This window comes from Pleurodeles waltl, chromosome 5 (assembly GCF_031143425.1).
Source record: "Pleurodeles waltl isolate 20211129_DDA chromosome 5, aPleWal1.hap1.20221129, whole genome shotgun sequence".
Classification (NCBI taxonomy): domain Eukaryota; kingdom Metazoa; phylum Chordata; class Amphibia; order Caudata; family Salamandridae; genus Pleurodeles; species Pleurodeles waltl.
In genome coordinates, this window is record NC_090444.1 from 1,139,653,162 (window position 1) to 1,139,725,250 (window position 72,089).

Consider the following 72,089-nt stretch of genomic DNA (forward strand, 5'->3'; position numbering starts at 1 on the left):
CTCAGTCCGAGACGAGTCCGAGTGCAACTCTTAAAGTAACTAGTGTATTCCACATGACTCACCCCATTTCCCATAGCGGGCCCTACAGGAATGGCCTACAGACCCAAGATCAGACAAATGGATAAGCATAGGTCAACTCAAAATGAAGTGATAACTGAAATCCCACTAATGGAACAAGACTAATGATTGGGCAGCGCATCAAACCTTGCAATCTGTTCAACATACAGCAGTCCATCACACATCACCAGCAAACACAAAACATACCACACATGTCAACACTCACTGTAGGTGTCGGGTCCTCAAAACGAGCCACCTCTCCCACTGTGTATGGTGCAGGTCCACCTGTAAAGCATGGAAGGAAGAATATGTTCAGAATCCGTGCACTGACAAACAATTTCAAATACAAACACAATGTGATAATCTGACATGAGTAATGAAACACTTTCACACATGCTCATACTGCATGGAATAATTCCTGTGCAACATTTACATAGGATGGGTCTCCTGCTACAGTTACACACACTTCTACACACATGCATTGGCCCGGACTGTCATGTGGTGGCAAACATGCACCTCCATTAGTGTGTAGCAACAATATAGGTGTGTATTCATCTCATCATGTGCATCCAAGAGAGACATCCAAAAGTTGGTTACTTGAGGACTGCATGACCTGTCAAACAGCCTATGTGGTCATGACACATTTGTGACAGTTAGGTACATGGTACAGAGGGCCAGGTACTTTGGCAATACCTCATGTTGTTACAGTTTCATAAATTGATGTGTCCAAACAATGGTGATTGGCACCAAACATAGATGTTTGTACCCTAGTCCATACCTTTGGACTTCCATCCCTATTCGGATTTTGGCACAAGTGACAATAAATACCTGTCAAATATGTTAGCTGAGGGCACCTGAGTCCTTTACAAATATGGTTCATGTTCAGATCTGGCATGTATCAATAAAATGTGAAGGAGCACATTTATCATGAACAGGCATGGCACTTCCGTGAACACTTTCCCTACACACTAACCAGACACACATGTGACATATGTGTGGGCCACATTGCTAACTTCAATTGACGTGAAGGCAGCACTCATTTTCAGCATCATGTAGGGTTTCAAATGTCAGTCTAGCTATAGCGTCAACATATGTAGGTATGATGTTACTACATCCATACTTCACTGGCTATTGTGACCTGTAGAGTCCTGATTGCCTCATTAATGTGTCGCTTGTCTGACACAAAGGCGGCACTACATTACATTCTGCTACAAGCAACCTGTATGTGTGGAAAACATGAGCTGCCTGACTGCTAGCATTTGTCATCCTTCACATAGTGCATCAATTACCCTGTATGTTTCCCTAGCATTACACACAGTCAGCTACTTATCTGGCAGATTGGGTACCAATCATCATATGTCACTACACAGCTTTAAATTGTGCACATTTACATGATCTGTACTCACCAACATGGCCACCAATCCTGATTCCCAGGTGGTCCAGCAGATCTTGCTCCCTGGAGATCAGGTCAGCCCAGCAGTGCTTCAATTGATGGTCATTCCGTTGGCTTCCATACAGACGCACCAAGTGATGGCGCACCTTCCCCCACCTGACTTTTTGGGCCTCCGTGTGATACCCCTGTATCACCCTACCCCCAGCCTCCAGCATAAGTGGGAGGAAATGGCAAACCAGCCATATAAACCCCCCAATTCCTCCTCACCCATCCTGGAAAGCCGTGGCCTACCAGACATTTAAGCACTGAAAAAGCGGAAAAAGTAGTAGAAAAAAAGAAAAGGGGGAAATGGGGAAAGTTAGAGTGAGGAAATACAAAGAAAACTTAACAAATAGAAGAGCCCAACTATTCCCTATATCACAGTACCCACAACAGACTCCCACAGACAATAAATACAACACTGGACTGGACAAATTTATACAACACAGACTCAGACAGTATTCTACAACAATATATTGATGACAAAACAACAAGTAAGATGGCACTCTGGACACAAAAGCACTAATACACAGGACAACACTTTGCACACAGCCACACAGTCTAGAATAATCAGAGACTGCAAAGTGAAAGTGAAAGTACACCCACTGTACAAAATCTGTAAACAGGATATCCTATTACATCACATCCTACATAACATGGCTGCCGTTTTTTCCATTATGCGTCATATTTTCACGCATACAGGTTGTGCGTCATATTTTTTGATGCACAGGAGTGCAGATAATGCAGAGTCAAAATATTTTTCATATTTGGGAATTAATATTTGTTTGCGGCATATTTTACAGTTCTAGAGGTGAAAATTAAGCCGCAGCCAATTATGATATCTATTTATGAAAAATATTTTTGACTCTGCATTATTTGCACTCCTGTGCTTCTAAAATTATGACGCACAAGCTGTATGCTTATGACGCATTATGACAAATATGTATTTCATTTGTCCAAATGAGAAATTGAATTTTGCATGACCAAACGGTGCTAAGTGATAAACTTTGGGGTTAGCTAAAGCAAATGTCCCGTTTAGGATGTATAGAAGGTATTCACAATGCAATAGTAATGATTGGCCAGAATGGATATTACTCATAATTGTGCACATATGTAGGTAATTGCTGATTGCAAATTTCAAAATATGAAAGAGATACCAGGATGTATTCCTTAGCAAAATTGCGAGCACATGTATCAAGCTATTCCAAATTGCATAAAGGCCAATTAGGTAATGCAATTGTCGCCTAAACCTTTTTTGAGGGTAACCATGTCCCAATTACGAGTTAATGTAGCTAAAATGTTTTTCACTATTGACATGTAGGGCACACATGCGCCTTATGCATGTGTGTGCTTCACATGTGCATAAAAAATGTATATTTGGGGTACAGCAGAGGGGGACTTAGGCCCCCAGCACCCTGGGGTTTGCTGTTCCTGACTTGCAACTTTATCCAAGGTTTTCCCAAATTCAGTAATGCTAAACCATTGGCAGCAGGCCCATGGAAGCAAATTGAGTATGATTCTCTGTTTGCTAATCTGTAATCCCATTTGCCCATTTGACGTTTGCCCTATTGATTCTTTGGAGAATTCTGACATACCATTTAGCATTGATTTAATAGCAAAATCTCAACGTTCCTTATGTCATGATAGCAAATAGGTTGTTGATGTATGTGGCCCTTTATGCATTACCTGGTTTAGTGGCATGTTTCATTCTTCCTGCTAGGTTACAACTGGGACACTACTGTGATAGGCTGCTTGCAACCATTTTGTTGATTGGATGGTACATGTACATGTGTGTGGTCCAATGTTGATCCAGTATCAACTGTTAAGGTGTATGTTGTCACTGTAACGTCCACTTCTCATCATGAATTATTGGCAGCTAATCGTGTATCTAATGAGTATCGTTTGTAACTAAATGTGACAAAAGTCATTGAGGACATGGTAACCTACACGTGGATGGTCCCACCCTGTCACTGAAGACGTGTAATGAGACTTTCAACTGGGCAACCGTGGTGTGCTGAGGGAGAGAATGTCTCAGGTGTCTGGATCCGGCATGTGTCATTGCAACATTTGTACTCAAGTTGGCCTCTGTGAATGGAAATGCATCAGGAAACATCATAGCCTCTGTGCAGAAGTAAATGGCTGGTATTCAGCACACACAACTCATCTCTATTATTTGAGCAATGTTACTCAGCGTGTGAACTGTCAGGGTCCTCATATGTGTTGACTTTTCATGGACATTATCTGAGGTAGCTGGTTCTGCTGGAGGCCACGTACACCATCAAACGCTATGGGCCAGGTACACTGTCACACTTTGTAGTTTAGGCATTAATGAGGCCCAGACAACGGAAGGGCCATGATTTAGCTATTCAAGGGCACTGTCACAAATATGATACAAATAACAGTCAGATGATGCAATACAATGTATTTGAGTATACATTTATGAGGCAAATGACAAATTAGCCTCTGAGGTACGAGAGGTTTTGGACAGCAAGTGTGGTCCATAGGTGGACACCGGGTATCTTTAGGGTGACCCACGCACAGGTGCCAGTCAGGCTGACAGGATGCTGGGTCAATCAGGAGCCAGCTCTTTCACAAATTACATGATCAGTGGTCTGACTAGGACTGGTCAGAGGGAGGAGTAGACAGTTGACATGTCACACTGTGTATGCCCTGTGTTGTCTTGAAGGTGACACATGAACCCTTATAAAGTGTTACACGGCCACATTAGTAGCAATGCTTAATGGTGTAATTGCCCAAATGTCTACATCTATGCTGTAGGAGGTATCAGCAGGGACGGGGCATGTAAATTTGGGTGGTGTGCATGGAGGGGATCACTGGTGTGGGCTCCATCAGTGTCTTACTAGTCCTGTCGGATGAGATTTGCTTTAAAATGGCCTACAGTACCTTTCACACGAGAATCAATCTACAGGTGATACCAGGCCTTAAAAACTCCAAGACAGTGTATTATATGAGCTGAGTTCCATGCTGTCAGATGGTACTATGACAATGGTAGGTATAGGAAAGGGTGTGGCACACTGGATGACTCTTGTGAGTGTGTGTTTGTAGATGAGGGAATCTCAGGGTACACATATCAGCATTCCAGGGACCTCTTCAGACAGGTGGGGTGTGACCAGCCGCATGGGTGTGTAAAGTTTTTAGAAAAGGGCTGACATGTAGATGGGATGTGATGTGCTGGATGCTTTTTATATGTGTGGCACTTGTGCTGTGTATGTTCTGCTTATGTGTAACTCTAGTGACAGATAGTCATTGCAAAGATTGTAAGTAGTTGGAATTACTGCTGCCAAGAGTCTGGTAATACATTCCTGTTCCTGAAGCAGAAGCATGTCAACTGCCTGATGTATGAGGCCTGTTTTCCCCTAGTTGAGTGATGGTGTTTTCGTTGTGTGCCATCTGCTGCTATGAACCATGTTTCCTACATGTATGTGTGTAATAGGTGTGGTCCTCAGCTATTGACCATCAAAGGTGAACTGTACATGATGTCAGTCATTTTCATTGTGTGTGTATGTGACCGTTGTATGGTAGGCATTACATTTGTAGTGTATTTTTCTGTGTCCTGATTGTTATATCATTAATGCTCCATGAGACGACATTCTTCTTCTGATATTTAGAGCTAAAGGTGTGCAGAAATGAATAGCCAGACCATGATGTGGTGTTTGTTATCAGTGTTTATTTACAATAGTTCATTAAGTGGTGATGGTGATAATTATGAAAAGAAATAGTTCACAATGTGTTGGCGCCTACGCACTCCAGCAGCCGTGTTTGGTTGTTCCCCCTCCTGTTGCAGGCCAGCATCCTCCTCTTCCTCCTCTTCAGGCATGTATGGGTCTGGTTCGAGGAGGGGAATGTTCCTTTTTACACAAATGTTGTGCAATATTGCACATGTGAGGATGATCCTACAGACCATCTCAGGGGAATATAGTAGGCTACCACCAGTGATGTCGAGGCAGCAGAACCTTGACTTGAGGATGCCGAAGGTCCGCTCGACAATGCTGCGTGTCCTCTTATGGGCGTCGTTGTATGCCCGCTCTGCAGCAGTACTCGGGTTGCCAAATGGTGTCATAATCCATGGTTGGATGCCATACCCCTGATCAGCTGAAAGATAAAAAGAATGGGATCATGTTGATGTAGCTTGCACTATTAAAAAGACCTTCAATGGCAGTAGTTGTCTTGTGTTGTCTGTGACTATTTAGTGTACTAATGTGACATACTATACTTGTAGGCTATACCATCTGCATTGTGTTGTTTCCTTAGCTGTGCAAGTGTTTGTCTGCTAACAGTTTGGCATCAGTATGTTTTGGGATTTTCAGTGCAGTGTGCCCTCCCTAGCATTGTGACTTGTGATACAGGTGTCCTTGTGTCTTCACTTGGGGTGAGTAGATAGTTCAATGTAGAGTTTCATTTATAAGTGTTAGCACGTTCATATGAAAGTACCCTGGACATCCCATACCTTTAGACTTAGGCAGTGTATTAATGTAAAGGTCATTGGGACACTTACAATTTGCAAGGTGACATTTCGGCTACCACACTCATTAATGTCTTCACATTAGGCTGTACAGTAAATTCCGATGTGTGACAGGTTCAATGGTGACTTAAGAAACATGGCTAGTGATGTCAGGACCTCAGTGTGTTCCTGTCTAGATGTTGCTGTTGTGGTGTATGTGTTGTGTGTCCTAGAGGGTTGCTGTGCAGTGTGTATATTAGTAGGTTTTAGTACTTACCAACAAGTAGTCCATTGCCATACCGTCCATCCTGGAAGTGTTGGTTGATGGTGCAGTGACGGAAGATGAATGAGTCATGGACACTCCCAGGATATTTAGCCACGATGTTGGTGAACATTCCTTGGTGATCGACAATGGCCTGCACGTTGATTGAATGTGTGTGCTTCCTGTTGCGGTAGAGGTGTTCTGTTGCAGCAGGTGGCACAAGGCGTACATGTGTGCAGTCGATTGCACCAAGGATGTGTGGGAAGCCACTGATTGCGTAGAACCCTTGTTTAGTTTCCTGCTGCTTCTGCAGTGTGTTAGGGAAGCAGATGTGCCGGGGTGTCAGGCGAATGATGGCATCCAGTACTTTGGGCAGAAATGCGGAGAATGATGGTTGTGATATTCCGCCAACCAGGGCACCAGTTGTTTGAAAAGAGCCACTTGCCAGCATGTGAAGTACGGCAAGCAGCTTTGTTTCTGTTGGTATGGTGTGGGGTGTCACCAAAGTGGGGGCCAAGTGCTGTTCAATGTTTCTCAGCAGCTGCTGTATGGCCTGCCAGTTCAACCGGTACCTCTGTATGATGTCGTGTTCCCTGAGGCCCTGAAGGGTGGTTCTTGGGCAGAATATCCTCTCCTGCCTTCTGCGCTGCCTTTGGGGTCCCTGCTGGTGTTGTTGTAGCTGCTGTTGTTGCTGCTGGGCTCTGCGTCTGCGTGCACGCTGGATAAGAATCACCTCCATGTCTCCCTTTTGCTGCTCTGCTGCTCTGCTGCTCTGCTGCTCTGCTGTTTGTTCTGTGTGTTCTGATTAAATACAGGTGTGTTTGCCCCATTTTAACGCCTGCCCTGACCCAGGCGTTAAATTTTGACGCAAATGGGCTGCGCGTCATTTTCTCGCTCTGCCTTCTGGCCGTGCGTCATTTTTGCCCGAAAGCATAAATATGACGCACGTCTGTTTAAGTCATTTTTGGACAGGAACGCCTACCCTGCATATCATTAATGCAGGGTGGGTTGCCGCATCCAGAAAATGACGCACACGGCGGAATTTTGTCATCCGCGGGCTCGGGCGTCAAAGTTTAAATACAAGGCAACGTTTGCGCTGATTGTGCGTCAAAATTTTTGACGCACAATCGGCGCAAACAGAGTATAAATATGCCCCCAAGTGTTCACACCAAGTATTCCTAAGGCCAAAGCTGCATCAGCAGATTGTAGCAGCAGCAAACACATTGACATGGTATTGCACACATGATGACTGCAACAGATTCAACAAAGGTGTGTGTTTGCCTGTATCACACTCAACTAGGCCTCAGATTGGTGCAATACACATGTTGCATCTCCACTGTGTTGGCTCCACTGTTGGTAAGATGTAATTTTCATTCCCTCATCCAAAGTGCAGCTCATCTAATAAGCTGCTTGAGTCTAATAGTTTAGGTAAGCTTCACAAGTGTCATGTTAAGTACTCCAATACCCTTGTAACATGGCACAATAGGCTAACCTACCACTTAAGAATGTCCTATGCCTCAGGGATGAAAACCCTCAGGGATCATGACACTCTTGGACTTTTGGACATTAAGGATGGTCCTAGCACATCTGGGCAACCTGGTCAGATGACAACAGTGAGTCTTACTTTGCCCACAACAACACCTCCCAGCCTAGTTGTGTCAACATCACAGGAAACAACGTGCCCCACAACCTATGTACTTAGCATAGTTTCAACCATCTTGTGAATGTTCTGGATCCTGAGGTGCAACCCAACACTTTTGATTCTGAGTGTCCAGGACAGAGTTGGAGAGGGCACCCTGGAGTGAGGCCACAGGGGCTTCTATCAACAGGATACCATCAGCCACGTCTTGGGGGTCTATCAGGAGTCCCAAGGTGTGATGGGCCAGGTGTCAACTGAACTCTGGGAAATGAAGGAGCTGCAGAGGGACATGATCCAAAAATTGGATGGCTACAATTCCAACATGGGCACCCTAACAGGGATGCTGAGGGACATCTACACCACCCTGAGCAGCTTTCCAATCAAATCCACCCCTTCCTGTGGGCCAAATACCTCATACACAAGTACATCTGCAGCAGCCAGAGGAATGGAAGCCATGCTACAGGCACAACCAACCTCAGAAACCACTGCCTTTGTGGGGACGTCCATCCAGGAGAGGAAGATGGCAAGACACTCACCACTACCAGCAAGAATCCTCTTCCTTAATGCCCTCCTTTGCGTATCACACATTCACCCTGTTGACTGATCCTGAACCACATTCTAGTTCCAATGGGAGGAGTACTCTGGACTTCCAATGGTGTGGCATCTACACCAATTATTTAATTCACCATGACTGACCCCTTCACTTCAAATGTTTGTTTCTTTCTGTCCAAAATTGATTTTCTGTATTAGCATTGTAATAAATTCACCCCTCACAAACTCTGTCTGTGGTCTTAACATTCACATTTAGCTGAGCAGATATATAAGGCCATATGAAAAATACAATGAAGATGCAAGCTACTGGTGCAAGCAGGGACATGTTGCATGTACACAATGTCCAGCTTAGTATTACAACCATTACATACCAACACATTGATAAAAGTGTCCTGTTTCAGAAGAGATTTTATTACATTGTTCAGCATATAGGCTGTCAAGATTTCAGAAACATAGAAGTTCAAACATGACCATATCAGACTGTATAGGCCACCAGCTATGCTACTACAGACTCCCAGAACACTGTAGGAATGAACATATCAGACATTGTCCTGTTAAGTAGGCAAAAATGGATATGGTTGATGCCATCAGCTGGAGCCATATCCTCAAGCTCTCAAAAGGAAGCCCACCTCATATAATGCAACACCCAGACAGATAGCAATACAACTGTCCCTGTTCACAGGATCATTACAATCCAGTGTTACTTCATCTGGTGGTATGACACAAACAAATGTCAGTGATGTGCCACTTTGGCCTACAATGATGAAACACATTAACAGATACACACAGTTCAGATAAAAAGGGGGACTGACATGAATTTGGCCCACAACAACATTTTTATTGAGCACATGATGACACACATGATTCATCATGGCCACCACCCAACAACAAACAAGTCCAACAGAGTCTTCTGCACTTCCATCCTGTCACTGAACAAGCTGTCTTGACACAGATCGTCTACACCCAAAGTCTGTGAAATACATTCCTAAGAACAATCCATGTCCACTTTGTATGTCCCAACAGCACAATCAACCTACCAATGTTACAACTCTGAAAAGCTGAAATAAAGATCTCATGGTGAAGGTACCTGAACAAAGAAAAAAACAAAGTGTATAGTTATGAAACCATACATATGGCACAAGTCACATAGCAAACGTCTGGAGAACAAAGTCCATTCGAAAAATCTGACACAAACAAAGCTCCATTATCAAAATGTGAATGTGTCAAAAGCTTCTTCATTAAACACCCGTTGGCAGATATTGCCTGAACATCACCTCCCTATTTCCAAAAATAATCTCCATACATTACCACAACTACAGTTAATTGTACAGTCAGAGTCATGGCATCTCATTACATACTTACAGTCATGAGAAGAAGCTGTCGGTGAGATCTGGTCGCAAGTCAGCCGCTTCCCCTTCACCAATATCATCTTCAGTTGGCATTTCAGGATTCTCACCTGGTGGCACTGCAGGTTCCCCCTCCTCTGGGACATAAGGAATATTCCTCTGTAAGGTGATGTTATGGAGCATGCAGCATGCCATGGTGACCTGACACACCTTCATGGTGAGTAGAGAAGGGCTCCCCCAGTCTTGTTCAGACAGTAAAATCTGGCCTTCAGGATCCTAAAAGCCCACTCCACTGACTACCATATTCTTCCATGGCCCTCATTGAAGCAGACTTCTCCTGGCGTTGTTGGATTCCTCAGTGGTGTCAACAACTAAAGACAGTTTGGACATGCTGAGTCTCTTGTTTTTGAATCAGACATAAGTATTACACATGGCACTCTTTTAAAGATTGTAGCACCTGACATTGGACACATAAAATCAGAACAAATGTGACTTACCAACCTGCCAAGCCCTTTCTAGTTGCAGTTGTGACATCACCTAGGGAACTGCGCTATTATGCATTACAAAGGAAGGATGGGCTGAACCTGGAAACTGAGCACATATGTTTGAGATGTAGAGATCTGGCAGGCAGACAACTTGTACATTAATAGAATGGAAGCGCTTCCTGTTGTGATAAACATGTTCACCGGCATGTGGTGGCACTAAGGCAACATGTGTGCCATCAATGGCTCCCAACACATGTAGGAATCGACCAAAACGATAGCAGCCAGCCTTCACATTGGCTAAATCCCCACATCTGGGGAACATGATATAGCTGTCAATGTGTTTCATAATTACTGATAACATGTCTCTTAACATACCACTGAACATGGTTTGCGACATTCCACCAGATATGGCCACTGTATATTGGAAGGACCCTGTGGCCAGGAAGTGCAATATTGCCAAGAGTTTAACAATGGGTGGAATGCATTTTGGATTTGTTTTTTCAGGCATCAGATCTGGTCCAAGTGATGACATAAATCCACAATCATTTGCCTATTCAGATAGAACTGCTTGATGATGTGACTTTCTTCCATTGTTTGAAGGTCTGGCAATGGATGGTACACTGGATCTTGTCTTCTCCTCCTTCTCCCAGCATACCTATTTGTGAAATTAAATGTACTGGCGCATTAGTCACTATACCCACACCAACATACATGATGAATAGGACCAAAATCATGTGATAAAGCATTACTGACTGGAAAAACATTAAACCAATTACACATCAAATCTGTCTACTACTCAAGGGCCAAATGTGAGCCCCATGCTTGTCTACATGTGTCTACAACGTGGATTTGGGCATTACCCAACTATCTGCTCCTCATTTGCCACTTGAAATTTAACAGTCTGTCCCGACTTCCAAAAATACCGTCATCGCTGGTGGACAGTACACTGCAGAAATATCCCATCAGTGACCAGCAACACACTACACTGGTGATTGTGTAAGAAAACCTACACAACAAGGCTGCTTTACATTGTTTGAGATGATCAGGCACATATATTGATGTTGTGAAGCATTTAACAGAACTCAATACTGTAGTTACAACTGCCAAAATGGAGGAATCCTGACCTAGTTCACTGGACCGCCTGCGGCCGGCGGCAGAACTTGATGGTGTGGTGGGCAGTTTTAACCATGGTGGACACAGGCATAGTCTAACATTGATGACTGTGATGGTCCAAGGCCAATGGCTGTGGCCATCGGCTGCGATGACCGCGTACATGGCGCACATGTACGCCGCATTTTGCTAAATCACCCTCCTGACTCCTGACACTGCTGCAATCAACACCTCCACCACTTTAGCTGCTGTGTTCCGCCTCTGGGAGCAATTGTGCCAGACCAAGCAGGTGAAAGGGCCCCTGCCTTTTCACTTGAGGAGCTGGAGGGGCTTGTGGCCGAGATCCTTCTCCTGTATGGTCATCTCTATGTTTCACCAGAGGAGTAAGTAAGAACCTCATAGGCATAATTGTCTCTGTTCGACACCATCTTTTCCTTCCTCATGGGCTACAATGTGCATCTGAGTGCTAATGAGACTTTTCGGCTACCTGTTGTCGCATTTTGTGTTCCATACATGGAATGTACAGGGTGCTGGTAGTGGAGACAAGTACTCTATGTATTTCACATTACCATTGTGTTGTGTGATGTGTGATGAGTCCTAGATCCTCCTTCTGTTGGATTCGTATATCTAGGTAAGGAGACTTTACACCCATACAATGACATATCTTTGGATATGATGTCTGTAAATGTAAAATAACATGTATGTGCATTACAGCATGAGAAGTGTACTGTATGGATACTGTTTGAGTCATTTTAGGATCTCTGTAGCAATATGTATATTCCCATAGATCACTCAGCCCACATCTGGCCTTGCCAAACTATTGTGTGAGACGTATGTAAAACTCACTGTGCCCTTCAGAGTGCCACACAACCCTGAACCCACATAGTGGATGGCCTCAGGGTGTATTGTCATGCATGGAAGTGATGGAAATGTGGGTGTCACGTAGGTTCTGTGTGCTCTGCCTGCAGAGACCAAGGCCTGTCAAATGTGTCTCCCACTATGGGACATAGACCAGGCTGGGGTAGAGTTACTGTGGCTATGCAACTGTGGCACCACTCCTACTCCCTCTAGAGCTGCAGATCCTTGAATGTGGCCAAAATGAGTCTTCAGTGGCAAGATTTGACCTGAAGGCCTCTGTACATTGACTACATTAGGAATGGGTACTGATGTAAATCTCTGACCTAGTACATATTTGCGTTGACCCTTACTGACATTGACTTATGACAGGTCCCTTACTCCCACAGCTCTGTGGTCACCTTTACATGTGTCATATTTGTACAATACAGGCATATTGCACAAGTAACAAACCTACAGTGCAGATGGCTGACTCAGGAGAGGGCATGCCACGTGAATGATTAGCTTGGTTACATGCCACCAATCAGACCAAACATACCTTAGTATGTTTGATGCCATCTCTGTGGGATTGCCACATATGGTAAAAGGTGCGTTCTGTGATACAAGTACATACAACACAAACCCACTCTGAAGTGATATGAGATTACATTAGGTAGGCGACATGTCAACACAAGCAGAGGGAGGAGACTTTCTGTGCCACCCATAGCAGCCCTTTCATTGTCACGTAAGTCTTAGGGTGCAGTCTGTACTGTGATAGTTGCCTGTAGGGACTGTATGCCTTGTGTCAATGTGAGTGGATGTAAATGTGCCTGTCCAGTCAGGCCCAAGGAGTTTACCGTTCAGGTCACAGTGGTGCGTTGTGTTTCATTGTGACTCACATCACAGTGCATATTGCTTGAGGCTGTGCTGCCTGATGTCAGTGGGCTTGCTTAACCAGTGCAGGCCATGAGCAGGATAGTGGTTTAGTTTACAGATTACTTTAACATTGTGTATATCTGTCCCTGTACTTATCAGCATGTGATAACACTTGTGTGTTGAGAATTACAAAACTTTGTGCCTGGAATTTCTGAAATGTGTGTGTTACAACAAGTTGGACAAAGAAATGGAATTGTAACCTTTCCATTTGTCCTGTGCATCCATTCAGGTCAATGCCCATCAGAAGAAAGGGATTTGAAAAGCCATTGTCAGGAAGGTTCAGACTCTGGGGGTCCATGGCTCGCTGAGTGCCCACTGTCGAAAGAGGTAGGAGGACCTGAGATGCTGAACCCGGAGGTTTGCAGAGGTCCTGTTGGGGATGTCCTCCCAATGTGGATGGGGCACATGACGGAGCATGACCCCTCTGTTGGCCCACATTCTGGTGGTGGCCTACCCTAAGCTTGATGGGTATTTGAGTTACAAGGAGGTGAGTCCTGGATATCTTCCTGCCTGTTACATTGCCAAGTTGAAGTGTTGGAGTCTGCCATATCCCCCTGAAGATTGGACATGGGCCATGTATGATACACAAAATGAGTAACTGTGTCCATATGGAAGTTGGTGCATGCTGATGTTTCTTGCCTATTGGCCAGTGACCTAGGGCATAACTGAGTACAGTCTATTACCAATATACTCTCCGGGGCCAACACATGGTTGAGTTCAGTGATCATTCAGGTCATGTTGTTTGTTGTTGTGTGTGTCATTTGTACCCAGCGGTCTACTTGTCTTCAGTGCATCAGCCTCAACAACAAACAACATGATGTAATAGATCACTGTACTCAGCCATGAGTCTGCTCAAGTCAGTGTACTGGCATCTGTCCACCACAAGCCACTTGCTTTCAGTGTGTGAAGCATGCTGGTGCCTCCCTACTGTCTTTCATGTAAAGGTGGCCATCATACATGTAACAGAGCATGCATTGCTCTTTGTGTGCAGTCACAGAGCAATACTTTCCCTTGGTAAGTAGTAAATGTCCAGTGACATGATTTTGGTAACATCACTGTTGCCATTATTCCTTATGCCATGTTAGCATGTGTAACTTTCACTTTTGACATTTCATTTTCACTACCATTTGATGCATGGTCTACCTGTCTTCATGGGAGGATGTCTGATTCCCGCGCATATGTGTGCATGCCAAATTGTGTTTGGAATTGGAAATATGTGGCATCACTGCTTGGTGGCTCACACATGCCCTCACCCATCACTCCATTTAATTTGACACATACAATTCCAGAAGCAATAAAGGACATGCAGGTAGGAATACAGTTTTTACTCACAATGTGCATTTCCATGCCATTGATATAGAATCATTTGGCAAAGTGTTTGGCACATTTTAAATGGTGAAGAATCATTACCTAGCTGTTGACATGCATCAAGGAATGGCTTGCAGGAATGTGGAAATCATGTGTGGTTGTGTACACTCATTCATCCAAATGAATCAGTGTTTGCATGAAACAAAGAGACAGTGATGTGCCTTGCCATTTGACAACATGTTAAGGGCCTTCTACAGGTACTGGAGATTCCCCAAGCCTCTACAACATTCAATGGACTATTAGCTTTTACTTATACAATGTGAGTAGGGTAATTTCAGCAGTACCAATCAAGATAGCTGATTTCCCTGGGGTTAGCTGATTCATTGTGATGTGGATATTTGTAGACACATCTCCCAGGCATTTTGACCAAATTGTCTCCAGTGTAGTTTTCTGTGCAAGATGTGTTATCTATCAGAGCAGCATTAGTACCCCTTCCATGAGTCTATTTAGTCAATGGTCATATTGTGAAGTTACCATTAGGGATTTTTTACTGTTTGCCATGGTTGTTTGCATGTCACCTTCTTCCGGCTACTATACTACTTGCTGCAATATGGCTGGATTATTTTGCCTCATTTCATCATGATGTGGTATTGGGTAGGTTAGGAATGGGGTCTTTGGTTGGAAGTCAAGTTACCCCCTGTCTAAGCAAGGACCCTCACTCTAGTCAGTGTAAAGGAGTTTCATCCTTGATTAACCGTCTCTCACCCCCTTGGTAGCTTGGTATGAGCAGGACGGTTTAACTTCAGAAGCAAAGTGTAAAGTATTTGTACCAACACACACAGTAACTCAGTGAAAGCACTACAAAATGTCACAACTGAGGTTTAGAAACATAGGGAATATTTATCTAAACAAAATAAGACCAAAACGACAACATACACGAGATAAGTTATGATTTGTAAATGGAATAAGAGTCTTAATCCTTAGAAAACAGTGAGAATGCTGTTATTTCACAAAGGTAACAGGGTAATGTCAAAATAAAGCCACACGGGCGAGTGTGCATCGGAAAAGGGCATCGATACGTCAATTTCTCACCCGCAAGCGAAAATGTGCGTTGTTCCTCTTCCGTTGAGTCGCGTGCGTCATTTCTTCTTTCCCACAAGAGAGAGAGATGTGTCAATCTGGAGGGGCACCTTGGGGCCACTTTGCGTTGATTTTCCGTGCCCAGCGGTGTTGCATTGAAATCTGGCCGCTCGGTGTCAAGAAACCGCGCTGCATGGGGGCTTGCGTCGTTAACAGCAGCCGCTGCAGGTGTTGCGCCACATCGCATCAATCTTCCAGCCGCAAGTCAGGTGGAGCGGCAATTTTAGCTACGAGGTTGGCAGTCCGTCGTTTATCAGCCATGAAGTGGGTTGTGCGTCTAAAGTTTCATCGCATAGCGGTCTTTGAGTGGATTTTCAGTCCTTGTCTGCCAGCTTCACCTTTCAAGGGCCCAGGAACTGGATAGGGCACCACTTGACAGGGCAGGGGTCTCAGCAGAGGGTCCAGGTGCTGGCAGGGGAAGTCTTTGATGACCCTGAGACTTCAACAACAGGAGGCAAGATTCTTCTCAAGCAAGAATGCACAACAAAGTCCAGTCTTTGTCCCCTTTCACAGGCAGAAGCAGCAACTGCAGGATAGCCCAACAAAGTACAGTCACAGACAGGGGCAGCACTTCTCCTCAGCTCTTCTCCTTGGCAGAGGTTCCTCTTGATTTAATAAGTGGTCAAATTTTCAGAGGTTTTGGGTGCTCTTCTTATACCCCTTTCAGCCTTTGAAGTAGGCAAACCTCAAAGGAAAGTCTCTTGTTTGTAAGATCCTGCCTTGCCCAGGCCAGGCACCAGGCGTACACCAGGGGGTTGGAGACTGCATTGTGTGACGGCAGGCACAGGCCTTTCAGATGCGGGTGACCACTCCTTCCCTCCCTCCCAGCACAGATGGCTCATCAGGATATGCAAGCTACACCCTAGCTCCCTTTGTGTCACTGTCTAGAGAGAGGCTTAAACAGCCCAGCTGTCAAACTGATCTAGACAGGGAATCCACAAACAGGCAGAGTCACAGAATGGTTTAAGCAAGAAAATGCATTCTTTCTAAAAGTGGCATTTTCAAACACACAATCTAAAAACAAACTTTACCAAAAGATGTATTTTTAAATTGTGAGCTCAGAGACCATAAACTACATATTTCTATCCGCTCCCCAAAGGAATCTGCGCTTTAATAATATTTAAAGGCAGCCCACATGTTAACCTATGAGAGAGATAGGCCTTGTAAAAGTAAAAACTGAATTTTGCAGTATTTCACTGTTGGACATGTAAAACACATAAGTACATGTTCTACCTTTTATATACACTGCACCTTGCCCATGCGGCTACCTAGGGCCTACCTTAGTAGTTGCATGTATAAAAGGGGAAGGCAAGTGGGTCCACTTACCAAGTCGAATTGGCAGTTTACAACTGCACACACAGACACTGCAGTAGCATGTCTGAGCCATGTTTACAGGGCTACTTATGTGGGTATTACTACCACTGCTGCAGACACACTACCTGCATTTGATTTACAGGCTCTGGGCACCTTTAGTGCACTGTACTAGGGACTTACTAGTAAATCAAATATGCCAATCGTGGAAAGGCAATTTGCATACATTTTACATAGAAGCACTTGCACTTTAGCACTGGGTAGCAGTGGTGAAGTGTCCAGAGTAACAAAAACAGCACAAACAGAGTCCAGCATACATCAACAACCTGGGAAACAGAGGCAAAAGGTTAGGGGAGACCACACCAAGGATGCCAAGTCTAACAGGGTATATGAAGATTAGCTGGATGCATGGCCTTGTGTGGGATCTGTGAGATTGAATTTGGAATTGCCATACTATTTTGTGACAACAGGTTACAGAGGGATGCTACATAAGCCAAACAGTTGAAGCCAATGAGGTCTTCTACTTGCTCCATGGGTATTGTGATTGACCACAACTCCACCCATGCAATTGGAGTTGTCTGTGTTTCTGATTTTCATGTATGCAATTCTTCATAGTTCATGTAGCATGCCTGCATATGGTGTAGCAAATGTTGGAGCCACTTTGCTGGAGCTTGTGGCTTGGGGTACTGTACATTATGGTAATGTTTGGTGATCAAAGCTGTTGTTCAAGTGTGATCAGACACATGTAGTGACCGTATTTATCTTGGTAATTTCAACATCAGCACAGGCAAGTGGAGGAGACAGGGCTGAAACCAGCGGAGAAGTAGCTGGCCATTGCACATCCAGTCAAGAGACATCAGACATGCAGCGACCCAGTGGCCCAGAGGGTGAGTGGAGTGCCACAGAAGACGCAGGAGCAACATCTTCATCTTCAGATTGTTCCTCAAGTGGCCACTCCCTGGTGGAGGCAGACCCATCATGACCTGGACCTGTTCCATCCTTGTTCTCCACCCCAGTTCTATCTCCATCTACATCATTGCTCCCCACCCAGTTGGCTGTGCCTGCTCACCCAAGAGGGTTAGTGTCAACTTCGCACCAGGCACCTCACCCTATGCCCCCGTTACCCCTGCTGCCCGGAGTGAGGAGGCTATTGACCTTCTGAGGAGTATCTCTTTAGGTCAGATTGCCATTCTGAATGCCATCCAGGTGCAGGGAAGCAGCTTCAGCAGGTGGTTGTGTACCTGGAAGGGATTCATAGTGCCATTTCTGGCCTATAGAGATCTCTTCAGAGTCTGGCCTCCTCACTGATGTCAGCCTTTCACCCTTCACAATCCTACCACTCACCACCTACCTCTTCCCCATCCACTTTCCCTCTTCCCATATGTGTCTATAGCACACACACACACATCCGCATGCACCCACCTCAACATCCACAAGCAGCACACATAAGCACAAGCACCACAAGACACACTGGCATGCAAGCACTCAACAGTCACTCACACACACCACCACATCCACCATTCCTACAGACACCACCCCAACATACACAGACCCACATGCCACACACACAGTACCCCAGACACCACCCCAACTCCTACAGAAACAGCCACCATATACACTATACCTCTAGGCACCACCCCCACTCCCACAGACCCACAGATCCACACACCACATACACCCTACCCCTGGACAACCCCCACAATACCCAAACCCACACACCATACACACCACACCCACAGACACAACCCCAACACCCACAGACCTACACATCACACACACCATACCCAAAGACACAATCACCACACACACCATACACCCAGACAGCACCCCAACACCAACAGACACAGACACCACACCCACCTTAGCCATAACCTCCACTTCACAGCCCCCAAGATATGTAAATGACCACACTCACACATGCAACAGGCACCACTCAAACCCAAGCATACCTCAGACACCTACATACACACCAGCACCAACAAAACCCACAGCCGACACAAGCACTTTCTCAACCTCCCAACCCCTAATCTCTTCTGCAGACCCTACCCATCTGCTCAAAGAAAGTTTCTTGTTTGACCTTCCCCTTGCCCCTGTGAATCCCCCTTCCAAAATTCCTCCCATTTCCAGGTCCCCCTTCACACCTGCCCGCACCCCCTGGAACCAGCCATACCCTTCCCACCACCAAGAAGAAGCTTATCCCCCAATTTAAGCCCATCCCCCCAAAACCAAAATCACCCATCCTAAATCAGACCCCACCCCACCTACCGGTGATCACTGAGGTACCTGGCATGCCCACTTGATACCCCTTCCTGTGGAGATTCCTCTGGCAGTGATCAGGAAATTAGGTTGTGATGCACAGCAGTGTGCATGGACCAATGTATGTGGACTGGCCATTGGCGTTTAATAAAAAAAATGTATTAAGTTAATAAAACCTAAGCTGTATTTTTGGGTACACATTTATCCTGGCATCACTTTTCTGCTTTTTTGTTGTTCCTGAGTAATTTGTGATGTACGTCTACAGTTGTGTTTGATTCACCCTGGTTGCTGATCCATTTGCTGCAGTTGGCAAGATCTCACTTCGGGAACAGTGCTGGTGTCACCCTGGACAAGGGGGGATGTTCAATGGATGGATATGTGGGTGATAATCCAACTGGGGTGCCACTGCATTATGTGTTGTTTACTATGGTAAGTTTTTCATCTTGTCTTGGACTATGTCAATGTCTATTAGGTTACATTTGTCCCCCTCGTGTGTACAAGTTAGAGTTTTGTTTGTCCACACAGGGAGGGTGTTCAATTGTGCTACCTTCCTATACATTTGATCATTTTCATGTGTATACCTTTCAGCCACTTCATCTAAATGTGTGACCCAAGCTGTTGCTGTTGTGTTTGCTTCTTGACTTGCACTTACACAATTGGCACATAGGCATGGCACTTGGTTATATTATTGGTTGTCCCTGAGATACATGAGCCCCAGTTACTGTGCAAATAGTGTTTCAGGGACATGTGTAAAGAGATGTGTGTCAGGGCAGCATCCATCCTGGAGTCCCCCAATGCAGCCACCCGTAGTCTGCAGGTATTGTTTACATTGGATATTTGCCTCACAAAATATTGTGCAACCCATTTAGTTTCCATTCTCTTTCTCATGGATGATATGTGTGGGTCCATTACAGGGATGTTGCATGAAAGGGGTGTCTGGGCTAAATGACACATCCATACATATGTGTCTTCAATATCGTGACAGGCCATGGCAAAGTGAGAGTATCAGTTCAATTAGAAGGTGTCTTATTGAAGTGGTGCTGCTGTTGTGTTATACTATGTTATATACACTTCGCTGTCACTGAAACCAGATGTGCAGACATGTGGTTTTGTTGAGTGTGGTGGTGCAGTGTCAGTGACCTGCGCACAGGGGACGTCATGATTGGGTCATACATTGTGTACCACTCTGTCCTGAAACACATTAATATATACTTGGTCCATGGCGCACAGTCCCTATGCCAGGTTGATGGTGACGCATCAATTCACTGTTGACTTTGGAGACAATGGTAGGTGATTTGTCTTACCGTCTGTTAGATCCACATCGGTGTTGATTTTGGACTCCTTCTCTCAGCAGTAGCAGTGGCAGGACTTGAAGGATCGGCTTCATGGCAGCACAGGATGTGTGAAGCTGCCTACAGGTGAGATCTTGTCTTATATGACTCAGTTTCTGCCAGTTGAGTTGTGGTGGTTGATCCACCATAGTGAAGTAGGTGGAAAACAGCATCAAAATATGTCTGGCAGAAACACTAGCAGAACGTCCTCCAACAGCCTCATTGGCCTATCTCGTGGGCGCAGCAGTCTGCGCTGCCTGGAGGTGCCGGCAGGACCACCATGGTCTTCTGTATATGGAACCGCATATACCCGACAGCATTCAGACAACCGCCGCCATAGGGGCCCATGGCCTGCAAACTCGTAATCAGTCCCTTAGTCCGTGCATTAATACGGAATATTATTTTTACCTGCCGTTAGATTTTTTTTTAAAACATTGAAACTGTGACAGTACAGCACAAATTAGAATAACCTTTAGTTTGTTTTAATGGAATCCCACCAAAAACAAAAAAATTGGCAAGCATTTCTAAAATACATAATGCTATTTCGTACCTCTTACTAATAAATAACATGCAGTACAATGTGCACAAAAATCTGGAAGATTATGACTTAATGACTTCATAGATACCCCTTAATTCCTATTTACAGATGAAAGTGACATTGGCAAATTTGAGAAAATAACCAAAGAAAACTCTAAAAAAATACATAAGCACTACAGTATACATCCACTGCAATCTAAAGATTTAGGGCCTCATTATGACATTGGCGGTAAGTCCCGCTTACCGCCATGCCTACTGCCACCAACATACCGTGGCGTTTTCCCGCTACCCATATTATGACCCACACATAGCAATCTGTCACTATACAGACACACACACACACAAGTCCGCCAGCCCAAAGGTCAGTGATAAACTGGTGATAGCAAAACCCACACCGTTACGCCAACAGAACTACGCCCATCACATTATGACCCACGAGTCAACCCTGCGGACATTTAACTGCAGTAAACCATTGGCGGTACATATCGCCGCGCTCAAAATACACACACACATAAAACAAAACACCACATAGGACAATTCAAACAACACACACCTGACACACATACACACACCACACACCCACACCACTTTAAAACACACACATACATTACCCACAACCCTTTATGACTCAAAAAAATTGACAACTGAGAGAGAGACACACCAAGAGCACCCACAGAACCAGAGCCACAGAACACCATCACCCATACACAATCCACGTACCTTACAGCACACACCCCAACACATCACCCCACAGACCCTCACATACACCACTGACACTACACCCATGGCACTACAAAAACACCCCAGTTTCTCAGAGGATGAGCTAAGGCTCATGGGGGAGGAAATCATCTGGGTAGAGCCACATCTATTCGGATCATAGGTGCAGCAGGTATCCATTGCTAGGAAAATGGAGCTATGGTGGAGAATCGTGGACAGGGTCAACGCTGTGGGACAGCACCACAGAACAAGGGATGACATCAGGAATAGGTGGAAAGACCTATGGGGGAAGGTGCATTCTGTGGTTGCAAGACACCAGATAGCTGTAGAGGTGACTGGCGGTGGACCCCGCCTCCTCCCCCACAACTAACAACATGGGAGGAACAAGTCTTGGCAATACTGCATCCTGAGGGCCTGGCGGAGTAGCAGGAGGACTGGACTCTGATAATTCAAATCTCTATTACTATCACCCCCCTACCTGCATGCCATCACATACCCCCACTCCTACCCTCATCCCATCATTCCACCACCTCACATACACCCCACCATCACAACCCACCCATCCCAATACCAAGCCCTGCATGCACCACCAATGCATGGACATCACTCACAGCCCTGCATGGACACCCATCACTAATACATGCACATTAGAGACATTCATCTAGCCCACAAAATCACTACTCACACAAGGCAAAGCTGACAGGGCAATCACAACCATACAGGGCAACACACCCATGCACAAGATGTCACACGCAGAAACAATAACACTGCATTTACATCCCCACAGGTCCCCTACCCAATGTCACCAGAGAGGAGGTGCCAGCATCATCCAGTTCCCCCCCAGAAGAGGCCCACAGTGATGACAGAAGCTCTGGATGCCTGGATCTAGATGACCAACCTGGCCCATCAGGGATCTCCGGACAGTCGGTTACCCATGCACAGTCCCATACCACTACAGAGCCTCCTCCTCAGGAGACACCACCACAGCACCCACCCACCCAGTGGGCCCATACTTCTGTCCCCAGGACACTTCAATCAGAAGTGTGTCCACCACTACAGGAACCCCAGGTCATCCCACAAATGCAGGAAGATCAGGGACCTTGGGTCAGTGGCAATGGGCACACGGTTCAGGGGATAGAGGCACAGGACAACAGGGAAGCTGGGAGGACTGCTGTACGACAGGGGGAGGACAGGCCCAGGGAACCAACTTTCTAGGAGGCACTCACCAACATCCTGGGAGCATACCACTATTCCCAGGAGATGATGGACCAGATACTGTACAAGTTGCAGGAGACTCAGCAGCTGCAGGGGGGACAGTACCTGGGGATCAGGAAGGACCTGAAGGACATCCACACCACCGTAGTCACCACTGCAGGGGTGCTGGCAGACATGGCCAACACCATGAGGGAGGCAGTGGCACACCACCAGGCTCCTGACACTATCCACATCGACGAACAGCCCTCCACCTCCGCTAGTGGACAGGAGGCCCCGCCACAGGAACAACAGACCACCAGCACCCCTCCCCCTGCAGAAGGAGAACCACCCCACAAACGGTCCCTGCGATCCAGGCAGAAGCCAGAGAACATTGCAAAGACCCCTGCCAGGAAATAAGACTCTCCTGATTGTCACCCTTGTGTCCCACTCTGTCACCCTGCCCACCTTGAACTGCCATTGCTCCCCTTCCTATGCCCCCTTGGACAATGCACCTGTGATACAAATAGACTGGACTCTATCTTGGACTTTTCTCCACCATCACCCCAGCCCATTGAACATACCCCTCTACTTATTAGCACTTAAATAAACACCCTTTGAAAAAATAAAAGTATGGAGTATGTCAAATGATTTAACTATGTATTCGTTTAACAAGGTTTAAACACTGCAATTCAACTGTACAGTAATGTATACATAGGAACGACCTGTAGTTAGCTGCAGTCAACACACCAGGTGCCAGAGTGGGGCACAGATATCTGAAAATAGAGATGCCAAAGGGTACAGTAAGTGGCCATAGAATTGGGAGAATCTGCCTGCCATGTACAATGTCAAATACAAAACAGTCAATGCAAAGTGAAGTTACAGTGTCTTACCTGTGTGTCACTGGAAGTACTGTCGTATAATAGCTCTTCTGTTGTCCTCATCCTCATCCTCATCCTCTGCCTCCTCATCTACACTGTCCACAGGGTCCACTACTGCCACACACCCATCTCCAGCCTCATCTTCCTGCAGAAAAGGCACCTGGCGTCTCAAGGCAAGGTTATACAGCATGCAGCATGCCACGATTATCTGGCACACCTTCTTGGGTGAGTAGTACAGGGATCCACCTGTTAGATGGAAGCAACGAAACCAGGCTTTCAGGAGGCCAAATGTCCTCTCTAAAATTCTCCTTGTTCGCCATTGTACCTCATTGTAATGTCCCTCTGCCCTTGTCCTGGGAATCCACACAGGGGTCAGTAGCCATGAGAGGTTAGGGTAACCAGAGTCACCTGCAAATATCGAGGGACAACTGTTAGACACACACTAACCCTTAGGGCCCACCCCATACCTATACACCAACATTCACTGGGTGGGAAAGAGGTCTCACCTATTAGCCACACCCTTTGCCTCTGGAGTTGAGCCATCACATATGGGATGCTGTGATTCCTCAGGATATAGGCATCATGCACATAGCCAGGATACTTTGCATTGACATGGGAGATGTACTGGTCCGCCAGGCACACTATCTACACATTCATAGAGTGAAAGCTCTTTCGATTTCTGAATACCTGTTCATTTCTCCGGGGGGGGGAGGCAAATACAATATGTGTACCATCAATAGCCCCAATAATGTTGGGGATATGTCCCATGTGTTTAATCAGGGCAACAACACTCTGGTCAGCACTATTGAGAACATTGGCTGAGACATTCCAGCTGCCAAGCCCACTGTCATTTAGAAGGAGCCACTTTCCAAGAAATGGAGCACCGATAGGACTTGCACAAGAGGGGGGATCCCAGTGGGCTGACGGATAGCAGATATCAGGTCAGGCTCCAATTGGGCGCACAGCTCTGTGATTGTGGCCCTGTCTAGTCTATAGGTGAGGATGATGTGCATGTCCTCCATTGTTGCCAAGTCCACCAGGGGTCGGTACACGGGTTATGTCTCCATCTCCTATTCATCTGCAGAGGTTGTAATCTAGGGGGCAAAACGAGGAGCAGCTGGTCAGTATACCACATATCCAAACACTACACTGCATTGCATGTTGTGACTGTAACAGTATGTTGTTGTATAGGCCCAAATGATGCCTATGTGTACTGTGACACAGTTAGATGCCATGGCCTGCACCCCCCTGAAGTGGCGTCCGCCTGTCCTGTGTGGATGGACATGTAGAAATGATGTAATGCCGCTGACGTTGTGCGCCGTTGCGGGAGGTGGTCGAGTACTGCTGTGCATTCTCATTGGGCCCTATGGGTTACAGTGGCCAATGGTGATGTACGTCAGCGGTGACGGTATGCACCGCCGCGGACGTGACCACCATTTTCTATCCGTTCACTCACTTGTTACCTGACCTTCAACAGGAGAGGACATACACTGCAAGTGCTGCTGTGACCTGTGTTTGGAACCGACCATGTCTTGTTTCACTGGGGAAAGGGCCCCTGTCTTCACCGCTGTGGAGTTGGAGAGACTGGTGGATGGGGTCCTACCCCAGTACCGAATGCTGTATCGGCCTCCAGACCAACAGATGAGTACACTATGAGCACGATGCAAGGGGCATGAGTGTATCAGGCCTGACGGTATGACTGATACCTTTTTCTATGTTTCTTTTTCTGCAGGTCACCGCCCATCAGAACAATGGTATATGGTGTGCCATCGCCAAGGACGTGCGGACCCTTAGGGTCTACAGCAGGCGGCGCACCCACTGTTGGAAAAGGTGGGAGGACCTGAGACGCTGGGCAAGGAAGACGGCAGAGGCCCAGTAGGGGATGGCCTCCCAACGAGGAAGAGTTGCCCGTCGAACCCTGAAACCTCTGATGGCCTGCATACTAGTGGCGGTCTATCCGGAGATAGATGGGCGCTTGAGGGCATCACAGCAGCCACAAGGGGGTGAGTACAGTTTCCCAATATACTACTTGCGCGTGGTGGGGTGGTCTCTGGGTGGGTGATGTGGACCTGTGGGTGCCCCTAGGCCGGGCTGGACATTGCAGGGTAGGTCCCATGTTGGGCAGGGTGTCTATGAGTGTCAGGTATGCTGCTATTGGCGTTAGGTAGTCCTGTCCATGGGCTGGTGACTAGCATTGTGACTGGTGGTGCATTGCCTAGTGCGAAGGACTGTTCCCTGTGTGTGTGTGTCTCGTGTACGCCAACAGTGGTGTTGTTGCTGGCATTGACCAAGTATATCCTTTGTCTCTTCCCCCCCTTTTTGTTTTGTCATGCTGTCCTTATGTGCATTAGCATCATCTGGTGGAGGTGCAGAGGCACTGGCGACAGAGGGATCTGCATCCCACAGGGCTCATGAGGCCGAATCCACCAATGGCGAGGGCACCAGTGGGATGGAGGGCGAGGGGATCACCACGGCGGAGATAAGAGGGGACAGTTCTGACAGTGATAAATCCTCCAGTGGAAGTTCTCTGCTGGTGGCGGACACCTCTGTGGCCACCCCAACTACAAGTGCAGCTGCACCCCCCGTACCAGCACACCCTCCCTGCAGCCCCTCAGCGAGTTTCCCATGCCCGCTCACCCAGGAGGGGGGCATCTCCTTTGCCCCAGGCACCTCAGGCCCTGCCCCAGTGAGCGCTGCTGCCCTGAGTGAGGAGGCTATTGACCTCCTTCGATCCATCTCTGTTGGGCAGTTAACCATAGTGAATGCCATCCCGGGGCTGGCAGGCCATTTGCAACAAACAAATGCATTCCTGGAGGGCATTCACTCTGGCATGGCGGCCCAAGAGAGATCAATCCAGGCTCAGGCCTCCTCCATGATGGCAGCCATTGTCCCTGTCTCTAACCTCCCACCTCCAACTTCCTCTACCCAGTCCTATTCCCCTCAACCTATCCAAAGCAGTCATTCAGACCAGCATGCACCCAAGACAACACACAGGAGTGGCTCAAGCAAACACAAGCACCACACATCATCCCACAGGCACTCACACAAACACCATCAAGATGCAGACATACCAACATCCACTGCCTTCACTGAGTCCCCCTCCTCCTCCTCGTCCAGTACGCTCCCAGTAGCGTCTACACTCACACCTGCAAGCACCACATCCTCATCCACTACCCCCATCACCATCATGCCTATCAGCACACACCCCTCACTGGCAGTCACCACCCTCACGTCCATGCACACGTCCCCTGTGTCCTCTCCCATTGTGTCTGTGCCCCCTACTAGCAATGTACACAAACACAAGCACAAGGCCCCCTCCAGAACCAGTGGGCAAACCACCCACTAGAGAGACTGTGGCTTTGCACTCCCCAGTACCGAGCAGTGGGCAAACTACCCACTTGAGAGACTGTGGCTTTGCACTCCCCAGGACATTACACAGTGCATGTAGCCCCCTCCAGGACCAGTGGTGTTGTACCATCTTCCGGCTGAGGTGCCCTCCATTCCTCGTGCCCCTGAGGTGCGTCTGCATTTTTGACCTGATGCCCCTGCAGTGTTCTCTCCATGTTGTTGCAGGAGTCAAGTGGGGCTTTGGTCTCTGTGATGTGGCCCTGTGGCCCACAGACATTGAGGACTGGGCAATGTCCCTTCATTTGTGTATATGTGTATGCTGTTTTGATTTTGAAGCATGATTTTCTAGTATTTTATCTTATTACTCTCACTTTAATCAATTCCTTTTGTCCTTGCATTATTCCTGAGGGGTACGGGGTGTATATGTAATGTTACTGCATCTGTTTGTGTGTATGGTGTTGGGGTGTTGCGTGTGTGTGTCACTCTCCTTTTCCTCCCCCTCCCTTGTGTTCTAGGCAACAGTACTCACCATGGTCATCTTCACCGGCGTTGCTGTTCGTAGTGCATTAGGAGGTATACAAGCATGGGGAAGATATGCAACTCGGGCTCCATGGCGTCGTGGTTCTTCCTTGAGTCTCCAGAGGTGAGCCCTTTGCCTTCTGTCTACTGTTTCCACCGTGCTTTTTATGTTGTTGGTACTGCCCCGGAAAAGGTGGCGGATAGGCCTGTTGTAATACAGTGGGCGGAACATTGTCTTCCGCCTGGCTGTTGGCAGTTACCGCAACGGTGCTTGTTGCTACTGCCGTGGCAGTCGGTGTGTTAAAGTGGCTGTCTGTGTGGGCGGTTTCCGCCGTGGTCATAATTCCATTTTTTTACCGCCCGCCTGTTGGCGGTATTACCGCTGCTTTATCACCGACCGCCAGGGTTGTAATGAGGGCCTTAATGTGTGATGTATTAGAACTGTATCCAATGAGAAAGGCTACAGGATATCAAGTTAGTATCTGGGAAAATATTTAGAAGATAGATGTTGTCCAAATGTATTTCCAACAGGAAAAGGAGGGAAATATGATGATCCAATTTCTTATTCAGAATATCATTTCACTAGAGTATATTCAGAGGACCCACTTTTTAGACACAACATCCCTTATATATTCAAGCCGCTGTCTGAAAGTAAACTATCTGTCACTTTTTAGGCTTTTTCGAAACAGGATTTAATAACTTAACAGCAAAATCTGTCCTATAAACAATGTGGAAAGCAAGGATGGAAACCTCAAATATAGTTAATTATTATTATGAGATATCAAAGAGGTACAAATTAACTTTGTATTGTGCAGAATCTTATGAGATGATTTATACAGTTTCCTACTTGAAGCAAACAATGATCTAACAGATGTTGCCTTTAAGATACCTGATGAATTCTGTTCTTCAGATCCACAAATTGTTTGCAGATTTCTAATCACAAATTCCAAACTATGCTTAAGTTCTTAACAAATAAAACAAAACATCCCTTAGGAGAGGTTGTTTATCTCTTTTGGAGAAAAGAGTACTAAGCAAAATATGCACCTCTCATTCATATGCTGTTATGGATAGAAAATGCTCTAAAATTTGGCTATGACTCAGATGACTCTGTTCTTGATTTTAGTGAGCAATATGTTACATGTGATATCCCAAACATAAAAAATAATAATAAACTGGTTGAACAGGTAATAGAATTTCAAACTCATAAAAGCAGGAAATACTGCTTCCCAAAATGTGAAAATGAATCTAAACAGTATAAAAAATAATGTATTTTGGGTTCCCAAGACCATTTTCTAAGTAAAGGAAGAGTGAACAGTGTTATGTCTTCTGTTAGGCATGTCCTTAAATCCTAAAAACGCATACAATTTAAAAAGAGGACACCGATCACAGCGGATCAATTCCGCTGAATTCTACTTATGTTGAATGCTAACATGGATATACAATTTGTTGTAGATACTTCTACTGCTGCAGCCTGTTATCCACTTCATATATTACTAAATCCGAAACAAACAGATATGAAGGAAGTATGGGAAGATATATCGGCTGAACAATCTTTAACTAAAAGGCTATATCGATTTAGCCTTTACATACTATCTCACAGAGAGGTGAGCAGTTATGAGACGTGTGGTCATTTAAGCTCTTCAAGTTTGTAAGGTAAATCTTGCGCCAGGACATACGCCATTGCATGTCTTACTTTAGGATTAGCGTCCTCTTAAAAAAGAGTTTTAAAACTTTGTCAGAAGTTGAATATCTAGCTCACCTTGAGGCAGAGATCAAAAACATTGCAAGAACTAATTTGTTGGCCACTTATTACCCTAACAGAAGTCCTTTATTGGAACAGTTATCACTATATGAAGTAGTTAAATTTTATGCTTACAGAAATATTGTCATTGAGGATGTTAGTAGTGGAAAATGTAATGTTGGCTGCTTAATACGTCATTCTCAACCTAAACTAATTAATCACCACAAACTTAAATGTGACAATAATGCTAATAAAGAAATTTATTTTTTTAACACTATTGCAGCTTTTTAAACCATGGCAAAATAGGAAGAATTGATTTGAACATCACTTTTATAGGAGGAAACTTTTAATGCTGATAAAACCTATATTACAATACCAGAGTTTTAGATTGGTAGAGCTTTCAATGGGTGGAATAGTAAGGATGATCAGAACTTTGATTACCTGATCTCAAAATTAAATACTGAACAACTTGAAATATTTGAACAGATTCAAACAATTGTCAATCATGGCCTTTAATCTAAACATGATTAAAACATATATCAGGCCGGGGTGGTACTGTTAAAAGTTTCCTAAAAAAAAGTTATTATTGATTACCTTTGGAAATTTACTAATTCCAACATATCATGTGTTGTTACTCCTCCAACGGGATTAGCTGCACAGAATGTTAAAGATACTGCATTACACTGACTAAAACTACTATGAGTGGAACAGGATAACAAACTAGAAGACTTAAAATTAAATTGTGATACGCCTCTGGAACCTTGTCCAGTTCTTTCAAAAATTGAGATTTTTATTATACATGAAGTTAGTATAGTTTAAAATTTAGTGATGTTTTTTTTCACTTATGTATGTCAGAAATAATCAAAACGTCTTATGATAATCTGTTTGGAAGTAAACATATTATAGTTTTTGCCGATCTGCTTTAACTTACACCTGTGAAAGCAGAGTCAATTTACCGTTACAGAAAAAGAAACTAGAAACTCTTTAGGAAGTGTGTAAAATGATAATATTTGGTTACATTTTTCATAGAGTGAACATACACAAAATATGAAACAAGCAAATGATGAGGAACATTACACAATATTAAGAGATATTAGGCTAGGAATTATAAGGAATCTTAACTGAAGAGACAAAAAATATGCTTCACACTGTATGTAATTTAAAAGTGCGGCAGAAGTTAAGCATTATCTTCTTTTGGAGACAATGCCCACTGTTTGTTTGACGCCAACACTAAAACAATGCTCTCATTTAACTAAGGAAATGTTATCTATGGAAAAATAAAAACAATATACATTTACATTGTAAAGATTGTTTTGAAACTTGTGGAGCAAATATTCCTATAAATAAATCCTTATGTATAGATTTATTAAACGTGGAAAAATCAGTGTCATGACTGCAGGAATAGAAAAAGACCTATTTGTGTGTCCAAAATGTCTCATAATTGTGCATCAAAATTTGGATGTGGAGCATGGACTTGTAAATGGAGCAATGGGAAAAATGCTACATTTTGTTTAGTATAAAAGTAATGGTGATATTTAATTTCCTTTTACTAAATGTGATAATATAAAACAAATTTCAAGAGCAACGAGAAGATATATACTGATAAAAGACTTGTATATTTGGTGAGAACAATTTCCTCTATATTTAATTTATGCCATAACAATATATAAATCTCAAATTTCAAGCTTGGGTTATGCATTAATTAATATTGGGTCTCATGTTTTGAAGAAGATATGGCGTATTTTGCTTTTTCTTGTGGTGAACAATTGAAAAGACCGTGGGGCATATTTATACTCTGTTTGCGCCGGAATTGCGTCGTTTTTTTTTACGCAATTCCGACGCAAAACTAACTCCATATTTATACTTTGGCGTTAGACGCGTCTAGCGCCAAAGTCCATGGAGTTTGCGTAATTTTTTAGCGTGGACACCTACTTTGCGTTAATGATATGCAAGGTAGGCGTTCCCGTCTAAAAAATTGACTCCGAGGCATGTGCGCCGTATTTACACTCCCGGGCAAAACTCACGCCCGGGAGTGGGCGGGTCAAAAAAAATGACGTCCAGCCGCTTTTGCGCCGTTTTTTAGCGCCTGGACAAGGCAGGCGTTAAGGGACCTGTGGGCTCGGAAGGAGCCCAGAGGTGCCCTCCCATGCTCCCAGGGACACCCCCTGCCACCCTTGCCCACCCCAGGAGGACACCCAAGGATGGAGGGACCCATCCCAGGGACATTAAGGTAAGTTCAGGTAAGTATTTATTTTTTTTTTTTGTGGCATAGGGGGGCCTGATTTGTGCCCCCCTACATGACACTATGCCCAATGACCATGCCCAGGGGACAGAAGTCCCCTGGGCATGGCCATTGGGCAAGGGGGCATGACTCCTGTCTTTGCTAAGACAGGAGTCATTTCAATGGGGGTTGGGAGTCGAAAAAAATGGCGCAGATCGGGTTGAGGCGAAAAATTCGCCTCAGCCTGACTTGCCCCATTTTTTGGCACCCAAGCTCCATATTCCCCTACGCCGGCGCTGCCTGGTGTATGTCATTTTTTTTCATGCACACCAGGCAGCGCCGGTGGCTAACGCTGGCTAACGTCATTGAATAAATACGGCGCCCGCATGGTGCTTCAGAATGGAGTTAGCCGGTGCTAATTTTTTTGACGCAAAACTGCGTTAGCGCAGTTTTGCGTCAAAACGTATAAATATGGCCCCATATATCATAGATCCTAATGACAAAAATGTAATGCTGGCAATTCCTTATGTATGCAAACATAATAATTTGTGAAGAATATATACTCCTTCTTTTGGAGAATATCCGAATGTGTCTAAACCTAAAATATATATGAAAAGGAAAAGAAAGGTTCACAACCAATGAGCCTTTAGAGAGCCTATACCCAACTGTGTAAGATAAAGAAAAAAAGAATACCACCATGACATTTTAGGCTTTCAGTTCAGTACTGCAAATGGTACTAACTGTGATAGTAATGTGATTGTTAAATTTATGTCATATTTACCTTTAGTCAAAGTATTGGTTCTTCAAAATACACATAACCCTTTTTGTAAGACTGTTACTAATCTGTATTCCCTAATTCAATCCAAAAAATAGGTGTGCCAGTCCATAAGTGGTTTCAGAGACTTTGCCGATGTTTGTATAGCAACAGTTTGCTTCACTATAATTCAAATAAAGATGCATGAGAATTCTATTCTTGAAATTATAGATAATGACAGTTTGCCACAAGGAGATCTTTTTGGTGTAAGGTACTTTGGGAGCACAAATGTATCCAATGCTTAAATGCTTTCTTAACAGTCATGGAAGTTGAAGTATTTTTATCATTTAATACAATATCACTTAATAAGTTAATATATCAAGGTATGTACTCTAACTTTTGTTCAAACTGTGCATCAAAAGTTGTGTCAACACTTTGGTTAATTATGACGTAGTATTTATGTGTACAAAGAAGTTCTCAAGATAATATAAAAAGTAATACCTTTATTACTGATTCCACTGCTAGTCAAATTTCCATTTCTGGACACACTTTCACTTGTACTGCCATCATTTTTCATCTTGGAGAAATACTATTTTAAACATTATACAATATATTTAAGTAACAATGCAGGGTACACTGAATGTGATGCCACTATGTTAACCTTTAAACACAGATTACCTAAAACCTTTGCTCTAAAATTGCAATTTAAGGTACAACTGTATACAAATTGGGAATAAGGACTGGACGTAGGACAACATAGCAATCAGTATATATGTCATTATGTGGCCTGGCATGGTTGAGGACTTTAGAGTAAATCTATTGCCTTAGGTAAGAAATTCAGTTACTATTATTTCATTTCTTACTTTTACTAAGAGTAACAGTAGACCAAGCACAGCATTTAAACATGGGTTTATCACAATACATTTATCACAATCCATTTGATTTGTGTTTTCTCCAGTGTTTCATGATGACCACAGTATAATGCTTATATGCACCCTACTAGGTGGTAAATGATTGCATATAATTGTTACATTACTGTCACAGCTGTCTGAGAAACATTAAATAAAATTGGCACCATTCATTAATTATATACTTGAACAAATGGTCAGATTATATTTAACTAACTTTCTTTTTTCCATTTTATTTTAGAAATACTATGATATTAAAAAAAATAAAAAATACATATTATATTCCCTTTTTATATTTACCTATAGAACTCAACTTACTGTTGACTTTCTTTCTCCTTTACTGTTTTTTTCATGTATATTTTTTACTTCACCTGTGAGGGAAAATTTTACAATAGTAACCAAGTCTTGATTGTAACAGAAAGGAAAATAGTTCTGAACAGAACTTGTTTTTTTCTTTTTGTTTTGTACATTTTTGTCTGTATTTTTTTAATTACAGCTCAACTGGATAAACAATAGAAAAAAATTGCCAACGTACCAAACAGTGCAGAAAAAAACACTGTGTAAGAAACAAAAAAAAAAAACTATGGATTTTAAGGAGGGCACCAGTGAGCTTCTACTAGCCTCTTATGAATATTGAGATCACTCTCTCCTGAAACTATTACTGTTTGGAAGTACAAACAATATGTCACTAAACTTGCATACAGCTCCACAATATGCCAGCCTTGCCTCAGCTGGTGTGCTGTGACTGCCGAACAAGGTGGGAGACTGGAGTCTGCTGCCAAGCCACTAGTTGATGGTGGAACAGGAGTCTGTATGGCAGATGCGGATGGTGCTACACTGGAGAGATCAGTAGTTGGTGAGGATGCAGCATTATTCAGTTCTGCCAGCGTTAGGGGCCTTATTGCAATCTTGACGGATGGGTTACTCCTTCACGAATATGACGGATATCCCGTTCGCCATATTATGATTCCATTATATCCTATGGAGATCGTAATACGGCAGATGGAATATCCAACACATTTGTGATGGAGTATTACATCCCCTAAGATCGTAATCAGGCCCTAAATCTCTTTTTCGCTCAGACAGAGCAAAATGTGTGTAGTGCATGTCAGTGGTACCCTGTGAGTATTATTGGCCACTATCCCGGGGCCATCACCTTGTGACATAAGTTGCATGTCACATGAAACACATTCCTCTTCTTTTCCCCTTTTGGTAATGAAAAAAACTGCTACACAACTGACTCCTTTAGGCGCTTTCTCCTCTCTAGCACTTCAATTGCCTCCTCTTCCTCAGCTATTGCAGTCTCATGGACAGCATTACCCTCTCCAGCTTCTGCCATTTTTTTTTCAAGAAAGAAAATCAGGGTATTGAGGAACACCAGATGGATGCTAAAAGCAGGTGCCAAAGTATTATGCTTCTGCCAGACACAAAAGCACAACAAACAAAACCAAAAAAAACTGGAACTTTGCATTGGTTCAATAAGAAAGGTTTAGAGCCTCCCAAAAGCTTGATTACAATCACAAGGTACCATGGTACTACCAAGATAGTACTGCTGTACTTCCGATAACACAAAAAAACACATTTACAACAAAAGACTCTCAAAACACACAACCTCCCTTTGCAAACATATATTTATTGTCAGTAATACTGAGTTTTACATTAGGAGGTGTTACATTTACTTTACATACTTATGGGAAAGTAGACTAAAAAGCTATATCCCAATGGTACAAAAAAGCATGTAAGTTTTACAATCTTAAAAATGTTTGGTTATATATTATTAAATATACCCCTATGTTAACACTTATACAATAGATATATTTGTACATGCTTCCTTTGTTATAGTTTAAATAAATAGTGCTTTTATAATACAAAATATACATCCCCAAACATCTTCTTCTTTTATTAAATATATATAAACAATGTATGTAACAGTAAGAGCAAAGAAAATGGCTATACTATCATTCATATTTTTGGAAGTTGTACTTTACAGAAAAGCTATCATAGATTTTAATCCACTTCTTTTAAAAACCAATAAATTCACAAAAAAACTAGGGCTACAAGTCAGTTATAGTTAGAGGTTATTATTGTATTCCTCTATTACAACCCCTATTTAAACATACTCAAACATTAGAAATACAATAGGTATTGGTACTCCTTTATATTTTACTCCAACATTAACTCTTGGTGTAATACAACACCCCACAATGTCACATAGATTATCAACATCACTCATACAGGGAAGCAACTATAACTTGCTACATTTATATGAAGTATTTTAAAAGAAGATTTAATTATTTTATGACATTGTAGGAATGTAGGAAAGTACCCTTTTTCTGTGGTCACCCCAACACCTTTTTCTGTAGATACTGTCAGTTATGACTCTAAAAGTGCAATGGAGCTTGCTAACCAAGCCCCCAGTGTCAGTGCTCTAGCCCTAGATTGGTAAATGTGAATTGGTATTCCCAATTGGCAAGGACATTAACCTCCTTATAAGTCTCTAGAATGTGGTTCCAGAGGAACCCAGTGCATGCATGTTGAAGGAGTCATTAGGGCCTGAAGCACAGTTTGTGCCACCCTGAGTAACCAAAGTGGACTACTGCCAGCAAGCCTGACATTGAAGACTGCAGGAGCAGTATAATCTGCTGGAACTCGACTTTCCCCACACATGTGTGGCAGAATCAAGGCACTATGATTAAAATATGTCATTCACCCCTAAGGAAGTCCTCCTGAGCACAAAAAAGACAGGCTGCATTATATTAAAGGTTTTGGCATTTAAGTGTATATGCCCCTACAGTGCCCTTTTCCATTAAAGACTACTATTAGTGATAGGCGGTCCATAGGATAACATGGATTGGCCCCTGGGGAACCCCGATGTCTCCAACAGCATTATGTTACCACCGGAACATGTCATGTTTGGTATTAAACATTATACTTCGCACCCCTGACATAAATCTTCTTGTTGAGTACAATGTGGCATGCACCCAGATGGTGACCAACCTGGCACCCCTAGTTTTCCTATGCTATGGTTACCAGCTCACAGCTGTTGCTACTAAGATAGGCATCTGACCCCCTGCGAGAATATGTGAACACTCCCAGGTGCCAGGAACAATGGCCTGGATGGTGTGGAGTTCACACCTCCCTCCCCAATAGAGCAGGAGGGGTGGGTAGGGGGGAGGGACAGTGATGGAGAAATAAAACATAATAAAGAAAAGGTACCTCTTCCTGTCATCGTCGCTGCCGGCACCTGCCTCCTTAATCTTCTTGTGGTGTCCTGCCATTCACTGGGACACCAGCACATGCTCCCCAACAATCCTGATGCTGCTTTCATGCTACACCTAGCATGAAAGCAGGATCAGGATTAGTCTGACCAGCTTTGACTGCTGCTCAGACACAACCCTGGGGTCTGTGCAGTTTCTCCAGCCCAGCTGGGCCGGCGGCCAGCCAAACACACATGTGCACTTAGGTGCACTCTCTCCACCTTCCCTCTTCCACCTCCTGTGCCCCAGCCGGCCCCTCCCTTCACACACTGCTGGCTGAGCCAGCAGCTCAAAGATAAAGCAATAAAGAAATCTTTCAGCAGCTGGCTTACAGAGGGGGGTTACGTTCCTTCGGCATAGCACTGAGCAGTGGATGCCTGTATGGCGCTTACCTTTCTTTCACTGTGCGAATCTCAGCAGGCAAGCCCTGCTCCCGCTGAGTCTCCAGAATGAACGGCAGCTATAATGTGTTATCCAGCTCTGAAAAATCCTCCAGCTCCAACGGGGGCACTGTGGCCCGGTGCAGGTGGCTGCTGTGGACATGGGGAGCACGAGATGTTGGAATTCACCCAGTCCAGGGTTGAGATGTGGGTTTAACTCATAGAAGTCCTGACAGTCCTGTTAAACTGGGCCAGTAGAGCTGCCATGGCTGCAGTGTCAGGCTCCCTGTCTGCAATCTGCAGCACCCAGGTCACCTGACCTTTAGCACCCCAGTCAATGACGAGCAGAGAGCAAAACAACCCACAACAAGACCTGCCTACAAAAAGGCATGGGCTAAAAAAAAAAGGTTTCACATACCTTAATGCCTGGTGCAGTAAAACGGGTGGCTGAGCAATCAATACTCGGCCCGCTCACGGAACTCCATGGAATTTCGCAAAGTTTTTAGGTGATTCTGCCAAATTGCATGAAGTGCAACTACAAAAATTCCGCCCAGGCCTGGTGTCAGTTACAAATCGTCCATGTTGATATGCTGAAATGCTTAACACATGTTTCTCTAGTAAGGGCTGACTGATTTTTGCCACACTACTAGGACTGAGCAAGTGATTTATTATTGTGAATCCAAATACCATCTTTGAGGTACTGTGAGAGTATTACATAGTAAAGCCTATCAAACATCATTGCATACTACTCCACGTTCCTACATTGGTGTAACAGTGGTAGGATCCTGAACTTGTGTTTCACAGTACCACTTGGTCATAGGTATTTCTAGGACACAATACATCCTAATTTTTCATTAGACCCCAAGTAACTTTTCTGTTTTTTTTTTTAATGAGTTTTTAATTTGAATTAATAGGGCCCTGTGTAGACCCCCCATTCCAAAAGTGTTTCAAATGTTAAAAAAAAGTTATAGGCAAAATGCTTTTAAAAAGTTCTTTTAACATTTAATAAGGTCTCAGCTTTCAAGTAAATGTTAGTGCACAATGGAGGTTGATAAGAATCATGACTTGTCAGCCATCCGAACCCTGAAGATCACTGATCTGAGGGTCTTGTGCAACGCAAGGGGCATTAGCCATAGAGCAACAGTTAAAAAGGAGGAACTTGAAAAAGTTCCCAGCTCCAACAAAAAGAATGACTAGAGAGGGAGGGCAATTCCTCGGAGAACAAACTTGGGAAGGTAAGGATGATGCCCAAATCCAAATTGAAGATGATGGGGAAGAAGATGAAGATTGAAACTCTCCACCCTTTCTGTGAACCCCTTCACCAGTGGGAAGTAACAGGAGTCACTATAGTAGACCCCCAATTGGTAAGGTAGCAAGCCTCGAGAAAGAGCTTGATCTACTCTCAGTAGATGGGAGAAAGCTCAAACTAGAAGAAAGGAGACTAGTCCTTCATCAGGGTATTGGCATATTGCCAGCACTCAAGGTCAAAGGAGAGATTTGCATTTTCTATCCCTGAAGGGCATTTTCAATTTAAAGTGATGTCTTTTGGTCTTTGAAAATGCACCTGACACTTTTTAAAGGTTGGTGAAGAGAGTTATTTCTAGCCTGGAAGACTTTAGTGTAGCACATCTTGATGAAATTGCTGTCTTTAGCTCCACCTGGGAAAATCACCCGGCTAACCTGAATAAAGTTTTACAGGCCCTGAAGCAGACAGGCCTAACTATCAAGGCTAGTAAGTGCCAGATAGGGCAGAGTACCGTTGTCTACTTGGGCCAGCTTATAGGTGGAGGCCAAGGGAGCCTTCTCCAACCCAAAATCTAGACCATTCCTGATTGGGAGGTTCCCATTCCTTGGCCTGACTGGGTATTACAGGAGGTTTGTGAAGGGGTATGGTACCATTGTGGCCCCTCTCACTGAAATGACCACCAAAAAGCAGTCTTAGAAGGTCATTTGGAGCACATGATGTCAAAAAACATTTGACACCCTGAAATCAGCACCTGTCCTGAAAGCCCCACACTACGGGGAAACAGTCAATTGTTTAAACAGATGCTTCTGAACACAGGACTGGAACAGAGTTGTCACAAACAAATGATGATGGCCAGGATCAATCAGTTGCCCATATTAGTAGGCAACACCTCCTTTGCTGTGGTTTGGTCCCTGAAAAAGCCGAGACCATACTTGTTTGGGACTCATTTCCAGGATCAAACCTCCCACAGGTCTCTCAGGTGGCTGGTGCAGATGAGAGGAGAGAATGCTAAATTGCTGAGATGGTCCATTTCCCTGCAGGGTATGGACTTTATAGTGAACCACAGATCTGGGACTGACCATGCCAATGCTGGTGGCCTTTTCAGGTTCTTCCACTTGGATGATGAGAACTAGAAAGAAGGAGGTTAGTTGCTCATGAACTTTTGTCTGGGGGTGGTATGTAGAAAAGTGCAATTTTTGTATGGCCACCCCCATACGTTCTTATCTAGTTGCTGTTGGTTATGACTCTAAAAGTGCACTGGAGCCTGCTAACCAGGCCCCAGTACCTGTGCTCTCTCCTTAAAACATTGGTACATGGGAATTGATAGCCCGATTGGCAAATACTTTAATGTCCTATGGTCTCCAGAAGATGGCACCAGTGGTACCCAGGGCATTGGTGTTGAAGGGATCACTAGGGCCTGAAACACTGCTTGCACCACCCTGAGTGACCCAAGTAAACTACCAACAGCAGCCTGCCATTGTAGACTGCAGGAGCACTGAAATCTGCTCAAACTCGACTATGCCCACACTTTTGTAATGTATGTCAGTCAGAAGACCTTCTGAGTCCAGACGAGAGGATGCATTATATTAAAAGTGTAGGCATAGGAGGGCAAGCCTATATAGCCTTATAGTGACCTTTTCCATTAAAGGCTACTATAAGTGATAAGCTGTCTATAGGATATAACATGGGCTGGCACATGGGCATCCCTGAGGTTGCCAGCTCCATTATGGTACAGCTGAAATATGTCATGTTTGGTATCAAACAATATACCTTCTCACCCCTCACATGAATGTCATGTTGAGGGTGATGTGTCATGCACCTAGGTGGTGGCCTACAGGTTACCTACCTGGTGCCCCCCAGCTATCCTGTGCTCTGAATGCCAGCTCGCAGCTGTTGCTACCAAGACAGGAGTCTGACTCCTTTCCAGGAAGTGAGAACGCTCCCAGGAGTCAGGAACAATGGCCTGGATGGGAAGGAGGTCACACCTTCCTCTATGACAGGAAGGCTAGTGAAGAAGCACATCAAGGCGGTGAGCTTCAAAGGGCACACTGCCTTTGATATGGAAGTAGGCTGTACCCCAGAGAAGCACAAAGCCACCCCTCTACCCCAGGCACATTTGCAACAGGGCAGGCTGGAAAATGAGGTAGTACATCCCAAAAAGAGTAGCCACACCTCTAAGGTGGGCTACCAGATTGTACAGCTGAGGATGTGTTTTGCCATCATGAAAAGTGACAAAATAGAGGGTTCTGGGTGAGAAAAGTGACATTGTTCCCTGGATGTGGTCACCTCAGGGGTGGAATTGCCACACAGCCTAGTAGCCCACTGGCCACTTGTCCCCTCACACATAACTCCCCTAAATCTAGGATTTTAAGGGGCACCCAGGCACAAGAACCTCAGACCTGCTCTGAACTGTGACCAACGACAAAGAAGAGTCCTCTGTCTGCACCGCCAGGTCTCCGCAGAGGAAAAGTCATGAATCTCTACACCTATGGCAGCCACCCTACACCTGCACGACTATGACTCATCCCGGACCAGTAATTAATTCCCCAAAAAAGGAGAACCTTTCTGCAACTTAAAACCACCATAAGAACTCCTTTGGGCTAGAGGCACTAGTTCCCTGCAGCCCGCAGGTAGAAACCACGCTCCTTGAACCAAGAAAGTACTGGCAATTGGGCCTTCCAAGGGATCATCCAAAAGTAAATGATCAGGGGCCTCATTACAACCTCGGCGGTCTTTCAAAAAGACCGCCGAGGCAGCGGGAGCCAGAATACCGCCATTGCAGGCGGTATTCCTGGCTCCCTATTATGACTTTTCCACTGGCCCAGCGGAAAAGTCACATCAACATTGCTGCCGGCTCGTAATAGAGCTGGCGGCAATGCTGATGTGCAGTGGGTGCAGTAGCACCCGTCGCGCATTTCACTGCCCGAAATTCAGGCAGTGAAATGCTCGACGGGGCTATGCCTGGGGGCCCCTGCACTGCCCATGCTAAGTGCATGGGCAGTGCAGGGGCCCCCAGGGGCACCCCAAGTCCCCTTACCACCAGCCTTTCCAAGGCGGTGTTTACTGCCACAGACAGGCTGGCGGTCGGGGACTCATAATTATGAAGCCTGCCGGTATGTTGGAGGGGCCGGCGGTATGGCCGTGGCTATTGCGCCACGGTTATAATAGCTGGTGGAAGACCTCCAGCCTGTTGCTGGTGTTACCGCCAGCTTACCGCCGGCCGCCAGGGTCGTAATGACCCCCATTTGTTTTCTGTGAAATGTAATCCTGACCTCCAGTATCAACCAACTACCACCTTCCCATGGAGTCCGGGACGTTGAAGTATTCAAACACTGTGTTTACTGCTGCCGAGATTTATTGGTGGCCAGTCTGGCTACTGCCCCTTTGATCAACATTGCACCATGATGGAATTCACCTCCAACTTCAACCACACACCTAAGTCACTCCATGTTTGAGCGAATGCATTCATTTCCTGTCCAACACCATCCCATTGGTAAAACCAGGACCCGCAGCTCCTTTTCAGCTCCAAGGATACTCAAGCACACCTCTGCACCTGAGATGCCCAAGCTAGGCAGAGTTGTTCTGCCTGGTGAACCTGTCCAGGGGACCACACAATGGGCTCCCTTGAACTTCACTTGCAAGTAACGAGTGTCATAAGTGTGGCTTTTCAGCACCTGCAGCTCCTGCAATCAGCATTAAAGAACAGCCAGGATACATCGGTACCTGGGCCACATGAGCTAGGTTAAATTGGTATAGCTGTCAAAGCTTGGTCCTGGGACTCCCATCAACTTTACTTCAGATTGGTTCCCCTGAACTCACCCTGCAAGTGACTGAGGGTGTCATTAAGACCCTGGCGGTCGGCGATAAAGTGGCGGTAGGACCGCCAACAGACTGGCGGTACTTACTGCCACATTATGATATTGGGGGGGTTGGCTGAAGCCAACCCGCCAATGTACCACTCCGATCACCATGGCAGTCACAGCCGCCGGGCTGGAGATATCCATCTGCAGCCCGGTGGCCGCCATTGTGCCGCCTATGGGATTATGACCCCGCCTACCACCATGGTTTTCGTGGCGTTTGTAACGCCATGAAAACCATGGCGGTCGGTAAGCCCCATCAGTGTCAGGAAATTCCTTCCCTGTCACTGATAGGTGCCCCCACTCCCCCGCCTTTCCAATGACCCCCGACCTCCTCCACCTTTCCAATGACCCCCCCACCTCCATGCCCCCTTCACACACATACACAAAGACACAGACACACATTCACATATAAATACTCGCATGCATACATCCAATCACACACACATCCGCACACACTTCAACACATACACACAGATATGCATCACGATTACAATACATGCACGCAGTCATATTTCCTTACATTCACGCACGCAGTCAACATACAACACACACCAGAAATCACGCACACACATACATGCACACACACCCACACATACACACAACACGCCCCCTCCCCTGTCAGAGACCCAACTTACCTGGATCCAGGGGATCTTCCGGCAGGAGACAGGACAAGTGCTGCTACCACCAGCAGCGCCTGCCGGCAGAATACCGCCAGGCAGTATTATTTCTCATAATACGGCTGCGGCGGTCTACTGGCAGGGCACTGCTGGTGGTAGAAGTGCCACCTTACCGCCATCCACCAGTGTGGCCGCAGCCGGATTTTCCCCCTTCTTGTGGCAGAAATCCGGCTGTTGTCATTTCATGGTGGATGGCTGGTAGCCGCGGCAACAGTCTTTTGGCGGCCGTCGTTTTTATCACCGATCTTATAATGAGGGCCTGAGTGTCACAAGTGGTTTTCCTCATTGACCACAATGGTAAAGTTTGACAGCGTCTAAAGTACTGATTTATTTTTCAGTCTAAAATCCATAACTCCGGTTAAATATATCTGATTTACTTCATTTTGATGTCTAAATTAATATAAAATTCTACTCTATTTGTATAAATTGGTATCAGATTTCTTTCAAGTTGAGTCAATTACTTATCGTCCATGTTGGTATTCTGATATGCGTAACACATAGGCAGTGTTGTATTAACAAGTTCAATATTTATTCTTGCTGCTGTACATGCCCCGTGATGGCCTCTAGGTGCTTCCATACATGTACCTAATCGCACCACCCTCAAAGAGTTATTTTTTATTTTGTTGATTCAATTGAGATGGAAGCCAGTAGCTGCCTCTTACCTGCTGTGGATTCAAGCTCTGGCTGTTGAGGGCCTTTGAAGGAAATAAACGTATTCATGCTGAGCTCCACTGTCATCATCACTGTATGGATGAAATGTGAACCACCCCACAAGTATGTGCAAAAATGTGCCACCATCTTGGTTTAGCTATTCATTGTTTTTTCGAGCCTAAGCTTGCTGTGAGCCAATGTTACAGACTGTTTCTCCTCAGTATTTTACTTCTCAAGGTACTGTTATACCAATTAATTTTGTTAATTATTCATTTTCTGCAAGATACTGAAGTTAATTTAGATGCTGCAGCAATTTAAATTTGTTTTAGGTCATCCAACTGCGTATTTTATTATATATTCTACTGAGCTTCTTTTTCAGTATGCAATAACTTAAACATACTATGTTACAATTATGTCATGAGGGACATTTAGGTGAAACTGCCACTGAAAAAAGAGAATACATATATATATATACATATGTTTATATGTATATATATATACATAAAGGGCCTCATTACGAGTCTGGCGGTCTTAGGACCGCCATGTTGGTGGTGGCGGTCATACCGCCAACAGTCTGACAGAGAAGATCACCAAATTATGATTATGGCAGTATTCACAACAGAGTACAGCCAAACCAAGGCTGGTACCGTCAGTGCGGCGTAGCCACCACGGACGACGGTAGCCACCTGCACTACGACAGAGACCATGTTTCTGCTGGACAGATTACAAGGTTGCACACTGCCAAGGTTTCTGCCCCGGTCGCTCCACCACGAAAACCCAGGTGGAAACTAACTATATAAAAGAAGACACATTCAGGAAGCCATACTCATTTGGAGCCACCATGGAACCAGAACTACACGTTTTCCTGCTCCTCCTGCTCAACCAGCGACTACGGAATCATCGGTGACGACAGCTACAGTGAGTACACACTTACCTGTCACTGTTGTAAAATGTCAAAGTACCTACTCACTCACCACAAACCAGTCAGGAACGGAGAGCAAGGGCAACACACACACGTAACCACAAACTGACACTCACACTCACAGATAGCCACATACACACACGCACAAACACAGTACCCACACTAAGGCCATCACATACACACATGTCAATAACACACACCTACCCCCAGAAACACAGCACCGGCACAGTCATACACAACAAAATAAAACACCACCAAATGACACCACAACACCCCAACCGCATCACCATCAAAGCTTTGGCAAGCACCTACAACAGACACTACCCATTGACAAATCAATCATACTACATAACGTACCACCAACAGGGAACAAACACACACTATCACATAACCATACAACGCAGCATTCGACATACCCTGAAAAGTAAACTTCACAATATATCTGACATACCATTCACCACAATTGCTAAAACACACAGTCCAAGTAGACAAAGGCAAACAACACTGAATCAAACACATGTCAGCACAAACACTACGCAATACCTTCAGAACAACATGTCTCTAACATACATATGCCCATCACACAACACACACCGATAACTGGGGGACAAATGCACTGCACACAACCTCACATGCTGCCCAGACAAAACAGATAGCACAACTAACACTTGCACACCAATACTCACACACAAGCAATGTCAGCCAGGAACAGATATGCCCTAACATAATAAATGCAGGTCAAAGATGTAACTTTGAAACTAACAATTGGTTGGCCCAATTATAATAAAGGAATAACATGTTTTAAAATGTCCAAGACCAGAAGCCAGTCCAAAACAACAATGTGCAACCTGCATTGAATGCACAAGTGTGTGCCCCCAACTTGACTCCTGACTGCTATGTAATCTCCACAGGTAAGGGCATCAGGGGCAGGCAGGCACCTCAGGGATTAGGGGAGGCAGGAGGGAGTAGGTTTGGCTTTGGTTTGGGAGGGAGACCTTAGGGTTTGGGCTTGGGGGGGGTAGGCCTAGGGTTACGGGAGGGTTGGGTACTCTTGGGAGGGGTAGACTTCTTGGCAGTGGAGGGGTATGGGTACTTGCAGAGCAGCATAGGAGGTCTTGGAGGTGGAAGGGATGGGACAGGCCTGGGGAGGGAAACAGAGCATTTAGGGTCTCACGGGGGAAGAGAAGTAGGGAAGAGGTCAAAACATGAAACAAACACTTTTTTAGACACACAGGGATGGTCATCACATTTGGGAATGGAGGGTGAGGGAGTGGTTGTGTGACATTTCAGTGTGGGTGTCGTGGGTACATGTGTGTGGAAGATATGTTTGTGGGTGGTCAGTGTCTGTTGGGTTTGTGAGTGATGGCATTTATGTGCACAGGACTGAGGGGGTGAAAGTGCTGGGGATGCTGTGGTGGGTGGGTGACTGTCTTTTGGTGTGGTGATTGCAGGTATGATGGATGTGCTGCATGGTGGATGCGCTGCATGTGGATATGTCAGTGGTTGTGGTGTCTGTCGATGTGAAGGCTTGGGTGGATGTCTGAGGGTCTGCTGTTGTGCTCTCTGTGGGTAAGATATGTGTTGTGGCTGGATCTGTGAATGATGCTGTGGTGTCTGCAGGTGTGTCTGGTGTTCTGTCTGTGATGCTTGGGTTGGTGGGGGTGTCAGGGCAGGTTGTAACAGTTGCTGTGTCAGCAGGTGTATGTTGTTTGTGTGCATGCCAGTGGTGTGTCTTGTGGTGCTTGTGTTTGTCTGACTACCCTTGGATGTTGAGGTGGATGCATTCCTGTCAGTTGGTGTGCTTTGCTGGGTCAGGAAGAGTGGTTTGGGATTGGGAAGAGGAAGATGAAGGGGGGAAGGAAGACTAAGGGTGACTGGCTGCCATCATTGTGCATGCCAGAGCCTGAAAGGATCTCTGTAGGCCAGCCAGTGCACAGTGAATGCTCTCCAGGAACGGATTACTCTGTTGGACTTGAGTTGCAAGTCCCTGGAAGGCATTCAAGATGATAGACTGACCAACAGAGATCAACCTCAGGAGGTCAAAGGCCTCCACACTGAGGGCATGAGGGCTGGCAGGGGCAGGGGCAGAGGTGCCTGTGGCAAAAGAGATGCCCACCCTCTTGGGTGAGCGGGCACGGCCAACTGGATGGGGAGCTACAGGGAGGGTGGTGGTAGAAAGGGGGGTGGTGGAGAAAGATGGTACTGGGGTGGTCCCAGATGGGCCCGCCACCACCAGGGAGTGTCCACTGGAGTAGGATTCCGAGGATGATGACATCGATCCTGTCTCCCCGAGGTACTTCCCTCGCCCTCCAGGCCACTAGGTCCCTCATTATGGGTGGTCTCAGTACTCTGGATCCAGTGGTCGGCAGCCTCCCCCCTGCCTGTGCTCCATCCCCTTCGCCTGCCGATGCTGATGCACACAAACAGAGAGAGAGAGGGAGGAAGAGAGGGTCATCACATTCTTCACACAGACAAACATTTCAACATGCAAAACAGTAGCCATACATCTCCTGCTAGGAAAGGCCCAGTCAAATACCCTTCATAGCCTACATCATGTCACAAGACGATAATTCCAGATTTCCCATATGACAACAGTCTCACTGACAACATAAGCCAACCGTCTGACCACTACTTGACCATCCCATGAAATCACCTGCAAAAGCATCATGCACTAGATGAATTGGCTATATCAAAACATGTACCTCCATAAAGCACATAACTGTCCATCATAACATCAGTCTAAGGAAATGCAGGGGACTGATAACACAATATCATGCCTACTCCCACTCCACACCTGCCCAATCCATCACCAGAAGTCATGTTTCATGAAAAGCAAGTCATCACACTTCACATACGACACAGTCTCTTATCTTCCAATCACATGCCTAACTGATCATTCTGTACATTACTTACACAATGGCATACATTTCTGAGGAATACCTACATGTGTCATTTCCATAAAATGGACATCATTGATTCACAGTACATGTCTGGGAAACATCTATCTAAATACTAGCTGTAGATTCATTATGGGTTTCTGCTCCCACTAATCAGATGCATTGCCACATATACAACAACTCTGTGTACTGCAATTGGGGGCTACCTAGCACACAGGATACATCCACAGACAACCTTGGGGCACATAGTTACAGCAATAAAACTATACATTGTTTGTAAAGGGCTTATCATTCCACCAGACATGCTGAACAGAAGCCTGTACATGATAACATAACAAAACCTTCATCACAAACAACTGTCCTGACATGTGATCCTCACTACCTAAGTACAGAGTTAAAACTTACACAACTGATTAACAGTCTACACATGAATGACACATCCATCTTGTGGAAAGCTATTTTACTTACAACACATCCCACAACATCTACAGGTATATGTGATATGGAACATCTGCTACACCATTAAGTCAGGCAGGAATGAGCAAAACCATAACTGTCCAGATAAAATAAGTCTGGGAAAAATTATGCAACAAAATATAATCAGACATGAATTATCACTTGACACATGAAGTGGGAAGCAAATAGCATATATTGTACTCATATAGGTATGGCATTGGACTATCTAGAATGGAGAATACACATGGGCTCAGGGTTACGCAGTCTAGCCACTTGCCTTCTCTACAAAAACACATTGGGATACAGGTTCATTTTTAAACATGTCAATGATATGCCATGAAATGTGAAGGTCTAATGGACTACATGAGTTCCACATTGTAGGTTGTCCACCCTTATCAAACTTCACAATCCCCATTGTATGAATATGACATGAAGGTGGTGACACCTCCTCAAACTTCAAAGGAACAGTACTAAAAGGCCATAACAAAAGTCAGATTTGGATGACAGCCTCACATGAAGTGCACAAATATTTCAGGACACAGGATTACTTGGCCCTGTAACTCTTCTGTCAGGCCCAATGTTGCACTTAGAGCAGATCCTGTGAAATAGGAGTGGTCAGACACCTTAGAGCAACATGACTCACTATTTGGATGAATGGACTTAGGGATACTAGGTGGGAAGGATAACACAGCAGGGAAGAATTATATATGACTGAGAAGAATCACATATATGACTCAGTCACATGTGCACCTCCACATGCAGTCATACTATTTATCAACATGTTTCCATGGGCATTACAGTGGCCACATTTGTGTATGCATATTGGCTGCTCGAGTACCATGTACCATGTGTTGTAGGTGCTACAAGTAGTCAACATACCTGAGCACCTACAACATCTTCACAGCTGGAATACTTAGACAGCATACAGTAAACTATCAGTTGAAAGTACTTGGGTTCTGTCAGTTCTTACCCCCTTGTGGCTTCTGTTCTGGCCTCAAACACCCATCCACCTCAGGGTAGGCTGCTGCCAAAATGTGGGCTATTAGGGGGGTCAAGGTCCGACGGGCACCCCTCCCTCGTTGGGAGGACATTCCCAGCTGGGCCTCTGCAGTCTACCGGGTCCAGCGTCTCAGGTCCTTCACACCGCTTCCTACAGTGGGTACTCCACCGGCTGTGGACACCCAGGGTCCGCACTAGCTTGGGGATGGCACACCAGATTCCATTCTTCTCATGGGTGTTGACCGGCATGGATGACACAGACAAAAGGAGAAAATCAAGTCCACATGCACCATACCAATATTAGTGGACAGAACACATCAGTAACAGCTAGTAGGCACACAATCCTATCCCCTCAGATCACATTCCTTCACAAAATACCATCTGCATGCAGCAACACCTTCACTAGTTTACATGAACGGTACACCTTCATTCATCACACCTACCACACATTGGTGAGACATTAAACTCACCTGCTTCTCTGGTATACCATATAGCTGTTCATAATGGGGTAGGACCTTCTCCTCTATCTTCTCCAGCTCTTCAGGGGAGAAGGCAGGGGCCCTATCAACTGCAGGATGTGGGATGATAGCTCCCAGTGGCAGTACACAGCAGCTCAGGTCGTGGAGGTCTTTCTGACAGCAGTGGTTGAAGTCAAGTGAGCAATGCTGCAGAAGTTGGCGGTCACACCTGCAACATACATGACTGTAACCGCCGAAGGACATTGCCTTTGGCCCAAATCCACCTAAGGCAGCAATGTGTTCCAAGGGCGAATATCAGGGCGGTTGTGACCACCTACTGCTATGATGACTTCCGTTGGCTGATTTAGGTCACTTCCACATGTCCTGTACAGTAGGTTGGGCGACTGTCATTTTGAATACATTTCACGTATGGAAGTCCATAATGATCGCATCATTAACTATGCCCCATATTGCAGAGTACATCTGTAAGTCCTTCCCTCATGTCTGGGTGACTTTTTGTGTATCTGTGCTGTCAATGAGGTGTTGGTGGAGGACATGTGGTGACAGTAATGTTTAACTACTCAGTGGTTCCTATGTGTTTCAAAATTGTTGATAATGTTCCAAAATATGTGTGACACATGTCTAAACAATTCATCTTACAAACATGTACAGTAACAGGTGAATTATTAAGTGTAATCCCATATTTAGTTGAGGCAATGTGGACCAAGGAGGGTGTCATCAGATGCATAGCTATGTGTTGTACTGTATATGTCAGAGGTAGCAGCCATCCTCGACAGCTGTTATATGTGAGTAATTTATTAAACTGTACTTGATGTGTGCATGCTGCATGTCACATACTATGTTTACATGTTATCACATAATTACCCTGTCTGAGGAGAGGAAGACTACCACCAGTGTACCGTCCACTAGTAGTCCTGCACACCATGGAGGAAAGACATTGTATTCAGACATATTGGCTGAATCGTCCTACTATCATGGATCTTTGTAAACAGCTGGAGCCAGATCTGTTACCTGCCATTCGCAATCCCTATACCATACTTCCCATCGTTCAAGTCTTGTCAGTGCTACACTTCCTGGCCACTGGAATACAGAATACAGTGTGTCTAACTGCATGGATGGCTCAGCCCATATTCAGTCTGGTTTTGAAGGATGTATGGTGTGCATTGTTGAAACACCTGGACAGATACATCAGGCTTCCTCAAAGAGCGGATTTGGCCTATGCCAAGGCAGGCTTTTATGCAAAGGGACACATTCCACATGTGGTTGAAACCATTGATGGCAACCATGTAGCCTGGGTTCCCCCAGTACCAATGAACAGGTGTATAGGAACAGGAAAAACTATGACTACATCAACGGTAAGTGATGTTCAGGTGGTGTGTCTGGCAGACCAGTACATTTCAAAAGTCACAACAACGTATCCAGGATCAGTCCATGATTCCTTCATCCTGTGGAACAGCAGTGTCCCACTGCTAATGACAAAACTCTACACATAGAGAGCCTGGCTGGTTGGAAAGTTACAATTGAAATGTATGTTTGCAATGTACGTTTGCTGCCATCACAATGCTGCATGTCCCATATACATGTTTGTGTTGTTCTACCATTTTGTTCACGGGTGACTCTGGTTATCCAAACAGTCCTTAGCTGCCCACCAGTGAGCTACCAACCATGCCAGGGGAAGTCCGCTACAATGAGGCCCACAGGAGAACAAGGTGTGTAATTGAGCAGACTTTTGGACTCCTCAAGGTACAATTGAGGTGCTTAGACTTATCAGGAGGAACACTCCTCTACTTACCCACCAAGGTATGTAAAATTATAGTTGCCTGCTGTATGCTCCACAATCTTGCCCTGAGACGTCAGATCCCATTTATATCAGTTGAGGGGGAGGTAGCAGTACCTGTGGGTGGAAATGCAGAAATGCCAAGTGATGAAGAGCCAGAGGAATATGAAGTAGGAGCCTCTAAGACAAATCTCATCAATCAACACTTCAACTGACTAATAGGTATGTGAAGTTGACATTTTGTTGTGATGTAATTGTGCAAGCAGATGTTGATGGGTAGCATGTCACCTCCTTTCTTGCATCACCTGTGGGGGTGTAGTGTGCTCCAATGCCTATGAGTGAGTTAGGAATGCAGACTGAAAGTTTGCATTGTGTACAGGACAAAGTGGTCTACAGTATCATGTATTGTAACAACAGATGCACATTCACACTTCTGGACATGCCTTCTCTGATGTAAGGATTGTAATGTGCTATATCCTATCACTCTTCCCTCTCACTCACAGATTGCCCTAGATCCTGTTTGGCTCTGCAACCATGGCTAACGTAGGACAGTGTCAGAAGCAGACCTGAGAAGTTGACATGACTGAAATTTGGTGAAATTTGTGTTGTGTGAGAGGGGTGTAACCGAGATTGTTAAACTGTTCGGACACTAGGACGGAAAAGTGTTTTCCAGTTTCTTTCACCTGTTGGGTACAGGAGGTTGTCAAATGGTGGATATTGTGTATGGAGATGTGTCTACCTCGTGTGTAAATGTTGGAACATAGGCTTTCACATCACACTGGGTTTAGTTGTTTGTGAGCTACATTGGACCTCGCTGTCATTGTGTTCATATTTTGCAGAGCAAGGTGCATGTCACTGTAGACTGACATAGGTGAGCAACAATCCTACAGGTATGGGACCAATGTAAGTGAAAGGTTTCAGGACTGGGTACTCCAGTAAACATCTATGTATGTTCTATGGGATATGTGAATTTGAAGCTAGGGTATGGGTATGTGATGAGGTTATACCTGGTGATACAGAGGACCTATCAGAGTGGCCCCTACCTTGTATTAAGTGTACCATGACACTGACTTCTGTATCCTGTGTTTTTGCAATGTGTGACAACTTAGAATGCATCCTGATGCTACTTTCAGTCATTATCTATCCGCTGTTTGCAATTCCACCTATAAATGTGTGTAGAACCAAATATTAACTTATCGGAAATCTGTCCTGTTACATTTCTGTTGAAATGAGTCTGCTGCTGATGGAGTCCCCATTTGATGTCCATCCGAATGGGTGTACAATACAGAGGCACATAATCAGATCAGAGTTGGCATGCATGACTATTATACATGGATGTAAAAGACAGATACACAGAACCTGTGTTTAAGTTTGATTTATTGTGCATATTAAAAGGATATCTGTGACCATAAAAGGAATTAAATGAAAAAATATTGATGGGTGAAGTCATGGTGGATGACATAATCAGGGTAGCTGCTACATCAGTTGGAAACACAGGTCCAGTGCCCTTGTACCATGGGAAAATGGAGTAAGGTCTCAGAACAGTCAACAGGGTGTATCTGTGGCACACAAGGGGAACAGTTCAGGAGAGGCTCACTCCTTGGCAGTGGGTTTGTTCTTGGCATCTGCTCCTGCTGGATGTCTGGCTGGACATCTGCCTTTGTGGGGGAGTTCCTCCGCTACAGAAGGAAGGGTGCCTGAGGCATACCCTTCCCCTGCCAGGGCCTCCATTCCACTGGCAGGTGCATATGTGGAAAGGCCGGATGTTTCATTGCTAGCGGAAGGGGCCAGATGTGGGGTACAAAACCTAATCATGGTAGTACTCAGGTCCCTATTAAACCCTGCAATGGAAGTCAGGTGGGTATTTTGTGCCGTAGTTGTACATACAACTCTGTAACTTGATTTCCATGCTCCATGTAAAGAGTTGTAAGACTAGGTTGGTAGTGATTGCACTGCTGATGGCATCTGGTATTGTCTGATTATGGATGTGACTGTTCATCTCTGTTACCTAGTGAACAGTCAGGCATGCTAGATGGCACAACTTAGAGCTGTACATTGCACAATTGTGTCCTTTTGGGAACACAGTATGTGAGTAAGCAAGGGACATTGGCCAGTATCTGGATGTACTGCATGTGCATCGACTCAGCCATCTGACTTTCCAAACTAGGTGAGTACATTTATAGCTTGGGATCTTTAATTTATGGCAATTATTAATGGGCACACAGCTATAGCTGTGTTTTACTTGGGATGCAGGTGTTAGTGAACCATAGCATTCCTGTCATTGCCATGTACTATTTCACACTTGTACAATCAAGATGGTGTAGATGGTAAGTTAGTTATACATGCATGACGTGATATTTTGTGCACATTCAGGTTTTCACAATGATGGTATGGTGCATTCTGGTAGTTGTAGTGATATGATTAGCCAGTAGTTCATGTACCTTTTCCAAAGGCTGTGAGGCCAGATGAGTTCAGTGGAGATGTGGCATGCCAGAGGGGGTATTAGGTGATTTGGACAGAGGTGTAGTGGGTGGATGTTAATTGGGGTGGGTTTAGGTGGTGAGGGAGCATGCAGGACAGGAGAATTTTGTATCTTGGGGATACTTACTAGACTCCACTCCACCAGGTATTACTGTCAGGCCCTCAGGATGCAGGATGTTCAAGACCTTCTCCTCCCATGATGTGAAAGTAGGGGAAGGAGGTGGGGGCCCATCACCAGTCTTCTGTATGGCTAAATTAGGACATTAGTCTTACATACTTTTTATGGTCTAATTCACTCAGATTTTCCATGGCCACTTTTGATGCAGATATACAATGTGAACAGTGCTTTTCTAGTGCAATTTATTGCTCCTTTTTTTATTTTGATAAACCATTTTATTCATATTTATTGCATCAATAACATGACAACAACAGGTCACATCTGCACCACGGAGCCACAAAATTATACATTTACAGTTATCCCATTGGCCCTCAATCGAGCATATCACTAATACACTAGTTTATCCGCAGCTATATTCGCTTAATCTTACCATAAGGTAAATTACTCCGCAATACACATCACATTGTCCCGCTCTATTTCCCCCACACTTTGTTACATTTATCTGGGCATCCTTTCGATTCATATACTAGTTTCTCCTGCTGGGCTCACCAATCAACCCCCTGCCTCCACTGGGCAAGCATTGGCACTGCCTCCACATTCCAATTAACAGCTATGTCACACTTGGCCACCATTCATTCCGTCCCCCAAAAAACACGATCTCCCCTGCTATTTCCTACTCCCTCTAGGGCACCCAAAAGGATTTGTAGCGAGGCCATATCTACCTCCATTGCCAGCACCCCAGTGAGCTCCCTGGTCACCACTCGCCGGAAGGCCGCTATGTACGGACAGGCCCACACCATGTGATAAAAGTCTGCATTGGGACATGAGCAGCGGGGACAGTCAGCTTACAGTTGGAGACCCACTCTATACATTCTGTCAGGGGTAAGGTATGCAGTATGCAGGTAATATGCCTGCACCAGCCGGAGGCGGGTAGTTATTGTCAAACCCCTGGGGGCCATCAAGGCATTGCGCCAGTCCTCCTCCTCCAACGGACCAAGCCAGCCCTCCCATCGCTCTCTGAGGTTCGCTAGTGTCATTGCCGTGAAGGTGACCAAGGTACGAAAGATCTGAGATACTTCACCCCTGCCCAAGCCACTCATAATTATTTTTGCCTCCACCGGACTAAATTCAGGGAGGACAGTACCAGCCCGGACCTGGTCTCTCAATGCATGCCACAACTGCAAATATTAATGAAAGTGGGTCTTGAAGAGCGAGTACTGCTCCTGGAGCTCCTGAAAGGACAGCATGTGGGAACCGCTCTAGACATCCCCCAAAAGGGAGGGAAATACATCTGTTGTTCCACTTGTAGAACCCCTCCAGCGCAGAGACCCCGTGCAACAACGTTCCCTGCCCCAGTGAAGTTTGCTGAGTGAGACTCGCCCACCACCCTGTCCCTCTCTGTGCTGCCCTACACCCTACAAACACCATTCTTGTCATTTCAGGAACCTCTTGTCAGAAGGGGGCATCATACAGTAAATCAACCTGTTTGGGGAAGCCCAACCTCAATAGTTTAAGTTGATACGCTGGGTCTGACAACCTGCCCACCAACCAATCATTTAACACTAGGAGCTGCATAGCCAGGTAATATAGATATAAATTGGGCAGTCCGAGCCCCCCTCCTTCACGTCCCTCTGGCAAGTGTGTAGAGCACTCTGGGGCGAAATGTATGCCATAAACATTGTTGTGCTATTGCATCCATTTCCTTAAACCATCCCTTGTGGAGCTGATAGGGGTAGTTCTGCAGAAGACAAAGAAAAAGGGGTAGGATCATCATTTTATACAATGCGATTCTACCCAGGACATTAAGGGAGCAGTGTCTGGCATTGTTTTATATCTTCCCTGATTGAGTGGCGTAACGTTATTGCTCCTATTTTTACTCATATTCATTTCATTTGTGATACATGTCGTTATCTCGATCACTGACTGTTTATGTTAAATTTGAAACTGTTTTTGCACTGGTAATGCTATATTGTGTTCACGCTTCCTTTTTCATGCCAAAATGTAGACGACTGAAATGGCTCATGAAAACATGTTTTGATTGAAATATGTAACTGGTGTATAAAACTATATGACATGAATCAATCTATCTGACTAACGTAAACCAATGAGAATGTTCACAAACACACACCTATATTTTTCTAAAATTCCTAAGTCTATCCTTTCCATGTAAGCACGCTCTGGCTTAATAGCTTATACAGTGGTTCAAGATTGCAAGCTTCAACATTGACCTGCATTGACTTGGCCAGTAGATGCTGCTTTTGATCGTGGCTATACATGTAGACACAAGAACACATAAATGCACAAAAAAGATGCAAAGTGACACTTGTATTCGCACTATCCAATCGACTGACATTATACCTTAATGAACACAGTTCAACACCGTACTGTCATTTATGTACACAAGCAAATAGCCATATATGGGTTTGCTCAGTGCAGTATGCATGCAAAGAGGAAGTAACAAGGAGAAATAAAGATAGTGCTCCTTGTTACGCAAAGATCAGGTGGGGCACTATTTTGGCGCAAACCAAGGTCTATTGACTTTAGTAAACAGCGTTTGCACCAAAATGCATGGTTGGATGCACAGGAATGCTCATATTCCACCACGTAATGTTTCCTTGACTCAGGGTAAAGAAAGAGCTGCTTTACATAACTTGTCAGATTGAAAGCGATATAAGTGCTTCAGTAAATCTGTCCCTCCTATTTTCCTCGGTGCCTCTGGCTTTACGGATATTCACTGCTGTTGTTCCTCCTTCACATGTGGTTGCTATACGAAAAGGCAAGTCACTCTCTGTGTGGTCTCCCTTCCTGTTCATTGTTTACTAAACATAAAGCAGAACTGACCTATTAGCCTTTTGTATGCCTAGTCATTTAATCAGTTTGATCAGTAACCCTCTACTCTGAGAGCTGTCATACAGGAGGGAGTGGCACATTCAAGAAGTTCGTTGTTTCTGGGACCTTCAGATCTGCGAGCAGCTTCCATTTCACACACTTTAACCTAGGGCTGGGTAAATTGCTACAAAAAAGAAATTATTGCGGTTCTGTGGTAAGCCAGCAGCAGTAGTTGTGAAACAGCTATCAAACTAGTTTATAAATGTTTGTAAGCTAGAAACATTTATAAAAGGAATTTATGTGAAATTGGTAATAAAGATCTATTTCTGTCGAATATTTTTGTTTTTCTCAATTATTAAAATGCTGTGAGAAGCCAAAATTATAAAATGGTGGCGTTTGCAATTGTGTACACCTAGAGTGTTTGCTCTTGTAGTTTCTTGAAGCCAAACCCTTTCAGTCAGTTTTTTCTTTGAAAACATGCGAGTGAGCCCTGCTGTATTTTAAATTTGAGAAATATTCAATTACATGCTGCTTAAAGTCATAAATACGAATGATTTACTTTATGCCTTTACCCATGTCAAGAAATAATCACAATCCCTTTAAGAGTGAAGCCTTAATGTCACAAAATTAACCTGAACGCAACCCCTTGGTAGATATGGGACAGAGCTGACAGGCTTACCCCAGGGCAATGTGTTAAGTATTAAAGTCAAAATGCAACATAATATAAATCCTATACTGAATTAGAAAAACAGAGTACAATTTTGTTAAAAATTGGGCCTCTAGTCGCCACAGATATGCACCCTGTCCAAGTAGGAACCACAATCCTAGTCAGGGCAAGTCAATTACAAAAGCTAAGTTAACCTGCGCTCACCCTCTGGCAGCTTGGCTCAGAGTGGGTAGGCTTAACTTAGAAGGCAATGTGTAAAGTATTTGTGTAAAACACATCATGACAGTAAAAGTGGCACAAAAAAAAGAGTCTCCACGCAGGGTTAGGAAAATAGATGCCACTTCCGTGGTAACGTAACTATGGTGTTGTTTCAAGTCAGATATTAGGTTAGTTAGAGTGTTGAAAGGAGGTTCCCTCAGCGCGAGTCGGGTCATAAGACTGAGTTGCAGGGGCAATACGGCCTGAGTTTGAAAGACGTGAGGGCCAGCAGCTGCTATCGAGATGCTCCACAACCCTCTGTACCTGATCTAATTCAGTGCAGCCAGCATTGTGTGCTATGTCTTTCAGGACGGCATTGGGCGCTGTGTCTTGGGTCACTGCATCCACTTTGGACAAGGCAGGAGCTGCTGTTGGAGTGGCGATACCATGATGAACTGCTCCGTGCAACCGGAGATGATTTCCTCACAATCTGGGTCACGTTACTGCAAAGTGGGGGCCGTGCTCAGCATCTTCCAATGGACTGTGGCGGTTTCCTCAAAAACCGGGTCGTGAGACACCCTTTGGATGATAAAGGGGCTGTGTAAGGGGGATTGTCCCTGGTCACAGCGACGGCTTCTGATTGGGTCCAGTAGGGCCTCTGAGAGGCATAGAGCCAGGAATTATAGCAGGTAGCATTTCTGCTCAGCCGGGACTTGGGCAGCGCACATCAAGACGCGCTGATAGAAACAAGCATAGAAATTACAGCTGTGGGTCGCAAAGTGAAATCCTACAAATCCCCACAATGTTGTGTCAGAAAGGGCAGGCCAGGGAAGCCTCTGTGGACACTCTGAGTACCAGGGAGATCGTCCTTGAGTCCTTGGAGTGCAGGGCAAAGATCAGCAGGCATCAGGACAGCACAACAGGTCAGAGCAGCAGTTCCTGGGAACAGCAAAGTCTGGCAGAGTGGTGATTCTGGCACACAGCAGTCTTTACTCCAGCAGAATTCCCTTGAGTCCATAGGTGTACCACCCTGTGTTGGTCAGAGACCCAGTACTTATATACTAGAAAGTGCCTTTGATATGGGAGATGACTTCTGAAGATTTCTCTGAAGTGCACAGGTCCCCCCTTTCAGCTCTGCCCCGGCTCCAGACTATCAGTTGGAGGTAAGCATCCCCTTTCTGTGGACTCTGGTCACTACTCTTTGAAATGTAAGTGGGAGCCCTTCCCAACCTCCGTCCCAGGAAAACCCATCAGTATGCAGATGAATGCAGATGCAGTTGAAAATCCTGTGTTGGGGGTGTCTGGAGGGAATGCACAAGTGTAGCTGTCACCTAGCGCAGGTCAGACGTGCATTGGAGACATGCTGTAGACACAAAGGGCAGTGAGAGTATAGAAATGCCCACTTTCTAAAAGTGGCATTTCTGGAGTAGTAATAATAAATCCAACTTTATCGGTAAAGAGGATTTATCATTACTATTCCAATGATACTAAACATGATGTAGCTACTCCTCTCAGATCAGGAATTACAGCTGAAAGGTATTTTAAGGTATCCCCAGTGCTGGCCTATGAGAGGGGCAGGCCTCACAGTAATGAAAAATGACCTTGGAAGTTTTTAATTACCACGACATGAAAGACTTAAGAGTAGATGTCCTGCCTTTGGCTTACAAGGAACCCTGTTCTATGGGCTACTTAGGGCCTACCTTAGGAGTGACATATGTAAGAAAAGGGGAGTCTTAGGCTTGGCAAGGGGTTTTAGGTGCCAAGTTGGGGTAGCAGTAAGACTGCACACACAGGATCTGCAGCAGCAGGCCTGGGGCATGTTTACAGGGCTACTTGAGAGGGTGGCACAATCAGTGCTGCAGGCCCACTAGTAGCATTTAATTTACAGACTGTGCAATTATGGTATACCACTTTACAAGGGACTTATATGCAAATTAAATACGCCAATTGTGACTGCCACAATGTTGCCATGGTTAGGGGAGAAGCACATGCCCTAAGCACTGGTTAGCAGTGGTAAAGTGTGCAGAGTTCTAAGGTAAAAAAAAGATACAGCAAAGTACATAATGACTCACAGGGTGTCATGCAGAGGTCAAACAGCAGGATCCAGTCCAGGTTCAGTTGTTACTGGTAAGCTGGGCAGTTGCAGGAAAATGCCTCTTATAGCTTGTTCTGTCCTTGTAGCTCTAGCAGGAGGTCAACCAAATTATTCTTAGAGCCAACGTCTTTATCCTTTGTACAGGAGAGAGCATCTGCTTCCTCAGGGCTCTTCTCAGGAAGCAGACAGCAGGCTCAGTCCACTTCTGATCTTCCTGGGAGCCAAGAGTGTTCTGAAGTGGGTGCCTGGAAATGGCACATTTATGCATGGCACAAGCTAGTGGGTGGGAATGACTCCTAGGCATTCCCTAACCAATTGGATAAAACTTCTCAGGGCCAGCCATAATTACTCTGGGAATTATTGAAATAGCTAAAGTCTTCTGCTACATTCAATGTTAGTTATGTGTCTACTATGGTGATCACACTGTCCTTCTAGATTGAACACAAAGATCCAATTTGAGTCAGACACTGAACTCACAATAGACCTAGAGACAAAAATCTGATAGAACACAAATAGGAGTTATCCATAAATCAGACAGTTGATACACAAAAATTGTATTTGCTTCCCACTCAACACAGCCATTTCTTTGTTGGAAGTACTATTCACATTTTTCTTCATGCCACAGATACTGGAAATTATAATAATAACTATTGATGACGTAGTTCCTCTTCACTTAGTCCACACATGAGTGACAAGCACCAAAATGAAGTCTATCTCCAGGCACCCCTACTGTCTCCTGTCTCCTTCACATGCCCTTAATTGAACTGTGGGGCCAGTATCTGGGGGCCTACAGAAAATGAGGTTGGCAACACACCATTTCCCTCAAATACTGCAGCAAAGCTCTTGCAAATGAAGGCTGAGGGGAACAGTGACATTTACCATTGCCATGTGTCTCTCGTCTGTATGTGCATCTTCAAGTCTACAGCACTGTTGTGGGTGCATATATTCACAATTGGAGATTAATGTGTCATTCGTGGTACATCTCATTACAAAAATCTCACATCTGCTACATTGTCAAGGTTAGTAGTTGTAAAGTTAACAATAGTAACTATAACCTTACCTTGATGATGTAGTGAATGTAATAGTTTTTTATGTTGAGGTTAAGAACCTCAATTTATAGTGACAAACAACCATATCCGTCCACCATAACCCAATAATTAATCCTCTAAAGCTAGGCATTGACACCCATCCATATACCTACCCATCTGCAGCCACCAGGTCATCTGTTCCTCAATTACACAGCCCTGCAACCATAAATCATTCATCCATGCAGCCACCCAGCATCCATATTTGCTTCTCTGTGCTCATATGGTATTGACAAGATGGATGTGTTTTTCTGTGCAAGTGTATGTATGAATCTGGGTGTTGTCTATGTGTATACAGCTAATTATGTATATATGTGTGCCATATACCTGTATATCGAAACATATAACAGAACAACACATGGACATTACAAAAAAGAAAACATCCACATAAAGTAAACCAGGCTTATTGGCTTTGCCAATGCCTGTGAGATGGGACTCTACCCTGAAAAAGGTGTTAGTTAAATGTACCGACAGTTGTCACAGAAAACATGGACATTAATCATCAATAATGAACTGCTTTTTTAACTTTGCTGAAATATAATTGTAGATAATCATGTTATTTACTTTTTGAAAGGCTCCCATATTGTTTAAATGTCATTGGGTGACAGTGGTCAAGAGTTTTTGACAATAACAGTGTCAACTTCACTTTAGATGTTTCCTTTGTAGGTAGCAGCTGTCACAAGTAGGCCTGGGTGGAACTTGTTGAATGTTAGTCTGTCGAATTCCACAGAGTTACAAAAAACTCCATAAGACTGCAGAATTCCATGAGCAGATGAAAAAATGCTTGTCTGTCCATTCACGCTGCTTTTTCAGGTCAGTAGTACGTTCCACACTGAAAAATCAGTGCGAACGACACCACACGGTGCACAAGAGTGCAGCCATTTCGTTTTGCTTGCTTCTGTTCCTCTCTCCTTGCTGGCTGCCTTTTCCTCCATCCAACCTCATCTGCTCTTCCTTATTCCCAATCCCTACTTTCTTGTACTTATTTTGCAATTGTGTCATTTTCCCTATGTCTATTTTTGTGTTTATTTGTATGTATCTGTGAAATTTTTTGTTTTTTGTTTTCCGTTCCTAGCCTGTCCTCTCTGTATGTCCTCCTGTTTCTTTCTTTCCCATTTTTCCTATTATCCCAGTCCAATTGCTGACTCCAGACACTAGTTCCACTCTCAAGTTTCAAATTCCCAATTGCAGAAGCAGGCAGTGCAAGCTCCACCCACACCCCTTGTGGGTGATGCAGATGGGCCGGGGTGCAGCCCCACCCCATTTTCAGCAGAACAGAGGTAGCTGTTTTCCTTTACTGGATGCAGCACCACCTCCCCTGCATGCTGGCAGCACACAGCAGGCCCAGAAAGGTCTATGCCCTACGGAAGCGAAAGTTGCTCTGGGGCGAGTGCGGCGGGTGTGTTCAATTGCACTGACCTCACTAGCACCCCGCAGCAGCTGACACATCGTGGGTAGATGTCCTTGACCTGGAGCAGGACCTGCTTGACCTGCTGGGTGTCAAGGTTGCTTGGCTCAGTGAATAAATAATATTTTTATTTAAAAATTCCATTTAGTTTTTTAACGCAGCATGATCACAGGTAAGGTAAGTTTACATGATGAGAATATATATATATATTTTACAAAAAATGCAAAAATATAATATACATAAGTAGTCAATGTATATTTTATACATTTTATACATATATTTGTATATATCTAAATATATGATATATATATATATATATATATATATGTAGATATAAATAGATAATAATATACATATATATATCTTTGCAGAAGTGATTGTGGTCAGTGGCCACATGTGTCCTCTGGTGCAAAGCCAAAAATAACATTTTATTTATGAGTGTGGTACCATGTTCATGCAAGAGGTTTTTAAATGTTAGTGTGAGTCACTCTAAATAAATGTACTTTTAGCATTATAGAGTGCTTGAAGTTGCGTCCAATGTCTTGTCCAAAAGGAGTGAGGGCATGATGCAATAATAATTAGGGGTGGGTGAAAAATCCTGGTCCAGTGGCGGAGTTCGCAGAGTTTTTCCCACTTCGCTTTCTGCTTGGAGCATGAAGTACTGGCAAAACTCCACCAACAGCTGCATGGCAGAGATTTTTCTTGTGCGTGTCTCATCAATGTTAAGTGGATGAGCAACAATTTGCATCCGCTAGTGTGATTGTTGGGTGCTAGAATGACTCTCAGCAAGATTTCTCAATGCTGGCAGTCACAGCAGGTCATGACAGTTCAACGAGAAAGCTGCTGTAGAAAACCTACTCAAGTGGCCAAAAGAAGCAGCACCCTCTAGTGTTGCATGTGGTGTCATTCATGCTAATTTTACAGCTCAGAACAACTCCCTCATTGAACTCTGCAGAATCCCACAGGTTTTTTATGTAACTCCGTGAGTTCCGCCCAGGCCTAATAATAATACAACAGGGTTTATCAATACAGTTTTGAGTGCACCGGTAGCCAGGGCCCAGCAAGGCAACCTTCAAAGGGCGAGGGCAGGAATGCGCTATTTATTTATTAAGATGTCTCATTCCTGCTCTCTGCCTGTGTTGCCACACCGACTGCTGTGTTGTTTTACCACACCAAAAAAAAGGCACCCTTGAGCCATTAGGGTGCAAGGGTGCCGTGTTACATCCTATCTAAAAAAGTAAATTCTATCTCTGCATGTGATGTCTGCATCACATTTTCTGCCCAAGTGAAGACATTTTCAGGCCTTCCATTATGTATTTCCTCCTATCAATAAATGTGACTCGAAGCAAAAAACGTAATTCATGATCAATGACACCTAACCATTCCATAGCTAAAGCTTTACCTAGACCAATCCCATAACTTATTCCCTGTGGACTTATTTTTTCCACATCCAAGTGAAGGTATTTCTTGAAAATAATCTGTGTTAGAGGCCTGGGTGTAATGTGGGACTAAGGGCCTTAATTAGAGTTTCGCAGATGGGATTTTCTGTGACAAATAAAATATCTCGTTCACTGCACTGCAGTTCATCATTTGTATTTTTGTATGCTCTGTCTTGTGTAATAGGGCAGGTGGGATACCCTTTATGTGCTAAGTGTGTCCCATATGCCAGACTCTATCAGCCTAAACCTATAACATAAATTTGGACTTATGGTAGTAGATTTGAAGAGGTAGTTGGGAAAGAGCAGAGCCATTGGAAATATAAGCTAATAACATAGTATGCTACAGCTGTGCTGGTCCAAAAACATGCTGGACCCACCAGCGTGGCTCTGTTATTGTTACATAGCAAGTATTAATTGTGCAGCATACTTAACAAAGATAAAGGGGGTTATTCTAACTTTGAAGGAGGTGTTAATCCGTCCCAAAAGTGACGGAAAAGTGACGGATTTACCACCAGCCGTATTACGAGTCCATTATATCCTATGGAACTCGTAATACGGCTGGTGGTATATCCGTCACTTTACCGTCAATTTTGGGACGGATTAACACTCCTCCAAAGTTAGAATAACCCCCAAAGTGTCTGTTCAGTTTCTCTAAGAAGTACTTCAAACAAAAATCATGTTTTGATTATGTTGATGTTCTGGCATCCTTATTAATGCAATCAGTGCAGTGATTAATCACCTAGCTATAATGTGATGCATGGGCAGGAAAAAACTTGGTCCAGACTGTGTGACTAATCAATAGTATCAATCATCACATCCAAAATAAATCCCAATGGCCATAGGGAATCAGCAGTGTTCTGCTACTATACTGTGCCACTAAAGACAGTATAAACAAGTGTTCGAGTTCAGTATCACAATTCATGTTTTTGTATTTTGTTCTTCTTGATATATCTACTCTTGGTTCTGGAGTTAAAACAGGCAGCAACTGGTACCAGCCAGAGGAGATAGTCACCCGAATGCTGTAGCAGAAGTTGGAGGCAGTGGCTTGCGAGTATTGCTAGTTAGTCGCCCTGGAGGAAGAAGAGGAGGCAGCTTAGGCTTCAGGTTTGTTGGGCTGCCAGCCAGGCTGCCTCTAATTCGGCCACACCACCACCAACTGCCCCCGGGATCCACTGTTCCAATACCACGACCAGCTCCCCAAATCGTTCTCAACATCCTGCCTCCTCAATCATGTCCTGCGCGAGCAGTCCCACCTTAAGCGCGAGACGGCACTGTTCTGGTGTGGACAACAGACCTTGGCCAAGGAGATTGATGCCCTTCTAGCTCTTTTATTATTGATTATTAGTTTTAGGTGAGAGGACATGTGGGTGGAGAGGGTGGGAAAGGAACAGGAAAGTTGGATAAAGGATTTTGGACTTTTGGGACATTTTTGTCATCATTATCTGTCTTACCATTGCTAGATGGCGTAGTATAGTATTGTTTAATATTGACACAAGAGTGTGACATGGAACTACCCTCTGATGTTGTCACACATTACACATCGACTTTTTCCCCTAGACTTTTCGTGACTGAAGTCCCTTGCCATGTATGTGTTGTTCAGTAGGTTACTTACCTCTTCCTGCAGTCCAATAAACCCTGCCACCAGAATCACACTGTCCAGGAACAGAAGAGTGGTCAATTTAATTCTGTTTCTCTTAAAGAGATTTTGAAGCACACAGCCACCAACCAATTATACTATATAGCATAGAAGTTAGTGTAGTTACTGTCCTTAGCCTACCCTCTGTAACCTTTGGAACAGTAAGTGGTCTGCTAACATACACAAAAATACATTGGAAAAGTCAGCGGGTTTTGCCTATGCCAAATCTACTGGCTTTGTCAATGTTGTGCACACGTTGCACAGCAGTTGAGCTGCTGTGCAACATGGCTTAAAGCAAAAGACAAAAAAGCACTATGATGTGGCCAGTGATGACCTCATCATAGCACTTCTTGTTACCTTTAAGGCATGTTGGGCAACAGCCAGGTCTGGGTAACATGTAAAAAAAACAGTTCAGGAGTGTTTGGGAGGAAGAACACATCACAGACCAGGAGAAGGGTGGGTAAAAATCAATTGAAGGAGTGGATGGTGTGTAAAAGTTACTTTTGGAGCTGGAGGACGATGGGGATGAAGGAGATAGACTATAGAGCATGTGCTCTTTGAGTGTATGCCAGTAAGTAAAAAAAAACAATAAACAGAGTACCTGCTGGCCAGTGGAAGGACACTGGCCACAGGAAGCAGTACTTGGTCAATGCTCCAAAGGCTCCAAGGCTCCAGAGGAAGCTGGGTGTTAGGAGGACCCGATGATTAATGGGAAGCAAGGAAACAAGAGTGATGTGGGAGCCAACCAAAGGTAAGTAATGAGCGGGCTCCATGCCCTCTTTAAGACTCCTATTTTTCAGGACAATAGCTTTCACTGATAGTTCATGTACTGTATGCAGGGCCACTTAGAATTATGCATCAGGAAAAGGCATATTATGCAACATAATGTGGCACATTTCATATTAGTATTAGTATTAGTATTAATTCATTGTTTAATCATTTTTAAACTTGGTAACACTATTGTTGCATTGGTTGCACCTCATTAGTACCATTTTAACACTCAAATATAACAATAACCAACAGAAATGTGACCAGCCCAGCTTTGCAAAGGGCCTTCCACCGCATAGCAACACAAGTTGCTGCATTTTTAGTACCTTTTGAATCGTTTGACATAGAAATTTTTTTTGGGGAAATCTCCAGATTATGTGGCAAATGATGGATTGTGTGCCAAGTGCAGCAAATATATAGTTATGCAAAAATCACAGGACTGTAAAATCGTATAATTCCAGACTCTCTGTTTGTAGTGAAACCTAAAAAGGAGATAGGAAATAAAGTGCCATCTAACTGGGTATCTGAAATGCAGGAAAAAGAAAAAACACTTTTTCAAAATATAATATATAAAAAATACAATTAAAAAGGACAGTTTGAAAGTGCTTCATCACTAAAAAGAAAGAAACTATTTTTATGTGAAGAATGAGCAAAACTTTCAGCAGTTCCTTAAGTGAGTGGGCAAAATGGGTAAAGGCAGCAGACTTATTTCTTATGTTGTTTGCTGTGGTGGGTAGAATCAAAATATGAATGACAATCCAGTAGCCAAATAGATAAAACATATTGATCAAAAGCGACTTTATATATGTATAGTATGTGAAATTATTTGGTACACAATAGTCTGGCACACTGTCCTAAAGGACACACCTAAAAAATGTTAGTCAGGTACGATGATGCTAACTGATTGAAATGACCATCTCCTGTAGTAATATAACCAGATGCCTCCATGAAGAATGGAGAATCATGTTCTAGTCCTGGGGAGTTCTTTTAGACATCCTTGGTTTCAGCTGAGGTAGTCCAATTAGTTTAGATGAAAATATCTAACACTACAAATCCCAGAGTGCATCAGGGTGCTTACTAAAAACATGGGACTTGAAAATTGTGCGCTAGCAACTTTGAGTCATTTGGTCATTTTATTGTGCTCGTTCGTTAGTACCAGGGCAGGCACAAAGGCATATTGGTGACGAAGGGCAACACAAGCCAATTTACACCAGAATAAATACCTAAAACAAGCCTCCAAAGTTAAGGCCGAGAAACACTATTTCCTCTCCCAATTTCTCAGTCCAGAGTCTGACATTAATTCAGTTGCAGACACTAGTCTCTTCAAAGTCTGCATCAGTTTCATTTTGTCTGAATAGTGTTTTTTGCTCCCCCCCCCCTCGTAGCCAGGGGCGTAGCTTCAGGAGGGTGTGTGTGCTACACTCTCATAATAAATGATTTTTCTGATAAATATTTGAGTACAGGTCCTTTCAGTCAGGTATGGTGAGGTGTCTGTCACATTTCACCAGGATTTTTTACATACATTCAGACAAAACACACACACACTCTCCCCCTCTCAGTTTTTAAAGTCATCAAAAAGTTTGGTAATTTGACAAAATATTAGCCCTCATTATAAGATTGGTGGTAAATGCTGCCTACCGCAGCGGCGATGGCTGACAAAAGACCGTCACCGTGGCTAACAGCCATCCACCAAATTATGACCACAGACGGATTTCCGCCACAAGAAGGGCGTAAATCCGGCTGTGGCCATACTGGCGAGATGGTTTTAAGGTGGTGCTGCAACCACAAGCATCGCCACACCAGTAGACCGCCGCCAGCCATATAATGAAAAATAATACGGCCTGGCGGTGTTCTGCTGGCAGGTGCTCCTGGCAGTAGCAGCGCCCCGTCCCGTCCTCTGCCGGAAGACCCCCTGGATGCAGGTAAGGTATGTTTCCGACAGGGGAGGTGGGTTGGGGGGTTGTGTGTGTGTGTGGGAGTGTGTGCATGGATGTGTGAATGTGTGCATGAATGCGAATGTGGGTGTAGTGTTGTTTGCGTGGGTGTATGCAGGTGTGAAAATGAGTGTATGAATGGAAATGTGAATGCCTGTCTCTGTGTCACTGTGAATGTGTGCACGGATGTGTTTGAGAATGAATGGATGCATGCGTGAACGAATGCGTGTATGCCTGTATGAGTGAGTGTGTGTCTGCGTGGTGTGTGTCTGCGAGTGTGTGTGTATGGGGGAATTGGAAGGGGGGCAGTGTGGATGGAGTGGGGGTAGGAGGAGTCTGAGGAGTGTTTGGGGGGGTGGGTGAGACTCCTGCCAGTGACAGGAAACGAATTACCTGTCACTAGTAGGTCCTCCCGCAATGGTAATACCACGAAAACCATGAGTCAAAATGCCGACGGCGGTACAATAGCGGCCCCCGGGCTGGAGATTGTTATCTACGGCCTGGTGGCTGTTACCGCCATGGCGGTCGGAGTGGTACATTGGCGGGTTGATGTCATGATGTGGCGTATGTACCACCAGCCTGTTGGCGGTGCTACCGCCACATTATCACTGACCGCCCAGATCATAATGACCCCCATTATGTTTTCCCTAACTTAGTACCACTACCAATCCACATTCCTCCTGCTTTTGAAGGCCCCTTAGGCCCCTTAGACCCTCTCAGATGCATCCGTCTTCTCATAAAATGTATGTGAAGATGTTATAATGTTAGTGTGATTGTCGGAAAATCTGAAGCTCACTTCCCCCCAATCTTACTGACCAAGCTACGCCCTTGCTTGTATTACTTACTATAGCACCAGGGATGTGCTCAACACAAGGCATCCTTGCAGCTTAAGCTTAATGCAGTGCCTGTGTGCGTATTGCCATTAATCAGTGCAGGTCTGGGTAAGGGGGCACTGCTGTAAGTGAGGGAAGGGGGTGGAGCATGCTTTTAAGGAGAGGGGAATTTGCAATCCTGTTCAACAAGTACAAAGAAAAGGCAGGGAAACGAGGTATCTTCAATGTTCGGCCCAACCGAAATGACAATGAATACAGTATTCAGCAGTTAAGAGTTTTAAAATCCTGTGTTCCTGATTTCTACTCTGTGTTATCGTGAGCAAATTATCCCCCCATACATCAGTTCCCATATCTGTGAATTGAGAGTACACACAGAAATGGGCTAAATGTTGATAAGAAAAACTCTATATAAAACTCAACACTTGAAGAGCTTCAAGCATCCTTTGCATCTAGCAAATATGTGTTCTTGCACTTTTTCCAAATCTAAATGTGTTCATACATTACTTGTCTCAACTAACCTACTCTGCCCCTCCATTCCTGTTTACAAGTGCAAGATGTGCTGTGAAGCTACCTAACGCTTTAAAAACTGTCATGGAATGTAAAGTATAAGCACATATGGAGGCTGTTTAAACCGTTCCTGGGGCACCTGCCTATAGCTCGGGAGTTATGAAAAGGTTCCACTTGAGGGGTGTATCTATTGAAGCCAAGCTGGGGTTTGCACTTTAAAGTGGCTCTGGCAACATGAACGAACCGAGAGGGTTCGGGTTGAGCCCATTGCTGCCTGACAGCTGTATGAGTTCCTTTGTGTGCCAAGTATAATAAAAAATGTATTGGTTCTTAAGTTGAAAAAAGCGATATTACATGCCCAGCGTTGATCTTGTCATAGCGCTCTTTTTTTTTACTTTAAAACATGCTGCTCATGCTGTTGTGTAACATGTCTAAAAAAACTAACAAAACCAACAGAACAAAAACAGGTATCTGGAATTGGCCCTAGATTTTTTAAGAGGTCAGCAGGGACCAGGGCAAAATCTGGCTGTTTTATGTCTTTTTGTGCTCCAATTACAATCACTTTGCTTCTGCAATTCATTGAATTCTGCACCATGAGTGCCAGGAAGGAAAGAAGACGGCCTGCAGGCGCACTCCTGTGGAGTGTTAGGTTTCAGATAAAATTTTAAAAAATGCGAGATGGAGAGTAAAATCAACAAAGAGAACCATGAGAAGCATTCAGCTGCCACAAGGAGAATGAGACGGGTACCAGAAGCAGTAATTGGGACAATGACCAGTCTTCATGGCACAACAACCGCGGCAAAAATGAGGCATTGGCCATAAAAGAGCCACATGGGAGCCAGCCAATGGTAAGTAATGTGACATAGGAGCTACGTGGGAGCCAGCCAATCGAAAGTCAAGGTAAGTAATGAGTGGGCTCTAACACCCTTTTAAGTTTTTTTTTTTTAATTGCAAAAGATTGCACAAGCACATCGCAGGTGAATCCTAAAAAGTAATATTATCTCTCCTTCCAAAGGACAACTTTACTGCTAATTTATTAACTTGTTATTCAAGTTCTTACCGGAATTGATTAATTGATGGTACCTCTCACAATCTTCCCAAACCTTACTGCAGGGCTTCCCAAAAGTGCCTTCTTATTAATGGTGGCAGTATTAGTGTTCTCGCACTGACAGAGAAGACATCACAAAGCGAGGCCCCTCTCCCACCTATTATAAATGAGGTGAACACCAACTGTTGGATTATTCAGAAATATTAGTCAACACAGGCAACTAGAATGAAAGAAAACACAAAGTTAGTGGATGATCAAGGAATGTGATCAGACCACCATGACAAAAAAAAACTCCTATTAGAAAAACCAACAGTAGTAAGTTATAAGCAATCCTGGGCCTAGTTTATAAAAAAGAATAAAACTAAAGTTACAAGTTCCTTGAGTCAGGAGTCTAGGATTAAAAGGACTTAGGAGGAGAAGGTTTTGTTACTCCATGTTGCATATATTTTGTAAGTAACACAGGGAGGGCCTGATTCACAACATAGTAAAGTTACACTTTTAGTGTTAATTTACTGACTCGTGCAGTTTAAGTTTAGGACTAGTCACTTTTATATCAGTCAATTTACAATTAGTGACTTTGCGCATGCAGTAAGTAATCCCTATCACTTTCATAGATGTTACACTTGCTACTACTAGTTAGTTACAACTCTAAAGGTTACTACTCATAATGGTAAAGTTTTGGTCATTCAGTTAAACTGCAAGAGTGAACTTACAGCAAAGGTGGCATTTTCCTTTGTGAATCAGGCCTAGTTAGAGCACTCTAGTGTTATTTATCGTGGAACAGACATTGTTCTGGATCTGTACTATGATGATGTTTTTTCTTTCATGCCTGGCTGGGTAATTGGGGCTAGCGTGTGCTATTGTTCTGGTAAGAAGAAGATCCTGCAGTGGGTTGGTGTTGTTTTCACCACATCTGGCCCACCAAGTGTGTGATCCATTTATGATGTAAATGTATACGTTATACCTCAATTTATTACACTACCTGGGGGAAGAGAGTGAGAGTTGTGATGCATGGATGGGAATGGCAGTTGGAGAAAGGTGATACAAAGACAAACACTACACAACAACAATATTCATCAGCTCGATTACCAGCACATCATCATCATCATCAAATCTGTTTTGGAAGGAAATTAAACAATGACATAATTCAGTTAAATGAATTGCAAACAGTCCTTCAGCCTCAAGTTATTATCTAATTGGTCTGTCTTATAGGTTTCAAAAATACAAATTAGGGAGGAGTGAACCCACACAGTTCTAAATATTATGATTGTTAAAAGAAAAATAATACTGTATATAAATACCAAATTTAATGTTACATCTTCATTCTTCTTCACGGAATGTCCGTCTTGAGTGCATGGCTGAACCAGTCTTGTAAGGGAAGAAGGAATGTTACGGAGCTTTCGTGCAGAAGAAGAGAAGGCATGTGGATAGTAAAACAGTAATTGTTGATATTATAGAATAAAGGAGAAGGTAAGCTTCATGATGAGTTGACCAAGAGGCAGAGCAAGACTAGAGGCTGCAGCAGTGCAATCATGATGACTCATGTGAGATTAATTTAAGAGTGAGAACATTTTCACAACCAATCCCAGACAAGTACCTGCATGTACCTGGCTGGTCAATCTCACAACTGTCATAAAATTTAGTCAAGTGTGTCCATCATGTGACATGCCTGTCTCCAGTTACAGCCCCACTCACCATAACCAATTAATTAGAGCAGTTTGATATTTGATCCAGCACACTTCTCAGCATTTCCCAAATCAACGTGCCTCTCTCTAGTCCATGGGGCTCAGTAAGCCTCTTCGAGTCATGACAGTTTCCCTTCAAAATAGATAGGCAGAACTCTTTTTTGTCATCCAAATAGTTCCGGACCATCCTCTGAATGGTCATTGGAGCTGCGAGTTGCTCACCCTCTGTTGCCTTCACCTCTGCACGTGATTTAAGCCCTGCCGCTTGAAACCAAGCCTTTTCAGAGGTTGGGACAGGTTACTTCTGTTGCTGGTGTTGTTGCTGGTGTTGCTTGTGTTGGCTGCTGGGAGACAACAGCACTGCACTCTCTGAAGGAGGAAGTCTATACCCTAAAACTTCTGACCAGGACTCTAAATTTCAGCCATTATTCTTTCAGGTCTCTCACCTGCTAATAAATCCAAACCTTGTATTGTAAAAA